At 45.0% G+C, this 72089-nt stretch overlaps 1 long non-coding RNA gene across 1 annotated transcript; it reads left to right on the top strand.

The window, feature by feature from the left end:
• The first annotated feature begins 24685 nt into the window (after positions 1 to 24685).
• LOC146863357 (uncharacterized) lies at positions 24686 to 61403 on the top strand. Its single transcript, XR_014978599.1, has 3 exons — positions 24686 to 24778; positions 59537 to 59646; positions 61250 to 61403. It is a non-coding gene; the product is annotated as an uncharacterized LOC146863357 (long non-coding RNA).
• Positions 61404 to 72089: the final 10686 nt, after the last annotated feature.

The following is a 72089-nucleotide window of genomic DNA, read 5'->3' as shown; positions in this document are numbered from 1 at the left end:
ACAGCTATAGGGGCATTCGATTCCCAAACTATCGCCTAATCGTATCAACGTATGCGGATGATACGCTAATCTATGTTAGGGAGCCCGAGACCCATCTGTCCCCGATATTGAGGGAGGTGGTCCTCTTCGGTTCTCTTTCGGGTATAGGGGTCAATTGGAGTAAGTCCATCATGTTTCCGCTCACCCCAGCCACGGCTCGCTTTGAGCCGGAATACCCCCTTTTATGGTCCACTGAGGCGGTACGATACCTGGGTATCCGCCTACATACTGACTCGGAAGTTGTTCTGCGAGAAAATTATGGTGTTGCCATCTCCAAACTGGAGGACGACGTGGACAGATGGATTGCTCTTCCGCTCTCTCTGAGTGGCGCTCATGAAAATGATAATCCTACCGCGGTTTCTCTTTCTATTTATGAACATACCCATGGTTTTGTCCAGGCCATTCTTCAGTCGCCTTCACTCTCTATTGGTGCACCTGGCATGGAGGGCCAAGCAGCCTCGCGTTGCCTGGAGGATATTGACACTACCATATGAGATGGGGGGCCTTGGTGCCCCTGACTTGGAGTTGTACTATAGAGCCGCCCAATCCTCACACACACATTACTGGATACATGGACCCTTGGATATACCCCACTTGTTGATTGAGACTATCGTCGACGATCCCAGGCCTCTGCCCGCTTTGTTGTTTTCGCCTTGTGACAGGCGTACGGGCATAATGGACTCTCTTAATTTGGTCGTACACGCTTGGCACCATATTCTGGCTGCTCACGCTGGTAATCTCCTGTATGCCCCTGTAGCCCATTTGGACTGGTGCAGCTGGCTGGCGCCATGTAGGGACAGACGTGTTATCCAGGCACTGCAGTCACTCAATCTACATACCCCGGGGGACCTTTTTGAGGGCGGTACCGCCCGTTCCCTGAGGGACGTCACTAAGGGGGATGCCGTCTGTACTCCCCTTGCACTGTTTCAATTTCATAGGGTTAGACACGCCCTTAGGGAAATATTGGGGGAGGACATGGCGGAACCTCCGGAGATCCCGATATTGACCGCCATTATTAAAGCTCAGTCATCGGCCATGTTGGTCTCTAGAATTTACCACTCCACGTTGACTGCTAGAGACGGTGCATACGCGAAGCCACGGCTAGCATGGCAACGAGATCTGCAGATAGATTGGACCGATGATAAGTGGCGATACTGTTGCCTTAGCACCAAACAAATCTCACTTAATGGGCGCCATAGATTGGTCCACTTTAAATTTCTCAACCGGGTTTATCATACCCCGGAGCGATTACACCGCTTTGGTCTACGCGACACCCCCCAGTGTGATCGATGCGAAGAGCCTTCAGCTGACTTCCTGCATGTGGCCTGGACCTGCCCAGGGATTGCCCACTTCTGGGGTGATATATTCTTAGAAAATAATCGCGTTACGGACATGTCGCTGACCCCGGATCCGTTCCTTGCTCTACTAGGCTACTCACTGCCACTCCCCAAGAACCACAGACGCCTGGTCGATATGGCACTGCTACTCGCGAAGAGATGTGTGGCTGTCTGTTGGCTTCGCGGTCCAACACCGACTTTGAAACAGACCAGTGGTCTAGAGATATGCTTTACTGTTGTACTCAAACTGAAAATTACAGCGAATTATTGCCACCCCGTAACAGACCTAAAAACTTTTGGGCCCTGCATTTGGAACGGAGACCGTCTCCAGCTGCTGCTGAGCAGGGAGAGGCTACATCCCCGTTGGGGGCTACTCCCACTTCTTAGGGTTCGATGGGACTGTACAACCTATGATATGGACTGCTTGCCCCAGCCCCCCCCCTTCTCTTTCCCCCCTTCACGGTGATGTACAGGATGGGCGCTACGGCTTGTTTAGATGGTGGGACCACTCTTTTGTTTCCATTCTAAATCCTCTGTATCTATTATTGCTTGATTCAATCTATGACATATGATTTGTCTGTATGTATAGGACATGCTACTGGAGGCTGTTTATATTTGGACTGTGTCTTTCCTTTGTTATTACTGGTTGTAATGTTTGCTTATCTTTTTATTTTCTTATTTGTTATTTTACCTTTTCAATCAAAAAGCTCAATAAACATATTAGAAAAAAAAATTCTGTTCTGTAGTTTTCAGAGATATTCAAGTTTTGAAAAATATAGATATCTGGGAGCCCAACAGCCTACTGAAACCATACTGAAATTTGATTGACTGCCAAGACTTCAACTAGGAAGTGCTGGCAGCCATCTTGGAACTCGGTTGAACCGAGACCCACAAAAAATGCTAAAAAAACCAAGACAAGAGTGCAGGGTAGAAACACTCTGACCCCTCTAGGTCCCTCCCCAGGACTAGAAAAATCATTGCGTTAAAAATTAATTTTGTCGGGATCCGCAGATCCAGCTGAATTTAGACAAAAAAAAAACCAAAGCCTGGACTCTGGCACTTTGTTATTAATTGGCCCCCCGAGTGTGCCAGGTCCTGGGGGCAGAGTACAAATAAAGAGGGGGCGCACAAGCCCGCCCTCCTGGGGCTTATTATATCCCAGGAACCACCACCTCCCTGGGGCATCATTTAAATAATAGTGCAGGGTTGCCCTCGCGGCCTCTGCGGGCAGCCACCTCACCAGGGCAAAATGTGAATTTTAATGCGGGGACCCATCTGGCCTCTCCTGCAGCCCCTTGCCCTGCCACCTCCCAGGGACAAAAGAAAACATTAATGCAGGGGGCTGCTACCTCCACAAGACTTTCAGTTTCAATAATGGGGGGACGCGGGCCCCCGCAGCCCTAAGAACCGCTACCTCCCTGGGGCAATTAACAGAAAAATGCGGGAGGCCTGTGCAGCTCCTCCTGCAAACCCAGGGACCGTCACCTCCCAAGTCTCCAATGATATAATGGAGGGGGTCCGTTGCGGACTCCTGACCCCAGGGACCACCACCTCCCTGGGGCTACATGATAGAAAGGAGAGGGGCCGTGCAGCCACAAAGCTAACCCATGGGGAATTCTTCTCCTCACCTGTGGACCCCATCTGTGCTGCACCTAACTTTAATCTGCTTACAGATATATCCCAATGGGCAGATAATACCACCATGGTGAACTAAGTGTTGTGACCTGTTCCTCCCCTGCGCTCTGACTTTTGTCCCTATTCCAGGGGAAATTCTGTTGACAAGGACAGCAACAACCAGTGACCACTGACCACTGTCAGGGTTAAGAGCCAAGCCACAGGCCATTTAGGGGTCTCTGTTCTCTGTGTTTCCTCAGAGTGGGGGTGGGCATTAGCCCTTCTCCACTCTCCCTCCCACCAGTTTGGGGGTGATAACCTGAGGTTGGTCTTTCAGCCCAGGGTCAGCACCTTGAGGCTGAACAGGAGTCAGGGATGACTCCTTCCTCCCCCTGTGGTTGCGTACCCTCCTTATGGGAGTGGGACCCCAGAGATCTGAACTGTCATAGCGGTTGTGGCAGCCTCCCTGGCCAGTTCTCCCACCAGTTCAGGGGTGATATCCTGCAACTGGTCCTCCAGCTCAGGGTCTGTACACTTAGGCTGGACAGGTGCCTGGCAAGCCAGGACTTCAAGGAGAATACAACATTCTGCATGTGTTATGCAAGAGTCTGCCTTGCGCAGGTCTCCTGACTGCTGTCCATGTGACAGAGCATGGAGCCCTCCCAAGCAAGAAGTGGTTTCACCGTGCCTAGTCCCTGGGTGCTCTGATCTCAGAGCTGGCAACGCCTGATCCACTGATCCTCTCACTGAGGACTGTCTCCCCTTCTTATTCCTCCATCTGGCCTTCTGCACCCACCCTCCTCTGCAGAGTGGTACTGCCAGAAACCGGAACTGGTTGGACACTTGTGGCAGTCTGAGCCCCCCCCCAAGTTCCCCTGACACTGTGGGACACCTATCAGTGGATGGTCTAATGGTATAGACCAGGCTCCCCTCCCTGTGCTCCTGTAATTGGGGCTGGGTATAGGGCACCCTGGACCTCTGCCCAGCCTCACCAATCCCTCTACTCTGAGACAGAACATGTGACCATTTACCCCCCTACTATCTTGGATCCTGTCTCGGTTACTGTGAGCCTCCCCTACCCTCGGTTGGGGGCCTGAGCCAATCCACTCTGGTACTCACTCAGGGGTCTGCCTCCTTTGCAAGTTCCCTGAGGTCAGAGAACTTACAATCAACCAAGTGTTGGTGTAGCCCTAGAAAACAATAACTGAACATGTCCTCTCTCGCAATCAAATTGTACAGCCCTTCAAAAGTGTTCACTATGCGACCCTTCACCCAACCACCAAGTGCTCTGCACAAGTACCCCACAAAATACTCCCAGGACTGGTGAGACTGTTTCTGACAGTCCCTGCCTCACTCTTTACAGGCAAATCCATACTTCCTTATGAGGGCTTCATTCAAGGGGGTGTACCTCTTCCTGTCACTTCCTTCTAGGGCCTGTAGAGTATCCCTCCCACCACCAGGAATTTGAATCCATATGCCAGCTCCCCAATCCTTCTCAGGGATCCTTTATACCTCTAGAGCTACCTCATATTCCTGAAATCACTGGTATATGCCACTCCCTCTCCTTGATGCGAGGCACCAAGCCTCTGGGTACGTAGACTGTACCTTTAACACCGTACACAATAATTTTGCTTCCACTACTGGATTCTACTTGCTGTGCTTCTAAGTCCAGTTCCTTCAAGATACGCTCATGGGCCAATTTTCGCTCAAGAGCAGGTTTTTCTCTGACTAAGGGCCCTTTCAGTCTCAGCCATCCTCTCCTCAGCTAGGGCTTTGGGGCTTGGTGAGCCTCAGCTCTTATCTCCTCTCATGCCAGCTGGGCCAGCTGCAGCCTCAGGTCCCTCAAAGCCTGTCTATCCTTGAGCTCATCAGGGGAAAGGGCTTGGTAGGAAAAAACTGCTGCTAGCAATAGATCTAGCAAGGGGCTCAATGGGATCCCCTCTCTCCAATGGAGCCCCTACCCAGTCATTTTTCCTGTCCTCTTCCACCTCAGGGCCACTGTCGTCTTGAGGTTCTGGTTGGGAATCCTCCATGAGGTTCCAAGGACTTGGCTCCTTTAGAATTCCAAAGGGGTCCTCATCCTCTGCCTTAAAGTCTGTTGGTGCTGCTAGCCAGAGTGCTTCCTTATAAGAATGCAGGCCTGTCTGAAGATCCCATTTTGTGTATCTCTTCCCCACAACAAGCCCCCCTAACCTTGCAGAAATCCTTCAGCTCCTTCAGAGTGTTGGATGATAGGCTCATAAAATCCAGGGCCACCCCTATTCTGTCAAGGTACCACAGGTGCAACAACCAGAGTCTCAAGTTGATGAAGATAAGCAGGAGCTAGATTTAGGAAAATGACCAATGCAGAGAACAGGAGAATTTAAAAACACGTAATGGTCTTTGTATAGAGTAGTAGTCAACAATGACTTACTATGGCATTAGACAAACACAAGTCCTATGCTCACCGCTCATCACCAATATTAGGAATAGAATTCTTGGTTGGCTGGTGTAGGAAAGTAGGATCTGCTTTCATGGTTACCCCCACATTTTGCAGGGTGCTTGGTTACAAGTGTGAGGGTGCCCCTGCATGAGCAGAGCCCCTCTAGAAACCCTGGAGTCGAGTCTTCAGGTTTTGTAAGTGCAGTCAGCCATTTAATACATATAGTGGACATCAAGTCAAATATGAGATGTCTAACTATATATTGGCTGCACCGAAACCAGTCATTTTTGGTATCAAACATGCTGGAATCCTACCCCAACACAGATTCCAGTGTTGGATGTAGGATCCCATGTACTGGGTGACTCCCCTATTGTACCCCCCCTGTATTCCTGGTACCAGCCTTTCAGGATCTAACAGCAAGCTAGTGCTGCTGCCGACCACAGACACGATTCTGCCCTCCTCCTGTTGAGCTGAGCTTGGCAGGGGAAGGTGGAACAATAGGTTTCGTGTCACAGGGAGTTGTGACCACTTCCATACAGTACTTAGTGTATTGGGCTGGGGTCAGCCAAGTTACGCAATTACTAAAAAAAATGGCCATGAACCCAAATAACCTCAATAACTTCAGGCCTGTTTCCAATCTCCCCTTCTTAGCCAAAAGACTTGAAAGATGTGTTCTCCTCCAACTCAACCAATACATTGACAGCAACAACCTACTGGACACTCACCAATCGGGCTTCAGAAAAGGGTGGAGCACTGAGACAGCAACCCTGAATGTTATAGATGATGTATACAAATCACTCGATGTAGACCAATGCTGCCTACTCATACTCCTTGACCTATCGGCAGTCTTCGACATGGTTGACCCAGACATCTCTTAAACTCCCTCCGAGAAAGAATCAGAGCAGACGGGGTGGTTTTACAAGGGTTCACATCTTTCCTACAAAACCGCACCTAAAAAATAAAAAGAAACAATTCTACCTCTGACATATTTCCTATTACCCAGGGTGTCCCACAAGGGTCAGTTCTCTCCCCCTTACTGTTCAACATCTACATGGAGCTGCTCACTGTCATACTTAAAAAAAGCCAACATCCCCTTCCACCTCTATGCAGACAACACCCAGATCTACCTGGAAACATCCACAGAAGGTGACATACAAAGACTAAATGACACTCTAAGAGAAGTCCAGAACTGGCTATCACACAACAACCTAAAACTCAACCAAGATAAGACGGAAATCCTCCTCATATCCAATAATGAACATACCCCCCAAATTAAAGAATGGCTAAAATCCATTCATGCTCTTAACTGCAAACCCTTCATCCCTCCCAATGATCTTAAACATGCCAGGCAATCTCTAGTTGTGTCCAGATTGGACTACGGTAATGCAACCCTCACAGGCATGGAGAAATCTCACATAGCCCCCCCTTGAACAACTTTAAATGCAGCTGCTAGGATGGTCACTGGAGTCAAGAAATACAACCACATCCCACCCTCTCTGAGAGAACTAAAGTGACTCCTGATTGAAGCGCGTTCCAACTTCAGAACTGCATGTCTCATCCACAAAGCCCTTCACACCGGCAAACCAGCTTACCATTCATCCAAACTCAAAAAGGCAGGCCAGACGAGAAATATTAGGAGCACAAACACACTACTTCTCATTCCTCCGAAAACTTGCAAACAAAAGACCTTGGCACGCTCCTTCACTGGAAATGCTCCTAAAGTATGGAACTCCATCCCAGTCCATATCAGGACCAACCCTTCCTTCATAAACTTCAAAAGACAGCTCAAAGACCTCTTCCTCAAATGAATTCGAACCAACTGGTTGGCAACCACCCAGCCTCTGCTACACAAATCTCATCCAGCTGATAAACAATCTACCTTAGCAAGAAGGTTTCTACACCACCTGTCTTTTGCTCCGCTTATATGCTCACCTCCAGGCCATAACCTGATTTGAACCAAGACAATGCTGTTTACTGAAATAATGTGTGTCCGTTATCATCATAATAAATGCTGTAAAGCACTTTGATACCTTAGGGTCAGGCCAGCACTACATAAGACTCTTAGGGACACATGCATCAAAGTAAGGAATTGCGATTCCTAAATAGCGATTTTTAAGGAATCGCTATTAAGGACTCACAATTTCTTATGCATGTAGGAATCGCAAACAAAATTGCGATTCCTACACATTTCCTACTAGCGAATCACAAATTGCGATTTACTATTAGGAAATGCTTTCCCATTCATTCCTATGGCCTAGAGGCCCATAGGAATGAATGGGAAAGCATTCGCAATTTGCGAATACCAAAATGGTAATCACAAATTGCGAATGCTATTTCAAGGGGCTAGGGGGCCAAAAGGCCACTCTGATACACCCCCAAAAATGGCATGAGTGCACATGTGGTGCACACATATGCCCTAAGGGCATTTGTGAGCGCCACATGTCACTTAGAAAAATGCTAATTTGTGCATTTTTCCAAGGAATTGCAAATTACCATCAACTTGATGGTAATTTGCGATTCCTTAATGCAAAGTCGCATTCTCAGAATTCTTCTTGCATTGCATTTAGGGAATCACAAATTGCGATTCGCTAACTGCATTCGCAAAATAGGTAATTGCAAAAATTGCGATTACCTATTTTGTTAATGGCTTTGGGGTTGATGCATCCCAAAAGGCTAAATACCGATCCCAAACGGGCCGATTCTGTGCATCGGCCGTTTGCGACCTATGATGCATGTGCCCCTTAAATAATAAAAAATAAAAAAATAATGACAGGAAACATAATGTAATGAGAGCAGGACCCCGCAAAGTACCATGACTCTGGAGCGCCCAGGGTCTGGGCTCAGAAGGGGATAAATAATTTCCCTTCCCAGCTTAGAAAGGATTTATGCCAGCCCTTGGCTGCAGTAAAAAACAAATACTACTTTTCTCGGGGTGGAAAAGGTAATGAGAAGACTTTGTGAATGCCCACTAATGTATGGGTGCAGGCATTCACAAATTGTCAAGGCTAATCATGCCTTCAAACACCACTTTCCCCACCTGTCGAGTGAGTCCAATACACACAGGACACACGCTCTACCATGTCTACTCCGCCAACGAAAACATTACCTACAGCCACATCACCGAACTCCTCTGGACCGACTACCACTGCATGAATGTTTTAGCATATGAGTATACCCCTGCACTCTAAAGTTTTTATGACAGTAGAAGAAATGTGTTACAGATTTGTCAAAAACCGTTCAACAATTGTTGGGGTGGGAACACTATGATGATGTTTGGTACTGTTATGTCATCAAAAAAAAATGGAACTACAGTATATTATATCCTTATCTCAAGAAAGAACATCATACAGAGATTCTTTTTAGCAAGATTTAATCTCATATGTGACATGAGAATTTCATGTGGTGTAGATTAAAAATACAAGGTATGAATATACAAATCAAGTCCATATAAAGCATTTCAAAATCTAATGAACATTCTATATTCTCTATTCCTGTTTCGGAAAGATCATAGTCAGATGTGGAAATCCAAATGATGAGGTTGTTTTTTTTCTCCCAAAAACAGCCAACACGTGTTTCGTTACTGTGAGTAACTTTATCAAGGCTGTGAACAAAGTTTGGAAAGACAAAGGGACAAGAAAACAAAGAATTTGTTTAGCATTGCAATTTGCCTTCATATCTAAGAGAAAATCCTCAACCATTACAGAATCAGTTCATTAGTGTCTTTCTAGAAGGAAAGGAAGTGAGTGCATGATGTTCTTTTTTTCAAGACACAAACACAATGTGAGTTTCGTAGGTTGGTTTTTTAAGACTAAACCATGAACAGAAAAGAAAGAACAGAAACCTAGAGAAATCTGTGAAGTCTATTAAAAAGTGAGATACTAACTGAGAAGTGCAGATACACCAAGATCAACGACCCGAAGAAAGAGAGTGGTTAGGCAAAGAAAAGAAGAAACACTATATTACTCAGAATCCATTTGAGAAGCCAAAAATGTGTGTTCCAAGTGCACAAATCAAGTAATAAGAAGAAGAGCTACCTTAGATATCGTGTACGCTGGTGTTGAAATACACCGTGGGCACAGAGTTGCCCGAGCAGTCTGTATATGATCCGTTAATACTGGACCAATCCTGAGAGTAAAGTAAAAAGTAAGTATTTAGAACATGTAAAAGTTCATGTTCACTATGATGACTCGCTATTGGTTTGTTCGCACATTATGCTCCTAATAGGTGACCAATTCTGACCTTGGTTTGGTTCCCTCCTATCGTGTGCGCTGGTATTGACGAACAACGTGAGCGCAAATTGGCCTGAAATAACCTGAATATGATCCGTTAGTGCTGGAGCAGTCCTGAAAGTATGGTAAAGTATATGCATTTAGAACGTATAGCAGTAATATTCACTATGATAAAACACTGTAGGTTTTTTTTTGCGCATGATTATCCTAATGTTTGATAAATACTGACCTTGGTTTAGTTCACTCCTATAAGTGTGCGTGAGATGTGTTCAAATTAAAGTTACTTCGTAAAAACATCTATAAAAGATAAAAAGTTATTATAATCTAATGCTATTATTATTTAAAAGAAAACTGTTGACATAGACGAAAGAATTGAGACACATTCCGTTAAGCTATTGTTATTGCATAGTCTGTCCTCTTAATGAGAAATTAATCCCACTGTTACGTAGTCTATCCTTTTTATGGTAAATAAATCCAAATTTTGTCCAAAAAAGTATAAGTATAGGCGCACTACCGCGTCTAGGTATAAGGCCCAATATGTCCAGTTTTTTTTTTCCCTTTAGAAGTGTTGAAAGTTTTTCAGAAGTTATTATTTTTGTTGACACCCTGAATTTCTTAAAGTGTTAGAAAGAGTCAGACAAAGCTCTAGTTTCTAACACTATCATTATGGCACGATGTCCAATATTTCTTCACTTTTTCTTTTTTACACTCGGGGATTCTTTTCAAGTAATTTCATTACTGAAACGGAAACTAACAATCTAATATCTGACTGGTTCTCCTTACGTCCGGTATGTTTCACAAGTACAGAACATAGTTCGTAGGGATTGTATTAGTTTACGGTCCTTCTTGAGGCGAGTATATCTCTCTATATGGGCCACAACATATTCAAAACCTTAAAAGTTCTGAAATTCCCAAAGACGAATATAATCAGCGATGGCAAAGTGCCCAAAGAATATGCAAAGTACTTACTATCCACACGAGTACTATTTTTTTCTACTTTTTTCTCTCTAAAGAACCACAACTATGATAGGTCCCTGTAAAGAAAAGGAACAGTAGTTTTGCTTATCTTGTTATTACTGAAGATTGCTGTCTCTAAACACTACTATAGTGAGATATCTAAGAGGAGCCTAAAGTAGCAGTACTTACTTGTTTTCGGCGTGCAAAGAGCCGTGAGTCCGGCTTCGATTCGTAAAAGCGGCCATGATCTGTGCGCACCGCTATTTGAACACAGAGGTCGAGAACACAGTAGAAGGACTATGTCAGTTTCTCCATAGTCCCAACTAAAGAGTAAAGGCGGACTGGTGGATTCCAAAGGAAACACCTCAGCCATTTTGGAACGGTAACGCAGACGTCAAGACGAATATTGTGTGAACACTGAATCTTAAATACTATTCCTATTTCTAAGGTATATATTTGAAAAGGCCATAGTATGTATAGCCATAATATCCTGGCCCCGTAATTTCTCACAAGTCGGTGAGATGCGAGGACTCTGCCAGTTTCTCCATAGTCCCAACTAAAAAGTAAAGGCGGACTGATGGGTTCCAAAGGAAACTTCTCCGCCATTTTGGAACGGTAAAGCAGACGTCAAGACAAATCTTGTATGAACACTGAAACTTAAATACTATTCCTATTTCTAAACTATGTATTTGAAGAGGCCATAATATGTGTAACCATAATGTCCTGACCCCGTGATTTCTCACAGGTCGATGAGATGCGAGGTCACAGGCCAACGATAATTTATATCTCATGTTATTAGAACATTGAGCATATGTGAGGAGCTGTTGTTTGAAGTATCCTCGTTCTGGGTACTTGTTGTGAGTAAACAAGATCGTGATGGAGAGAAAATGTTGTAATTGTACTGGGTTGTCATATATTGGTCCCTGAATTAGCAATGTCGTTTTAAATAGAAATGTCCCATGCACCAAAGAGTAGCACCCCACAGAAAGATGTCTGCCCCAGACAAACGAGAAAGTGGTTAGTATGTCTCAAATTTTGTGTACATATCCCATAAAAAATGAACCAAACAGTTACTAAATAAAACAAATCTAAGTCAGGAAAGGTATTACATTTTTATAGGTACAATTACAAAGATTACTTGCATTATAATTTAACATATCCAATAGTATAGAATCTAATGATACACATAGATTGACACAATCACATATCATCAATGCATTCTACTTTTTTGTTAGGTAGTCATTGCTAGGTGTTAAATGTAAAGACCTCCACTGAGAATGGTCTCAATCCCCAAGAAAAACATGTAATTCCCTGTCGTAATTTATCCCCTGTTCTACCGCCCGAAGGCGTAGTATCCATTTGGCTTCCATTCCTCTAAGAGTGGAGGTACGATCTCCACCTCTAGGGTCATCATGTGCTTGGGCAATTCCATGGAATTTGATGTTCATGAGAGACGTATTTGGGTGAGCTGTATTAAAGTGGATAGCCATGGGATAATTGGAGTTGTTATTTCGTATGGCCCTTATATGTTCTTGTATTCTTTCTTTAAGGGCTCGTATAGTGCTACCAATATAAGTCAACCCCCATGGGCATTTGATACAATAAACTATGTATTTGGACTCACAGTTCATAAAGTCCCTAATCACATGGGTGGTCGAAGTATTGTAGCAGAACTCCTTGGTACCATTGCTGGCCAGGGGGCACATGTTGCAATGGGCACATTTAAAGAAACCTTTCGGTTTCGTCGGTAACCATGATACAGTTTTGTGTCTGACAGGTAGATAGCTGGTACATAGGATATCTCCTAAAGTTCTGTTTCTCCTATGTATGACACTTGTTTTTTTTGTTAGATATTTGTCTAAGGATTTGTCTAGTAAGAGAAGATACCAATGTCTAGAAAGAATTTTGAAGATGTTATTGCTTTCCACATGATGATCTGTGATTAAACTCAATCTATTGCTTTTTGTTTTGGGAGTTCCCTTACATTTTTTCTTTTTGAGCAAAGTCTATCTAGGTGTGAGCAGTATTCGTTTTTTTGCCGGTTCCGTTAGGTTGGGGCCATAGCCTCTGTCGAGGAAGCGTCGCTCTAGTTTATTTAGCTCCTGTATAAAAACCTCTTCTTCACTGCAGTTTCTACGTAGGCGAATCATTTCGCCAAATGGAATGGCTTTGATCTGGGCTTTAGGGTGAGCACTTGTAGCATGCAAAACTGCATTGCATGCTGTGGTTTTCCTAAAGAGTTTTGACATAATTTTAGGGCCCTTAGTATAGATTTTAATATCTAAGAACTCAATCTCTGAAGTGTTGAAATTAGAAGTGAAATTCAGATTAAAATTATTGTCATTTAGGTAGTCCGTGAATGTTGTAAACTCTGATTTATCACACGCCCAAATGACGAAGATATCGTCAGTATATCGTCCCCAATATACTATGTTTGCTGTCATGTTCGGGGGGCCATCAGTCCAAACATGTTTACTCTCAAATTTGCCGATGTATAAATTTGCTATTGAGGGGGAGAATTTAGAACCCATAGCCACTCCCATGGCTTGTTGGTACCAATCGCCTTGGTGTAGAAAAACGTTGTTTTCCAACACTACTCGTGTCATGTCCAGAATCATCTCTGTGTGGCCATATAAGGTGGCCTCTCTTTTGTAGAGAGTATCTTTCAGGGCTTGTAGGCCCTGCTCCCAGGGAATACTGGTGTATAGTGCCGATACATCTAATGTAGCAAAAGACATGTCTGGCAACCATTCTATGTCCTCTAATTTATTTAAAAGATCCTTGGTATCTTTTAAGTATGATGGAAGGTTTGCCACAAAAGGTTGGAGAAAGGTGTCTATGTATTCCGATAAGTGTTCTGTTGGTGATCCTAGGCCTGACACTATTGGTCTGCCTGGCGGAAATATGGCTGGTTTATGTATTTTCGGAAGGATATAAAAGCAAGGTGCTTTAGGTGTGGTGACAAATAGATATCTAACCTCTCCGTCTGTGAGTAGTCCTTGTTTATGCCAGATTTCAAGTTTGGATTCTATGAGGGTAGTGATCCTTTTTAGAGGATTAGTACGCAATTTGACATATGCCTGTTTGTCCTGTAGTTGTCTATCTATTTCACCTATATAGCCTTCCTCCTGCATAAGTACAATATTCCCACCCTTGTCAGCTTCCTTCACTATCACCTCTGTGTTGGCGGAGAGTGTTTTGAGTGACAAGTGTTCTTGTTTAGTGAGATTGAATTGATATTGTTTATGTGTATCTCTCAAATTGTCCTCTAGAATGTGTAGATCTTTGGTTACTGCTCTATAAAAAGCATCAATCATGTTATCTGATGGTAAATTGGGAACAAATTTTGATTTCATTTTCAAACCACTGTCCATGTTCACGTTGGATTCTATACCTAGATCCTCTAAGATATCCAACATTGACATAGAACTATCATCTAAGGAAGAGAGAGTAAAGACATTTTCAATCTCACTAATCGTTTGATTACATGGTAGTGTCTGGGAAACAGTGGGAACAGCACAAATCGGATTTTCTTCAAAATGTTTTTTTAATTTCACTTTTCTGGTGAACTTATATAGGTCCACATGAATATTCACAAAATCAGGTCTAGCAGTAGGACAAAAGCTAAGTCCTTTGGTTAATACTTTTTCATCACATGGTGTTAATTGATATTGAGACAAATTAACAATACTAACACCTTTTGAAGATTCTAGTCCAACACCCTCATTACTCAGTTCAATGGAACTGGTCGGAATCAATTCTTTGCATTGCGGGCTGAGGATCGTGTTTGTGGGTCCTTCCCTCCCGCCTATTCCGCCTCCTACCCCTTCTTGTTTTTTTGGGGCGTCTCGGTTGTAAGTGTTTCGTGACCCTTTGCGGAACCGATTCATCTCCTCTAAAAAAGATGAGGTGGTGAGATCCGCATTGACACCAGAAACAGTAAGTTCTGGTTCTATTGTTACACTGTTTTCACTTTGTATGCTGGAAAGATCCGAGTCACTTGTGGAAGTTATAGTTGCTGGTCGACTTGTAGTAACATTCTTATCTACATTACGTAGGTGGAACAAGGTCACCGAAGAACGTCTCCCCGCCTCCCTCAGCGCTACCACACTGCTGACATCCGGTGATGCTAGTACCTCAGCATGCAACCTTCACCGATGGATCTCTAACTGCTCTGGGACTCTGGCACCCCTCAAGAAGGCACCCAGCAAGCAACACGCCATAAAGTCATCTGGTTCACTCCTGCCCTCCACAAGTTCAGACGCACCTGTAGACAACTCGAGAAGAGATGGAGGAATACGAAAACCAGGAAATGCACACAACCTTCAAAGCCGCCATCACTGCACACCACCTCTTCCTCAAAATCACAAAGAAAACGGCCCTCCAAGACAGAATCAATGCCAACGCACACAACAGCAAAGAACTCTTCACCATCGTCAAGGAGTTTGCTAGGCCAAACAGCGAGACCACAGACGTCCCACCCTCCGAAGACCTCTGCAACAAACTCAGCACATTCTTCCACCACAAGATCAGGCAGATCTATGACAGCTTCAACACCCAAGACACTCCCACCATACCCAACACCACCGCACCCAACCATGCCACACATCAACAGAGCCTGCTCAACTGGACCCTGCTCACCACAGACAACACACTCAAGACCATGAAGACCAGCCACTCCAGAGGCCCTCAAACCCATTCCCGCAACACATCTTTCATCGAACAGTCACCTCCATAGCCACCAAGTTTCACTGCACCATCAACTGCTTCATCGAGACCACCACCTTCCCCGATGACTGGAAATACGCCAATATCAACCCAGTGCTGAAGAAGCCATCCACCGACCCGACAGACCTCAAGAACTTCAGACCCATCTCCCTGCTCCCCTTCTCAGCCAAGGTCATCGAGAAAGACATCAATGTCCAACTCTCCGGGTGTCCCGATCCGGCTTCCAAAGAAACCACATCACCAAGACCGCACTCCTCGCCACCACTGATGACATCCACTCCCTCCTCCACCAGGGCGAAGCCGCAGCCGTCATCTTTCTGGACCTCTCAACCCCCTTCAACATCGTCTCCCACCGCACCTTAATCATAAGACTCCACGACTACCTCTGTTCCACTCAGAACTCACATAGATCAGCTGCGGAGTGCCCCAGGGCTCCTTCCTGAGCCCCACCCTCTTCAATGTCTACATGGCCCCACTGGCAGCCATCGTCAGGAACCACAGACTCAACATAGTCTCCTACACCGATGACACCCAGCTGATCCTCTCCCTCACCAAAGAACCCACAACTGCCAGAATAAACTTTCACAGCAGGATGAAGGCTGTTGCCATCTGGATGAAAGACAGCTGCCTCAAACTCAACTCGGACAAGACTGAAGTACTCATACTGGGAACCACCCCTTGGGATGACTCCTGGTGGCCTGCCGCTCTGGGATCTCCTCCCACCCCGACAGACCATGCACGCAACCTCAACATCATACTGGACTCATCGCTCACTATGAATCGCCAAATCAATGCAGTTTCCTCAGCCTGCTTCCACATGCTCCGCCTGCTTCATAAGATTTTTAGATGGATCCCCACAGAATCCAGAAAGACGGTCACCCACACACTCATGACCAGTAGACTCGACTACAGCAACGCACTCTACACCGGCGTCACCCAGAAACAGCTCAAGAAACTTCAGTGCACCCGAAACATCACAGCCAGACTGGCACTCGACATCCCCTGCTGCAGCCACATCATGCAACACCTCCAACAACTCTACTGGCTCCCAGTCAACAAGAGAATCACTTTCAAGCTCCTCACTCATGCCTACAAAGCTCTACATGACGCATGGCCAGCATAGCCAAACCATGGCCTCTCATTCCACGTACCCACCAGACACCTCTGCTCATCTGGCCCTGCCCACCGTCCCAAGGATCCACAAGACTAGAACCAGAGGAAGATCCTTCTCCTACCTCGTCAGTAGGACCTGGAACACCCTACCTCTCCACCTCAGGCAATCCCGTTGCTGACCTAATTCAAGGAGGATCTCAAGATCTGGCTCTACGACTGAACCACAGTGCCCAGACGGATCAGAAGCCCTGCATCCCCCCAAGCACCATGAGACCCTCACAGGTGAGAATGCAAGAACATCTGTATTTGTCATCAATTAGAAATCTCATTAATATTTAATAAGAAGTATCATGAGTTAGAATGTTTATGATCATCTCTTTGCAGAGTCTCATTTGCAGGCACATTTCCAGACTGGAGTGCAGGAAAGAAAATAAAACAGGTCTTCTCCATTATGCAGCCAGGATCTGGAACAACTTTCCCAACAACAAAACTACTGTGACCTCCTTACAATTTGGAAAGGAACTGAAGACACATCTTTTTAAGGATCATTACTCCCTACTCTATAGAAACTTGACACCTGTTATGTCTCAAGGGAAACAGCCATTACACGCAGTCATAACTACGCATGACTATGACCACAAAGTCATTACCATGATTGCCTTTACACCTAATTTTGTTCAAAAGGCATGCATGGTAAAGGCATATGCATAGTTAAGCTTTTAAAAGTAAATATTATTTAATTTTGTAAAGGCAAGAATGATAGTTAGGAAATAAAATTAACAAAGTTAGAAATTCACAGAAAAAACAAAGGTTACAGGGACGTTATAGTTTGGAAACAGAATTTTAAAAAACGTAGATATTCATAAAAAAGAAACAAAGGTTACAGAGACGTTATAGTTAGGCTCAGATTTCACTCATACAAAACCATAGAAATTCAGCAGTTATACTTACCTGTGCTAACTATAACTTACACCTCCGCAATGTACTGCTTATGACTGCATATATTACATCACTCATGATATGGTCAGTGACATCACTGATGACTTCACTGATGACATCTCAAATGACATCACTGATGACATCTAACTGAACTGAAAGTTTTAACCTTCGAGAGTGTGTGTGTGAGGGAGTGCACGAGTGTATCAGCGAGTGTGTGAGAGCTTGAGTGTCTCAATGTATGTGTGACTGGGTGTGTGAAGGTCTGAGTGGTCTGGATGTACCTGCATACTGGGTGTGTGAGTGGGCGCGTGATTGTCTGACCGAGTCTGTGAGTAAGTGCATGAGTGTCTGAGTGAGTGTCTTGTTGGGTCTATGAGTGGGTGCATGCTTGTCTGAGTGGGTATGTTAGTGGGTGTGGCAGTCTCTCAGTGGGTCTGTGAGTGGGTGTATGAGTCTCTCAGTGGGTCTGTGAGTGGGTGCATGAGTGTCTGAGTGAGTCTGTGAGTAGGAGGGGCCATCTCTGGGCCAATTTTGGCCCCAGGGACCCAATCTTTCAGGGCCCAGCCATAATTCATTAGGGTAGTGTGCCCCCCTCCCTAGGTCGTTTATGGCACCAGAGACCCAATCCTCGAGGCCTGGACATAAACAAATGGGCTAGAGGGTGTTTGACCCCTATTCCCGGGCCGATTTTGGTCCCTGGGACCACATTCACCGGCCTTTTAATTTTCTTAATGTTAACTAGGGGAGGGGTCACACAGCCACCCCTTCCCGGTCCAATTTTGACCCCGGGTACCCCATCCACTGGGTTTTCGGCCCCAAGACCAGCCTTTTATTTTTGATAGGGGAGGGGCCACCTGCTCCGGCCAATTTCAGCCCAGGGGACTCCATCCCCTAGGGCCTGGTCTTTTTGTTCTGGCAGCCCCCAGGGCACCCAGTCACCTCTGCTGGGGACTGCAGGTCCCTGTCAGCTCCTGCAGGAGTGGGCATTGCTCTGACAGACAGAATGCTGTTAAACATGCATCTTCCTTTCAGACAGATCAATCAGGGACGTTATAGTTAGTGAGCTAACTATAACTTGTGTGCCCGCAATGCACAACTTATTACCTTTCATGTTACATCACTCATGCTATGGTCAGTGACATCACTTATGACATCATCCTGAGACTGTGAGTCTTTTAAAAAAATGTTTAGGAGTGTTAAATATATATACCAAAGTGTATTGGTGAATTAGTGGATGTATGAGTGCCTGTATGGGTGATTCAGTGGGTACATTACTGACTATATAAGTGAGTGATTAGGTCTCAGTGAATGTATGGGTGAGTGTCCAGTTCTGTGAATGTCTCTATCAGTCTGTCAGTTGGTGTCTAAGTGGCTGTATGGGTGTGTGAATGGGCACATGACTGGCTGTACCGGTGAGTGATTGGTTGTCGGAATACCTTTATGGGTTTCTGAATAGTTGGGTGAGGGGGTGTGTGACTATGTGTATGGATGAGTGAGTGGCTGTATGGGCGAGTGCATGCGTGAGGAGCTGTATAGGTGAGTGTGTGTGTGTATGGGTGTGTAGGTGAATGAGTGGATATGTCAATGGTATATGGAAGAGTAACTGGGTAAGTGAAAGGTAGTATAGATGAGTGATGGGGTATAGAAGTAACTGTATGTTTAAGTGTGTGCTTCTGTCAGTGACTGAGTAGGTGAGTGAGTACGTGTTAGTATATGTTTGAGTTAGTGAGTAGTGTGTAAAAGTATGGGTGAGTAGGTGGATGTGTGATTGTATGTGTGAGTGAATAGGTGTGTGAGTAGCTCTATCAGTGACTGCCTCAGTGTGTGAGTAGCTGTATGGGTGTATGCTGGATTTGTCTGTGGCTGTATTAGTGAGTGAGTGGGTGTATGAGTGGCTGTATGGCTGGGTGAGTAGATGTATGTGTTGATCAATGAATCAGTGAGTGGCTGTGTAAACACCGGTAAGGGTGTGTGAATGGGTTTGAGAATGATAGTGGGGAAGTTTGAGTGGGTACATGAAAGGTTATATGGGGTGTGAGTGGGTGCAACAGAGATTCTGTGGATGAAGTCATCAGTAATGTAATTTGAGATGTCACCAGTGATGTCATCAGTGATGTCACTGACCATGTCATAAGTGATGTAATATGTGAGCTCAGTAGCAGTGCATTGCCGGAGCGTGAGATATAGTTAGTTCACTAACTATAATGGCTGAATTTCACTGGTTTTGTAAGAGTGAAACCTGAGACTAACTATAAAGCCCCTGTAACCTTTGATTTTTTCAGTGTATTTCAATGTTTTTTTTAAGTAGTAGTTGGGTTTGCAGAGTGGTGGAGAAAGGGGGCAGGCCTCCGACCAACTTCTAGGAATCTCAATGTGTAAGACTTACAGGAGGTACCAGGAGAACTTCTTGGCCCCCGAAGTCCCTTAGGAGTAAAGTGGACTTCATCTCCCAACCAGTAGTGCGCCAGAAGCTGTGTTTGCAGAGTGGTGGAGGAATGGGGCATGGCCTCCCAAGACCTCTTCGCAGTCCCACTGTGTGGGACTTACTGAAGGTAACAGGAGGTGTAGTTGGCCCAAAAGGCACTTCCTTCAAACAACATCTACCTTCCTGCCAAATTTGGTGTAATTCCATTCAGTTCAGGGCTGTAGCCTTGTCGTAAGGTCCTATGGGAATTAACATGGGGAAAATGTGCTTTGGTTCTCGGCCCTCACTTGACGGATCACTCTGAAACTTTCACGATAGCAGCTGAAGTGAGCGTCGTATTGGTTCTGATAGTTCCCTCAAGATTCATCAAACGGCACTAAAGTTATTGGCAAATCAAAAGACGCTCCTCGTAGGGAAACTAGGTATTACCTACTGGTGACCTCCAGTAGGATATATATATATATATTATCTACTGGCGGTCGCCAGTAGATAGTTATAGTTAGGACCGTGTTTCCATAGGAAATCTCTAAATTCTATTTTGAATAACTTTGGCGCCGGTTGACGAATCTTCGCGAAATTTTCAAAACTAATGGGGCGCTCCACTCAGCTCCTACCCTGAAAGTCTAGGGGGGATTCGTCATGTGGGGGCCGAGAAAAAAGGGGGTCCCAAAACGCGTTTCCCCATGCATTTTCCCATAGGACCTTTAGTCGAAGGTACAGCCCGAACGGCTGAACAGAATTACTTGAAATTTGGCAGAGAGGTAGTCCTCAGGTCAGGGATGTGCCTTTTGCATATATGGAGTCAATCTGTTCAGTAATTCCAGAGAAAATTGCAATAAAAAGCACATACATATCTATAGCCGCGCACCGTGCGCGCACCCTAACGTGCGCGAGCGTAATTCTGATTGGTTGTTACATGTCAGTCAACGTTCGAATCGGTCGAAATCAGGAAGTGTCGGCCGCCATTTTGTTTGTTTTCAGTGCGAAAGTGGAAAAAGAAGGTTTGAACGTGAAAAGGGGGCAGGGTAGAGAGTTCCTGACCCCCTAGCCTTGGTCAGGGGGTCCCTGAAGGACCCCGAAGGCAGAAAAAAACATTTAAATATTTTTTTTTTTAAATCGCGGGGGTTTGCGCACCGTGAAGAACCATACAAAAAAAAAAAATGTTTATACGTAGTTTATTGAAAAATAAATATATAAAAAAAATAATTATGCATACATAACTTACCATTTAAAAAACCATACAAATTCACTGAAAAAACCATAGGTTTCACACACGTTATAGTTAGGAATTAGCATTTAAAAAACCTTGCAAATTCACTTTTTTCAGTGAATATATATATATATATATATATATATATATTCACTGAAAAAACCATAGGTTTCACACATGTTATAGTTAGCTGGACATTTTACTGATAAAAAACCAATGAAATTCCCCCGTTATAGTTACTGTAGGCAACTATAACTCACGCGACCGCAATCCTCTGCTGATGCTAATACTGTATTTAGACACTTATTTGCCCATATCTTCTTCCATTAAATTTTAGCTATACATATATTACAAATATTTTTTTTTCATAAAGACACATATGTCATCAGCAGAGGATTACGGTCGCGTGAGTTATAGTTGCCTACAGTAACTATAACGGGGGAATTTCATTGGTTTTTTATCAGTAAAATGTCCAGCTAACTATAACATGTGTGAAACCTATGGTTTTTTCAGTGAATTAGCAAGGTTTTTTAAATGCTATTTCCTAACTATAACGTGTGTGAAACCTATGGTTTTTTCAGTGAATTTGTACGGTTTTTTAAATGCTAAGTTACTTTACGCCATTTGTGGCGTGCGCGCCCACTTAACGCAGTTCGTTCCGTGCACGGTTTTTATCAACTTTAATAAGCCCTGTACATTTGGTGGCCTTCGGCCACCAAAAGCACAGGGGGTGAGGTCAATGTGGATAGTGTTTTTTTTATTTCGATTTTATAATTTCATGTTGCCAAAATTACGTTTTTTTTCTCTATTAATAAGCCCTGCACATTTGGTGGCCTGCGGCCACCAAAAGCACAGGGGGTGGGGTAAGTGTGGATAGTGTTTTTTTTATTTTTATTTTTTTACCGTAAGCGTACGGTAAGCTTACGGTAAGCGTACGGTAAGCGTACGGTAAGCGTACCCCGCGAAATTGCCGAAAAAAAAATAAAACCGTTTTTGCTCTTGGGGGATGTTTGGGGACTCCCTCAACATGACTATGTGGGAGGGAGTTGTCAAAACAGCCCCGTAACATGTTTTTGGCCATCATGTTTGATAAACAACACTCAGTGCGAGAGACAAAATGGCGGACGCCGCTTCCTGGTTTCGGCCGATTCGAATGTTTACTAAGATCTAAGAGCCAATCAGAATCGCGCTCGCGCACGCCACCGTAAGCTTACGGTAAGCGTACGGTAAGCGTACGGTAAGCGTACCGTAAGCGGGCTCAGATATATATATTGATTTAAAGGCTATTTTCTCAGAATCTACTGAACAGATTTACACCAAACCTACAAAAGGCACTTCCTTGACCTAGGGACTACCTCTCTGCCAAATTTCTAGTAATTCTGTTCAGCCGTTCGGGCTGTAGCTCGTTCTAAAGGTCCTATGGAAAAATGCATGGGAAAAACGCGTTTTGGGACCCCCCTTTTATCTCAGCCCCCGCTTGACGAATCCCCCCGAGACTTTCAGGGTAGGAGCGGAGCGTAGCGCCCCACCTATTTTGAGAAATTCGCGAGGATTCGTCGACCGGCGCCAAAGTTATTCAAAATAGAATGTTGAGGTTTTCCTATGGAAACGTGGTCCTAACTATAACTACCTACTGGCGACCGCCAGTAGGTAATATATATATATATATATATATATATATATATATATATATATATATAGAGTTATAGTTATAGTTATAGTTATCTCAACTAACTATAACGGGGGAATTTCATTGGTTTTTTCCGAGTGAAATATCCACCTAACTATAACGTGTGTGAAACCTATGGTTTTTTCAGTGAATATATATATATATATACATTTTATACCTTTTACCAAAATTGCACAAGAGTAACATCAAACCCCCAGGACGCCCCATTGTATCCTCCATCGGGTGTATAACTGAAAACATCTCGAAATATGTTGATTTCTTTCTTAGGGAATATGTGGTATCCTTGCCCAGTTACTTAAGAGACACGAAAGATTTCCTGGGCAAAATTGAGGATTTGATATGGCAACCTGGCTATCTCTTTATTGTGCTAGATGTACAATCACTCTACACAATAATTGACCACAGTCAAGGTCTGCAAGCTTGTGAATTTTTCCTGAAACAGAGACCACTCAAATATCGTGAGCACAGCCTCATGATTTTGGAGATGATAACATACTGTCTCCAAAATAACATTTTTTCTTTCAATGGCGCACTCTACAGGCAAGTGAACGGTACTGCAATGGGTTCTTGCTTTGCTCCCAGCTTTGCCAATCTCTTCATGGGATACTGGGTGCATACCATCTTAAGCAAGACCCCATTGCAGGAACACCTTTCCAAAGTCATCATGTGGCGGCGCTACATAGATGACTTGTTCATTGTCTGGAATGGCAATAAACAAGAAGCTGAGATCTTTGTTGAAACTCTCAATGAGAATGAACACAACATTGTACTATCCGGGAACATCGATGCCCATAAGGCAGAGTTCTTAGATGTTAGCCTCAAAATAGAACAGGGGAAGGTAGTCACCGCCCTGTTCCGCAAAGCCACTGCGGGCAACAGTGTGCTCCATGCCCTCAGTAGCCATCCTGAGGCTCTCAAGTGGAGTATCCCCTATGGGGAGCTACTGAGGGCCAAACGTAACTGTAACAACATTACTTCTTATTTTGAGGAAAGAGACAACATCACTGCCAGGTTTCTAAATCGAGGTTACCCACGTTGGGTCCTCAACAAAGCCAGAGACAGGGCAGACAAAGTAGAACGCAAGGAGACTTTACAAGATACCAGTGCAGTGGAGGAAGAACAAGGTGAAGCGGGGACCCGCCTCATCCTGACTTACAACACAGACTCTCACAAAATTAAGCACATAGTTTCCAAACACTGGGATATTCTCAAGGCAGACAACACACTAGGAGATCTCATTACTGACAGACCCGTTATCACGTATAGAAGAGATAAGAACATTCGTGATTGGGTGGTCAGAAATGATATCACGAATTTCCCCACCTCTACAGATCATGGATTGATAGGCTTCTACCCATGTGGCCACTGCAAAGCCTGTAAATGCAGCAAATACAAAGCATCATTAGAATACCGAGGGGTGACTAAAAAGATCTTTCAATTTCTAACATGCAGCACCAATTTCGTGATTTATGCCATTATGTGTACATGCAATCTTTGGTACATTGGCAGTACTACTTGTGCAGCCAAAAAGAGGATATTGGAACATCAAAGGGCGATCACTAATAATGATCCTAAATATCCCGTAGCGCGCCATTTCTATGATCGTCATTACTCTAATGTAGGAGAAATGAGTTACCTAATTCTGGAACACATACCTAAGAACCCTCGTGGGGGGGATAGGGTATTGGCCCTAAGACAAAAAGAATCCAGGTACATTATAGAGTTCCAAACAAAGACCCCTGGAGGTCTTAACATGGATGAGGAAATGTCAATACATCTCAAAACTGACTGCTAATGTTTGAAATGTTATTGTATCTGATGTATGAATTGTATGCTGTATGTGATTTAACTACTTCTTAATTTTGTGTATATACATTTTTTGCTGCTATCTCTTCTTCTGTCAGCCTCCTCGTTAGAATGAAGTTTTCATTCCACTGTTCATGTTTTTAATCCAGATTTTATCTGTATCTCTTACAGGAGAGAAGGAAGGGGCCCCATCACTTGACAGCACCTGCACGGGCATCCTACCCTTTTCCCTTTGATTTCACCTGCACTATCCATGAGTCTCACAACTTGTATCCTTAACCTACAGCTTTCTTATTTGTTACTCTCAGTGATTTTTTTGATATTTTTATAATGTGAATCCAACATTACCATAGTTAAGTTCGTTGCCCACTTGGGCAAGATTATCTCACGGACTGCTCCATAGATCCTGCCTCCTTCACTTCTATTTTAGTGAAATTTAATGCAGAACATATACGGTAATACGTTTTCTGCATTCACATCCCATTCCCACTTGGTCTTGTGTTAATCATTAGTAGGCGGACAGGCTTACATTTATTTTGGATTCATGCACTTGCTATAACATCGTGTCACCATTTAATCACTACTTTGCACCTTCTGATATGGACAGTAGCATATTTTTGCAACGCAATTTGCATTTTACAATTGCATACAAATGTACCTTGGGATTTACTTAGTAGGAATTATTCTACTTCTCTTCTCTGCCCAGTTCCATGACATTATACTTACTGTGGTTACTTATTTACCCATTTAGGTTCATGTACAGCTTAAGATGGCCGCCGATTACGGCTGTGTCTAGGTCTGTTTGGCGGAGTTAGTCCTATTTTGCTGTCCATTTTCATTTGACCATTATGAGATGTAAGACTGTTGGTTTCATTTGTTTTCACACGTGAACAAGGCTGCGTGCCGAAACGCGTTGTGTGAATTAAACCTGACCTGCACATTTCATTGAGGGTTTCGTCTTCCTTTACTGAGAGCATACTTCATTGTGGTTTGGAAATGGATATATATATATATCCTGGTTACCGCATTCGCCAGCCTCGGTAATCCTCCGGACTCACAAAGTAGGTACACGAACCAAGTTATAGTGCAAAATCAATTTTATTTGCCCAGAGCGACGGCCATAACGTTTCGGCTCCTCAGAGCCGTGCTCACATGACAGCGTCTTAAACCAAGTGCCGGATTTTTAAAGTGCCAGTGCAGATTACCAATAACATCACGTGGGGGGAAGATTTCATTGCCACTGAAGAAATACTGTCACAACAAACGAAGTTAGACCACATAGATACAAAGATGGTCCCACATAGTACATTTCACAGTGTTGTGGCATGTTCAATGCTGAAATGTAATAATGGCGTAAATGCCCATTTGTTCAACATAGAGTAATTATAGAAATAACAATATGTATAACCACCAATTGATGCTGATTAATAATGCTACCATCAATATGGCCATATACACAGCATGATCTCAATGACTAGTGGAAAAAAGTACTACTCCCCTTATTTGATGAGACAAAGAATTACCGTGCAGTTTTAAAGTGTACTAGTGCTTCCATTGATGATTTAAAAAACAAGAAATATCAGAAATATGCATAACCTAAAGAATCTTATATTCTAGTGCATCACTTAGAATCTAAATGACTTAAAGACAATATTATTTCACTCATATTCATGAATTCAATAAAGTCACAGGAGTCAGAGCTGGGCAGGGGGTCACTAATTCTCATAATGGTGTAAAATATGGTATATTGCTAGGCTGCTGAAAGCGGAGTCATCATAATATACCCCAAGATCTAATCAAGAGTGTAAGGGTGGATACAGATGTGCAAATGTGCAAACTTCTAACATACAGTACAATTTATCTGTAATAAATAGTATAATAAATAACAAATAAACAACCATAAAAGAGAAGATTAAATAGATTAAGACCAATGTCTAAAAGATTATAAATTGCTATATATACATCTGATCCTATTCCCTATTAACACAACTTTGGATAAAATCTTGTAAGGAGTGCAATCATGGTCCTCATATTGCTATTCTTCACATAATGTAACTTATACAGTATTATGGACATATAATTAGCCCAGACATCTGTGTAGGTCCGCTGTTATATTGAGACCAGATGGGGACTTAGTATTCAGTTGTAAAATATAGCGTGTCTCCAGTCTACGCAGGCTAGACTCTCTGTCCCCTCCCCTCCTGCTGGGCGCAATGGTGTCAATGACATAATAACTGAGTCCCCTGATGTCACTTTTGTGGGCTTCTCTGAAGTGTCTGGCAACAGGGTAGGTGTTATCCTGATTCGAGATTGCGTGTAAATGTTGCAGTATACGCTTATGTACAGCTAATTTCGTGCTGCCTACATAACTGAGATTGCATGGACAGGTGAGGACGTAGACCGCATATTCGGTTTTGCATGTCAACAATTTACTGATTTTGTGTTGTCTGTTGCTAAAGGGGTCCATAAATGTTTTAGTGTTAGTACCATGGGCACAAGCTTTACAGGTCTTGCATTTATAAAAACCACTATTGAGTTGCAACCAAGAAGTTTTTTCTATCATCTCTGGGTTTGTATTAACCAAGGCATCTCTCATAGTGGGGGCCCTGCTGTAAGTTATCAAAGCTCGCTGAGGAAGCAAAGGGCCGATGATAGGATCACTCCCCCCTTTCACGTTCGCCACCTTCCTTTTTCACTCTCGCACTGAAAACAAACAAAATGGCGGCCGACACTTCCTGATTTCGACCGATTCGAACGTTGACTAACATGTAACCACCAATCAGAATTACGCTTGCGCACGTTAGGGTGCTCGCACGGTGCGCGCACGGTACGCGCTTATAGATATTTATATGCTTTTAAATGCTATTTTCTCAGGAACTACTGAACAGATTGACAACCAGACCTGCAAAAGGCACTTCCCTGACCTGAGGACTACCTCTCTGCCAAATTTCAAGTAATTCTGTTCAGCCGTTCGGGCTGTACCTTCGACTAAAGGTCCTATGGAAAAATGCATGGGGAAAACACGTTTTGGGACCCCCCATTTTTCTCGGCCCCCACTTGACGAATCACCCCGAGACTTTCAGGGTAGGAGCTGAGCGGAGCGCCCCAATAGTTTTGAAAATTTCGCGAGGATTCGTCAACCGGCGCCAAAGTTATTCAAAATAGAATTTTCAGATTTCCTACGGAAACACTGTCCTAACTATAACTATCTACTGGCGACCGCCAGTAGATAATATATATATATATATATTTATTGAAATAAAAGTGCCCTTCAGCATTGGGAGGTCACTCGACAGAGCCTTGCCATACGGCTCCCTAATGCAGCCTGCTTTCCTGCTCCTTTGCAATTATCTTCGCCAACGCGTTTCAAGGAAAAACCCCTTCTTCATAGGCTGCCACCAAATGAAACACCTGAGCCTCGCATCCATTTACTTTTGCAACTTTATTGGTTTTCGTCACTGCCCCCCAGTGGGGGTATGCTCAGTGCAAATCCTGATGTGTGCTGGGACATAGAGTCCTAAGTGCGAGCATCATTAACCACTTGAAGTAAGTTCAAATGTTCCTTTGTATATTTTCGGCAATTTCATCTCCTTTAGTAGGACAGAGCATTTTAGCAGGCTTAAATTGGCATATAAGGCACTGTGCTGATAATGTCTTGATTTAGTGCAAAACAACAGCCTCGCCCAGCAGGTGTCTGTATTTCTCCTCCAGCCGGCGATGCTGCTCCTCCCCACAAGCTTAATTAATTAAATGCGCATCAACCTATTAAAGAACATGGAACTATATGTCCCATCATGCATTTCAGATGTCTGCACTTGGCAACGCCCACTGAGGGTTTGAATTTGAAATAAATAACACCGGAAATGATGTGAGCCTGTGATGCGTTTTTTATCAGCAGCCCATGAAGAAGAGGCCTTGAGCCTTGAAACGCGTTGGCATTGTATGTTTTATTTGGAGTTTGAAAGGCGAGCTCCATTCTCAAGCTGAAAGGCGAGAACTCTGGGAGTGCTCTCCCAATGCTTTTGGGCACCTTGGTGGATGATTAATCAACACGGCAGTCTAGCCGTGGGGAAGAGCACCATCACTGCAAGTGAGGCTGAGGCTTTGAAATGTTCAGAACCGTGACAGCGCAGCGTTCCACATGCATAATTAGCCCGTTTTTCTACACTGCAAAATCCTACTAAGGACTTGAAAAAGCTTAATTAATTAAATGCTCATCAACCTACTAAAGGACATGGAACTATATGTCCCATCATGCATTTCAGATGTCTGCACTTGGCAACGCCCACTGAGGGTTTGAATTTGAAATAAATAACACCGGAAATGATAAGAGCCTGTGATGCGTTTTTTATCAGCAGCCCATGAAGAAGAGGCCCTGAGCCTTGAAACGCGTTGGCATTGTATGTTTTATTTGGAGTTTGAAAGGCGAGCTGCATTCTAAAGCTGAAAGGCGAGAACGCTGGGAGTGCTCTCCCAATGCTTTTGGGCACCTTGGTGGATGATATATATATATATATATATATATATTTGTTCAAATGCCCTTGCGCTTGAGAGTGCACTCAATGCTGTTCCGCCCATCAGGGATTGTATAACCTCGCTGCAGCTCACCACCCTGTCATCCATGGGTGGAGGATTTAGTAGCTGTCTGACTGTCTTTTTAAGTGAGTAATTAAAAGTGTCTCACTTAATACATGGATTAGTAACTAAACTATGTGAATGTGTGCAGCACTGTCTCGGTTGATGTATAACATGCTGCATCAGTTGGTCACTAACTACATGAGTGTGTATATTAGTTATTGATTAGTTGGGTGAGTATTTGTATGGGACACTGAGTTTGTGTGTGGTTGGATGGGGTGTGTGTAACTCTATGCATAGATGTGTGAATGGTTGATTGACTAGGTGTATGGGTTTAAGAGTGCTTGTGGAAACAGTTGTTTGGGTGACTGAGTGTATTTATTTGTGTGTTGGTGAGCGAATATATGTTATAGTTGTACATCTTCAACAAAGTAAAAAAATAAAAGGCATTGTATGTGAGAGTTGGTGTATATAAATAAGTATGTGTAAGAGTCAGTGATTGTGAGAGTAACTATATGAATGAGTGTATAATTGTAATGGTGCTTTTTTAACATATTAACGATGAGTTACTATGTGTTTGAATAAATGAGGTGTTGTTGGATAATTGTGTAAGTGAGTAAATTTAAGTGCGATACATTATTTTCATGAGTGAGTAGGATGACTGCATAGCCAACTAAGATGACTGCTGATGTGTCAATGTCGTGAGTTATATTTAGCAGAACTAACTATAACGGAGGAATTTCTATGGTTTTGTATGAGTGAAATGGGCAGCTAACTATAACACCCCTGAAACCAATGTTTTTTTTCTGTGAATATATATATATATATATATATATATATATATATATATATATATATATATATATATATATCAAACAAATGGGACACCCTCGTGGCCGGCACTCACGGGCAGATAGGTTCAAGGTCCTCGTCGGGCTGGCGGCTCTCATACAAACTGCCCCTCAAAAGCATAGGTCGACGCGTTTCGGGAGTCAATCCCTTCATCATGAACCATTAAAACAGCAAGCGGCAGGCAAGACGGGCTACAACAAGTCCTCCTTTTATTTCAAATAATACAGGAAGTCTGTCTCAGGTGAGTCTCATTGCATGCTGGGGCATGTAGTCCATCAATACATTTTATAAACCCAAGTGGGGTGTCTGCCGTTTGGTTTTTGCACAAAAGTTCTTAAAAGAGGGGGCCAGTGAGTTCCGTTTTAGCCGTAACACAAGGCAACCTCCAGGCCACCCATACCGCACTCCTGCCAAGTGTTACAGGGGCGGTTCCGCAAGGGTCTCGCAGCGGTGCCATGCCGTGGCCGGGTTGAGGCCACATATTAATCAAACAAATGGGACACCCTCGTGGCCGGCACTCACGGGCAGATAGGTTCAAGGTCCTCGTCGGGCTGGCGGCTCTCATACAAACTGCCCCTCAAAAGCATAGGTCGACGCGTTTCGGGAGTCAATCCCTTCATCATGAACCATTAAAACAGCAAGCGGCAGGCAAGACGGGCTACAACAAGTCCTCCTTTTATTTCAAATAATACAGGAAGTCTGTCTCAGGTGAGTCTCATTGCATGCTGGGGCATGTAGTCCATCAATACATTTTATAAACCCAAGTGGGGTGTCTGCCGTTTGGTTTTTGCACAAAAGTTCTTAAAAGAGGGGGCCAGTGAGTTCCGTTTTAGCCGTAACACAAGGCAACCTCCAGGCCACCCATACCGCACTCCTGCCAAGTGTTACAGGGGCGGTTCCGCAAGGGTCTCGCAGCGGTGCCATGCCGTGGCCGGGTTGAGGCCACATATTAATCAAACAAATGGGACACCCTCGTGGCCGGCACTCACGGGCAGATAGGTTCAAGGTCCTCGTCGGGCTGGCGGCTCTCATACAAACTGCCCCTCAAAAGCATAGGTCGACGCGTTTCGGGAGTCAATCCCTTCATCATGAACCATTAAAACAGCAAGCGGCAGGCAAGACGGGCTACAACAAGTCCTCCTTTTATTTCAAATAATACAGGAAGTCTGTCTCAGGTGAGTCTCATTGCATGCTGGGGCATGTAGTCCATCAATACATTTTATAAACCCAAGTGGGGTGTCTGCCGTTTGGTTTTTGCACAAAAGTTCTTAAAAGAGGGGGCCAGTGAGTTCCGTTTTAGCCGTAACACAAGGCAACCTCCAGGCCACCCATACCGCACTCCTGCCAAGTGTTACAGGGGCGGTTCCGCAAGGGTCTCGCAGCGGTGCCATGCCGTGGCCGGGTTGAGGCCACATATTAATCAAACAAATGGGACACCCTCGTGGCCGGCACTCACGGGCAGATAGGTTCAAGGTCCTCGTCGGGCTGGCGGCTCTCATACAAACTGCCCCTCAAAAGCATAGGTCGACGCGTTTCGGGAGTCAATCCCTTCATCATGAACCATTAAAACAGCAAGCGGCAGGCAAGACGGGCTACAACAAGTCCTCCTTTTATTTCAAATAATACAGGAAGTCTGTCTCAGGTGAGTCTCGTCGACCTATGCTTTTGAGGGGCAGTTTGTATGAGAGCCGCCAGCCCGACGAGGACCTTGAACCTATCTGCCCGTGAGTGCCGGCCACGAGGGTGTCCCATTTGTTTGATATATATATATATATATATATATATATATATTACCTACTGGCGGTCGCCAGTAGGTAGTTATAGTTAGGACCACGTTTCCATAGGAAATCCGCAACATTCTATTTTGAATAACTTTGGCGCCGGTCGACGAATCCTCGCGAATGTTTCAAAATAGGTGGGGCGCTACGCTCCGCTCCTACCCTGAAAGTCTCGGGGGGATTCGTCAAGCGGGGGCTGAGATAAAAGGGGGTCCCAAAACACGTTTTTCCCATGCATTTTTCCATAGGACCTTTAGACAGGGCTACAGCCCGAACGGCTGAACAGAATTTAATGAAATTTGGCAGAGAGGTAGTCCCCAGGTCAAGGAAGTGCCTTTTGTAGGTTTGGTGTAAATCTGTTCAGTAGAATCTGAGAAAATAGCCTTTAAATCAATATATATATCTGTGGCAGCTTACCGTGCGCTTACGGTGCGCTTACCGTACGCGTACGGTGGCGTGCGCGAGCGCGATTCTGATTGGCTGTTAGATCTTAGTAAACATTCGAATCGGTCGAAACCAGGAAGCGGCGGCCGCCATTTTGTGTGTTTCACTCTGAAAAAAAAGAGTGATATCTTGAAAAGGGGGCAAGGAGGAGAGTTACAGACCCCCTAACATTTGTAAGGGGGTCAAAGAAGGACAGAAAAGTTCAAAGAAAACATTTATTGATTTTAAAACAAAATCGCGGGGTACGCGTACGGTAAGCTTACGGTAAGCTTACCGTACGCGTACGGTAAAAAAAAAAAAAAAAAAAGAAATAAAATTCAGATTTAAGAGTTTAGATATTAGGGGGCTCTAAAAAGAGGCGTTGTGTTTATGAAGTGATTTTTTAGTGGTACCTACAAGTAAGTACCGATGCAGAGTCTAAGGTTCAAGAGGAAGACTCTGTTCCCTTCATCATTGAAGTGCACACCATCTCCTCTATAAATGTCTTGCATGTCGTAACGCAAGTTGTTGTGGTAAATGGAACCCATACCATAGTCACGGAGGAAAGCAGAAACAGATTTGTTGACGTGCTTTCTTGCTTTGTCAATCTGCGGACAGAAATGATTGGACCAGTTCCATTTTTGCCTTTGGCATATGTTAGAAAACACAAAGGCAGTTTTAGGGAAAAGTGAAAACAGTTGTGCAAAGGTGTCCTTCATAAGCATTTCCAGACCTACCCCAGTCAAAGTGCCTAGGTCATTGCCACCACAGTGCACTATTATGAGGTCAGGGTGTTGGATTTGCATGAAGGATTTCACCAATGGCATCAATTGGTGCCACTTTAACCCTCTCTGACCAATCCATTTAATGTCTACATTTGGCAAAGCAAGGTCTCTCACCATACCTGTTTTCTCTGCAAACTTTTCACTCCAGAAAACATAGCTGTGCCCTACAATCCACACTGTGAACATCTTCCAAGGAGAACTGGATGCACTCAGGAGGTGTAATTCAGTAGAATGGTAAAAAGAAATGAAAGACAGTTTGGAAATGGAGGCATACATATTTTTTTCATTAAAAAAAAGAACTGATTGGCTGTTTCATACCATTCTAGAATAAAAACTAGGCTGCATGTGTAAATTAATAGAAGCATGTTTTGTATTGGTACAGAAAAATGTGTTACTAAAGAACAGTACTATGGATTTGCTGTTAGGTTTGAAAAGTCAAGCACTCTTGCTCTGTGGAATTGAAACATTGTTTGGTGAACTTCTGACCTAACTCCACACAGCAGTGTTCCATGAGCTGTTGCTATGGTAGCAGGCAGAAGTCAAGTTGGGGGAAGGGTACTAGGCAGAAGTCAAGTTGGGGGAAGGGTACTTTTGGAAAAGGGTTGGTTTTCAACCAATAGAAATGTGTGATTACATTTGAAAAAAAGGGGGAAGCACTGAGATTTGAAATTAACATGTATATGTGTGGACATTGACATTGGGATACAATGGCAGAACAGCAGACCTCTTCTGAGAGTCAGGCCAGCAGCACCACCATGATCCAGAGAAGGAGGAAACAAAAGACTTCTTTTGTATGGGAGTATTTTTCTTTTCCAGAGGGGGAGAAAAAGGTGAATGCTCAATTGGTCACTTGCATACTTTGTGGTCTGGTCCACTTTATCTCAAAAAGATTTTTAAAAATTAGTTATTAATTTCTCAAGGATCTTGAGATGTGGTAATTGATTTTTAGTGTTTTAAAAAAAAAAAAAAAATACGCTTACCGTGCGCGTACGGTAAAAATAAAATAAAAAAAAGTTTAAAAGAAAAAATAAAAAAAAGTTGAGAGGTAAGGTTGGCTCTTACAAGAGCCGTTGGGTTCATACAGGGATAGAGGAAAGAAAGAATGGGAGTATTATGAGCGTCTACAAACAAGCTGGTCTATCTTATTGTTAATAAGGGGAAGACTGACCTCCCCAAAAACAATAAGACCACCACATTTTGTACACCTCATTTCAACACTCCCAAATCGAGGGTTGATGTCCAAAGGAAAAGAAGAAGGTGATGCTCCAACAACAGAGGAAGGGCTCAGCTGAGCTGCCGATGATGTACTCGGCTGAGAATCTGAGGCTGGGCTCTGGTGACTTACTGAAGAGTTTTCTCCAGTATGTCGAGCAAAGGTCCTTGGGTGTCTGTCCTGGAGGTGTCTCTTCATAGAGTGATTTCCAAAGGAATATTTCCTCCTTGGATTTCCTCTTGATAAAACACGACCACAAAGTGTGCAAGTGACCAATTGAGCATTCACCTTTTTCTCCCCCTCTGGAAAAGTGAAATACTCCCATACAAAAGAAGTCTTTTGTTTCCTCCTTCTCTGGATCATGGTGGTGCTGCTGGCCTCACTCTCAGAAGAGGTCTGCTGTTCTGCCATTGTATCCCAATGTCAATCCAGCTCCTGCTCCTAGAGAATCACAAGCAGAAATGAGGGGAATGGGTGTGGTGTGGGAAGAAACTGGAACTGAAAGTAGTTTCAACCAATGAAAAGTGTTCTTTCAAGCAGTAATGAGGGGAATGGGTGTGGTGTGGGAAGTTTCTGGAACTGAAAGTAATTTCAACCAATAAAAAGTGTTCTTTGTAAGTCACATGACCTGCCGTGCGCGCACGTGACGCTTACGGTGCGCTTACGCAGCGCTTATGTCACTTTCACGCATGCGCATTACACGCCCCTGCGTAACCGCGACGTTGCTTCCGGGTATACGCGTACGGCACGCACGTATCACGTATCGCGCATGCGCATTACACGCCCCTGCGTAACCGCGATGTTGCTTCCGGGTATACGCGTACGGCACGCACGTATCACGTATCGCGCATGCGCATTACACGCCCATGCGTAACCGCGACGTTGCTTGCGGGTGTACGCGTACATCACGCACGTATCACGTAGGCGCGCTGTACTAATGACGTCCAGAGCGCGTAGCGTCAGCTTACCGTACGCGTATCCTACGAAGCGCGTAGCGTCAGCTTACCGTACGCGCACGGAAAAAAATGCATAAAAAAAAAAAAACCTTTCCATAATGCAGGATATAGTACATATATTATTATATAAAAAGGCTTACAAAAAATGACATAAAAAAAATTTGCATTTAAAAAACCATACAAATTCACTGAAAAAACCATGGGAATCACACACATTATAGTTAGAAATTTGCATTTTAAAAATCTTGCAAAGACACTGGAAAAACCATAGGTTTCAAACATATTATAGTTAGGAATTAGCATTTAAAAAACCTTGCAAATTCACTGAAAAAACCATAGGTTTCACACACGTTATAGTTAGGAATTAGCATTTAAAAAACCTTAGAAATTCAATGAAAAAAACAAAGGTTTCACACACGTTATAGTTAGCGGGACATTTCACTCGTAAAAAACCAATGAAATTTCCCCGTTATAGTTAGTTCAGCTAACTATAACTCGCGCGCCCGCAATGCACTACTGATGACGTCACATATTACATCACTCATGACATGGTCACTGACATCACTCATGACATCACTGATGACATCTCAAATGACATCACTGATGACATCACTGATGACATCATCCTTGTGATAGAGTGGCAGACCTCCTCTTACCCTAATATAACCTTTGATACACACATCCAAAAATGGAGACTGAAATTTACAAAAAAATGGACATACCAATACCAATTACAACAACCTCTTCAGTAATTCTAAGATCCACATACACATCCACTCATTCACCAACAGTCCTCTACAGTCACTCATATATGTACTCACTCATCATATGTATTCATACACCTATACATCTTGTTACACAACGCCACTCATCCATAGAGTTACTCACACACATAGTCACTCATGCTAATAAAGAATCAAACATACATTTACTTGCATATACAGTTATACACACACCACCACACTTACTTCTACGGAAACTTACACATACTTAGTCTTTTAAACAATCACTTATAGAAACACGTACTTATTCATACAGGAACTCTTTCAATCTCTCACTCTTACATATACTTACTTATATACACCAATAGTCACATTTACTAGTTAAATAGATATGTAGTTACTCATAAAGACACTATTGAGACAGTCATTCACTCACTAATACACCCATACACACACTCATCCACCCATACAGTCCTGCACACATGCTGTCTTCAATACATACAAAGAGTGAATCACTCATTCATGCACCTATGCACTACATAATACCCCCCACCGAACCATACAGACACTCAGACTGATACTTAAAAAAACAACTAATAACCTATATAGACACCCATGAAGCTACTCACCAACCCATGCAGCCACTTATACACAAAGTGAGAGACTAATACAGATATTTTCTTATTTAAACATTACTCAGTAAGCCATGTATTCACTATGATACACTTAATCAGTCAGTTACACAAAAAAAATTTCAAAAAAAAAGCATCCATTTAGACACTTATATACCCATTTATTCTTCCATTGACCTTGAGATATACATATATAAAACATATTTAATTTTCAGAAAAACAGACATTCACTGGATGATGTCATCAGTGATGTCATCAGTGATGTCATTTGAGATGTCATCAGTGATGTCATGAGTGATGTCAGTGACCATGTCATGAGTGATGTAATATGTGACGTCATCAGTAGTGCATTGCGGGCGCGCGAGTTATAGTTAGCTGAACTAACTATAACGGGGAAATTTCATTGTTTTTTTACGAGTGAAATGTCCAGCTAACTATAACGTGTGTGAAACCTTTGGTTTTTTCATTGAATTTCTAAGGTTTTTTAAATGCTAATTCCTAACTATAACGTGTGTGAAACCTATGGTTTTTTCAGTGAATACATATATATATATATTTTTTTTTTTTTGCTCCTCCTCACTCGAGTAACTGCCGCCGCACGCCAGAACAGAGGGTGCGTCGTCTACCGCGAACTACCCCAGCAAAGTCCGCTTTACATCACCCAGTCCTCCGCAAACATCCAAAGGATGACGACGCCGTGTCCAGGCTCGAAAAGTTTATTATTTAATCAGCCGATTTGTACGCGTTTCGCCTGCCCAGCAGGCTTGATCACCAACAATTCATTTAAACTCAAACGCTTTATTTACATAATTTCTTGTACTCGTGACAAGTCACATGACATGACTACAACACTAGTGCATTGGAAGACAGACTCGTAGTCCAACGGGAAAGAAAACTCTTGGTTCGTTAATACACAATTGATCATACAAATCGTAATGTTTATAAATGCAAACAACGTAAAGGCACATCTCATGTCGTACCTCCTCAAAGAAATAACTGCGGGCAAGTGCCCTGATCATTCCTGATTGATGCAACTAATAATGGCAGGTGTAATCATAACGTTGACAACACGTGTATTACGCAGTTCCGTATGGTTGTCATTCGAATCAACAGACTATCATTTTTTCAATAGCACGTTCATTACACTTGGCATGCTTAACAATTAAGCCCAAGTGGGCAGTCATTCCCCAAACCTCCAACAAAATACCTATTGGACATGTCTTACCAAAAACTAAAAAAAGAATTGTAAATAAAAAAAAAAAAAATGTGTGTGCAATACAAAAAAACCCAAAAAGCAACTCATAAGTTTAAAACACTGTCTAGGAGGATTATTGCAAGTATTTATACAGGTCCTTTACAAATGTGTGATTAAATCTTCTTCAATATTAAGACCCGTGGGGGTTCGTGTATTGTTTGCAAGGATGTAGGTTGACTCAAGTCTCCTCAGTCTTTTTTCTCGATTGCCCCCTCTTACACTAGGCGGTACACAATCAATGACAAAATAAGAAAGGCCTTTCTCATTCTTCTCATGGTGAGATTCAACGTGGCGTGCCACAGGATATGACCTGTCCCCATTTAATGGCCCTCAGATGTTGTAAGATCCTCTTATGGGCAGGGTGGATTGTGCTGCCCACGTACCGCAAGCCACAAGGGCATTGCAGGACGTAGACAGCATAATCCGTCTTACAGGAAAGGCATCCCTTGATTTTTTTAATTCTTTTCGAGAGGCCTAATGTGTAAGAAGTAGTGTTTTTACCATGGCTGCAGGCTTTGCATTTGTTGCATTTCATAAAGCCTGCTCTTCTCGTCAGCCAGGCACTGCCTGTAGGCACTTGCTTTTTAGATGTAACCATGTTTGTCACTAGCATCTGTTTGAAAGAGCGAGCTTTTCAGAAGGTCAACGATGGTCTTTTCTGCACAAGTCTCCCCAGTAAGGGATCATTGCGAATTAAATGCCAATGTTTGGAGAGAATACCCCTGACCTGTCTATGGCTTTTATTGTAAGTTGTGATCATCCGTATTTCATTATTTTTGCCACTATTACGGTTGATTTGACTCCGGCTCTCATTAAACAGTATATCCTCTCTAGTTCTCTTTTTGGCTCTTGTAATCACTTGCTCAATAACCTCGTCTGTATAGCCTCTGGCCTTAAAACGGTTGTGCAAACAGGAGAGCTCTTGTTCAATGACTACCCCCTCGCTACAGTTACGGATAGTTCTTATACTCTCACCATACGGGATGCTTCTGATCAGGCTGTAAGGATGAAAACTCTTAGCGTGTAGCAATGTATTAGTCGAGGTAGGTTTTCTGAACAATTTGGTTTGAACTTTTCCCTCTCTGATGTAGACCGTGCGGTCTAAGAAATTCACTTCGGTTTTGCTGATAGAACTAGTGAAGCTAAGGTTCAAGTTGTTGATTTGCAACCTCTTGATGAAATCTTGAGCTGCTATCTCCGACCCCTTCCATATAATAAAAAGGTCGTCGATATACGGACTCCAAAGTAGCACATTTTCCTCCCATTCTCTCTGATGGCTGACCTTGACCACCTGCTCCTCCCACCAGCCCATATGCAAATTAGCATAGCTGGGGGCGAAGCAGGTGCCCATCGCTGTACCGCAGATCTGATGGTACAGTTGGTCATTATATATATATATATATTTTACCAATCCTGGCAACAGCAAATGACAGGCGCTGACTCCGTGAGAATATGGCAGAGAAAATGTATTCCAACAACGACCTAGACGCGTTTCGAAGGCGAATCGCCTTGATCACTACATCAGGTACACTTGAATTATCACAATTTATAGTGAACACTCACATTTGATTGTCACAGCAACCTGTTTTCGGCAATGGACATAGAAGTTTCTATTTACCACCCCATACATGACTGTGCAAAAACTTTTTTGGCAAATGAATAATAAAGTATAAATTATCATTGTTGATAGGCCACTACTATATCGACACAACAATAAGTAAATTAAAATGATTTCAACCATACAATTTATACCAATTAGAAAAATAATAATATCACTGTGAAACAGTAAACACAGATGTTGGTGTTGCGTGTACGGGCTCAGTACGGCCTATTTCATGAGACAGTAGACGCGCTTGGTTTCCCTCTTTGTGTGTGTTTGGTCCCAATAGGAACATTGTTACCCAACTACACTTACGCACAAATATAATTCAAAACATGGGAATCCCTGGCTTGAGTAGCATGTAGGCACACCTGTTTATTCGTGTGAATACTCAAAAAATAGAAGGTCTATTTTATTGGTCAAAGAATACCTGTTGCCATCCAATGAACCTGATAGATCACAATAAAATATGTCTTAGATTCTGGTTCTGTTTGGCATGGACTTTAGTGGATAAAAAGAGAAAAACAAAGGAAAATAGAGCCCAAGTGGGCAAGCGGGTCTGTCTATCTCATTGAAGAGACTATTACTCAAATATTATACATTGAGCCCTTTAAACACAACTGAGCACAAAAACTCGTTACTAGTGAGTGCAAAAATTTATAAAAGAGAAAATTAAGTGAGGTGAATAAATGGACTTAACGCTACGGAACATTGTCAGGGGCGGGACAGGCGGTAAGCATATTACAGATGTACATTAAGTGCCTCATCGGCATTCACCCCATTGGAGATTTTAGAATTGAGTAGGATGATGTACCTAGATTGTAATCTTCTAAGTGTCAACTGTCTATTTCCTCCCCTTGGATTTTTTGGGACTGTGTCGATCACAAAGAAGGAAATATCCTGGGCCCTACCTCCGTGGCATGAGTTTATATGTCTGGCAACTGGATAAGCCTGGTCATTGTTGGAGATGGCCCTGAGGTGCTGTAATATACAAACATGAACTGGGTGAATGGTGCTGCCCACGTACTTTTTAACACAAGTGCATTGCAGAACGTAGACAGCAAAGTCTGATTTACAATTGTAGCTGCCACGAATATCGTAAGGGGACTGTCTGAACGGCATTTGTACTGTTTTAGTGTTGACATCATGCTTACAGGCTTTGCATTTAAAGCATTTGTGAAACCCTCTTTGTGTTAGGAGCCAGTTGGATCCCTTCGCAACTGCTGGTGCATTGCATACTAGCTCTTGGCGCATGGATTTCGCTCTTCTGAAAGTTATTGAGGGAGCTCTTGTGCATGTAGGGCCAATAACGGGATCGCTATGCACTGAACCCAAGTGTCTATGTAATATCTTACGAAGGTTGATATGATATGCATTAAAGCCTGTGATCAGTCTGGGTGTATCGATTTTGCTGCTTATACACTTGTTCTTACTTTTAGCAGCAAAAAGCAGCTCTTCCCTTTTATGTTAGTACTTTTAGCTCTTGCTGTGGCTAGAGTTTTTGCACTGTACCCTCTCCGTTCTAGTCTTAGGAAAAGGTCGTCAGTGTATTGTTTTAACCCTACTGTGGTGCTGCAATTGCGCTTCATGCGCCGGCATTCTGCATATGGGATGCACTCTTTCAGACTAGTGGGGTGAAAGCTACTAGCGTGGAGGATGGCATTTCCAGTGGTAAAATATATTTTATTTTTTTAATAGGGTTTTTATAGGGTTTAGGGTGGGCATGAGTTTTTAGATGGTGAGGGAATTTATAGGGTTTAGGGTGGGCATATATATATATATATATATATATATATATATATATATATATATATATATATATACTTACACACACGCATATATATATGTACATATTTATAGGGATTATACTTACCTATTACATTTTTACTACTCATATGCCGTTACTAATCATGCCTTTACAACAACATTTTCATGGTAAGGGCATGCATGGTGAAGGCATATTCACTGTAAAAGAAATTTGTTGTAAATGCATGCGTGGTAATGATGCATGCTTTGTACTGACGGCGTAGTAAAGGCATACATAGTAATTGCATGAGTGGATCCGTCATACAACCACGTTTCAAACAATCTAGCATTTGATTTCCTGGGGTATCATCTAGAGGGATGCTGGAAGTTTCCTTTCATAAGGAAGATGCTGCCTTGGAAAGGAGGACTGCTTGAAGCGAAGGCAGGTGGAGCAGAATATAATCCACTTGAAATCTGGGTGAGGAGATGTGCTGCCAGAAGATAAACCACCTATGACAGCTTGGCACTCACGTAGTTCATATCCGGTGGTTTCCTCCCCACAGCATTATAACAATGTGCTGCTTGAAAAAACAGCTACAGGAGCTGGAAGAAACATGACTGTATTTCAGCATTCACAATCACAGAAGCCCAAAGCACCTGGAGAGGTGGGTGCTACAATAGTTACATTCCACATTCCACAATGATGGCCCCAGTCCCAGCTCTCCTGTGCTGCTGCATTGCTCTGTCCTCTTTCTGCCTTGTTTTACTGCTTTCTCCTTTCCCCCGTTTTTCTGAGTGCTTTCTGCTGCTTTTTGCTGCTTTCTCCATCATTACCCCCGTTTTTCAGTGCTTTAGTCAGCATTTTTGCCTCCTCGTTTTTACTGCTTTCTCCTTCTTTCCCCCATTTATCTGAGTGCTTTATTCAGCTTTTTGCCTCGTTGTCCACCGTTTTCCCTTGTTTTCCCCATTGCTGCTTCTGCCTGCCGCCCAGTTTCCCTTCAGTGTGCTCCCCATTGAGCGTGCCCCAGGCGCAGATTTTCCTTGCTGCTACATTGCTCTCACCTGCTTCTGCCTCATTTTGCTGCTTTCTCCTTTCTTCCCCCTATTTTTCTGAGTGATTCTCCTGCTTTTGCCTCGTTTTCACAGTTTCCCTTGTCTTTCCCATTGTCGCTCCTGCCTGCCGCCTGTTTTCCCGCCTCCCGCCTTGCCCCTGCCCCTGCCTCGAAGCAAGGTTGCCAGATTGGGCTATTTCCCGCACAATTGGGCGACTTTTTCCCCAGTTGTGCAGGAAAAACCCATGCCTGGCGGGGGCTACTTTTTGGGCTGGATTTATGTAATTGTGCGGGAAATACTGGCCTGGGGCGGGCGCCCCCGCCCACCATCGCCACAACATGCATGAGATCGCTCCTGCGCCTGCCTCTGCCTAATCAAAGTTGTTTAATCCTCCCAGGCCCCGCCCAGCGGCCCAGCCCCAGGCCAGCTACAGTCAGCATTAGCATTTAGCAATCATCATTCCCGAATCCCGCGGCCGCCCAGCCCCCCACCACCCACTCCCCTACCCAGAGAGGCAGCACGTGACGTCTTCTTCAGGTCAGCCAGCAGCCAGCCACAGCAGGTAGCAACTCAAGTCAAGCTGCACAACGAACCAAGCCAGGCAACGTTCGGCAACGCAACAAGTCATTGGTCAATGTTGCAGTTGCCATTGCCATTGGCTAAGTTGACTTGACTAGTTGTTACATTGTTGCACTTGCTGCCTGCCAGTCCCGGGGCCGGGCGCGGCACCTGCTGCCTGCCAAGTCTGCACAGCAGCACAGTGCACACACACTACGTGACGTCACACGAGAAGAGCCCCTGGCCTCAGCCAGACCACGCAGGCTGCAGGCACCACCTAACTTTACCGTACCCCTCGTGGGCCGTGGCAAATAATTAGCCAATGTGGGGGGTCTTCAGGGCCGTCATGTTGTAGCGCGCGAAAACGCTACCAATGGCGGCCCTGGGAATTAATTTTAGGTCAGCCCCCGCGGTTCCCATATAATGCGGGGGCTGACCGGAGGCGGAGGAGCACGGTCTTTTCGGCGGCGATCTATGAGAGTGACAGACGTCTGCTTGCTGCTTCATGCTTGCTGATGCTGCTGATGACGATGACGAGTGCGGAGTGCAGCGTGCAGCACAGGCAGCAGTCACACAGCACAGCGCGCAGGCAGTGAAGACGTGACGTCACGTCTACTGTGTGACTGAGGAGGAGTAGGACTGGAGAGACAACGACGAGTCCGAGAGACCGAGACTCCTCCGGCTCCGACTAGTGCACTCATCAGCAGGCCCAGGCCCAGCCGCCCGGGCCCAGGCCCAGGCCCACCTCGCTCCAGCTCCAGCCCCAGTCACTCCAGCCCAGCCCCCAGTCACTCCAGCCCCAGTCACTCTAGCCCCAGCAGTCACTCCAGCCCCCAGGCCCGCCAGTGCCCAGGCCCAGCCACGGGCCCAGGCCCAGCCACTGCCACCGTGCCTGCTGCCAGCCTGCCAGGCATGGCCTTATTTTGGGCTTGTATTTGAGCTGCATTGGGCTTGGGATGGGTCTAAAAATCTGGCAACACTGCCTCGAAGCCTCCCAGGACCTACCAAATGGAAGCCGCGGTGCAGCCGTGCAGCAGCCAGCTGCCGACGACACCCAGCGCCAGGACCCCTGGCTCTTCAACCCACTAAGGTACACCGCCTCTGACCTCCGAACCCCAGACGCACCAACAACCCTGACGAACCTCCATGCAGCAGCAAACAGCTACAGTGCCTCAAGACCCTCATGGGTGATGTCACACACTTTACAAATGTTTGATTGATTCATTGATGGCTTTCCCTGACCTCCGTTAACTCTCCACTGTGGTCTTGAGTAGGGTCATTGTTTGTTTGGGTTTTGCAAAGCACCATCCAACATTCAGCGACCCTGACCAGGCATGGACTGTACTTGCATCACCCCACCTCTTTAACTTTGTCATGGTGGTGGTCCCTGCGAATGACTAGAGATGTCTGTAGGGCAAGTGAACATCTCTAGGTGCGGAGGACAGGTACTCTGTCCTGCCAGCATACTCTTCAATGTAAACTAAGACCTACGGTTTCTCATAATCAAGTGAGTACCCCACAATGACAGAAAGGCACATTGATCTTTGTGTTCCACAGAGCCCAGCACGAGGAACAATTGGCCAGAGAGAGCCTTAGTTAATACTTCGGTATCCACGTTAAACATGGACAAGGGCCTATATGATCCTGGGTTAATGGGGTCCTATCCAATTTTAATACCATAATTAGCATAGCAGCCGTGATAGATAGTGGTAATTCACTATCTTCTCTGGCTTCAATCATACAGCTAACAATCTGTTAGGAAGATGTTCTATAAATGCCTGATAGAACTCTGGTGGGAGTCTGTCGACCCCAGATGCCTTGCTTCTAAGCTTTGCTTTTATGGTTTCTAGTAACTCATCCCTCTGGAGAGCTACCTCCAGGGCTCTACAGAGAGGTTGGTACCAGGATCTAGCACAGAAAATCGTTTGTCCAAGTGCTAACCTGTGCAGCAGGTTTTGTATAGTGGTTCATGGCCTCACAGTACTTAATTCGAATGCCACCCTTGACGCGCAGTGGTTTCCCTGTGTGAGTCCATACGGGGCAGCTTTTAAAAGGCGCAAAGCACTTTTATGGAATGTTAACTGATTTACTTTGTGGTGCAATCTTTTTTTAATACCCGGGGCACTGTTGGGAATTGCCATTATTACTTAAGGGTTCACCTCCGTAGCACTGACATCTCTTCCTCTCGCTCTCTGGTCCACCACAGGTTGTCCCGATTGTTGTGGCAAGAGCGGGGGAGAGGAAGTGAGGGAAGCTGAGGCCTAACCACTACCAGTCACACCTCAGGGTGACAGTCTAGTGGTTCACGGCCTCGTACTTAATTTGAATGCCACCGCTGATGTGCAGCGGATGCGCTGCTGAGGCACAAAAGGCAAGCCAGTCTGCGCTCGTACGCGCTCGGACCGCGCACAGCGACAGCCACTCTGCCAATTTTACTTTGGATCCTCACTATTATTCGCTTGATAAGCTGCTTCAGATACGAGGTACAAATTTATATTGTACTGGGCCATTATTAAATCCTCTGCATTTTCGGTCCCTGAGGTGCTGTCCTCTCTGTCATCTCACCTTGACGAATCACAAAATCAAGGCTACACCACTCTGTGCGACCCCTGGTGCCAAGTCCGATCTATACCCCACTACCCCGGACTCAATACAATCAAAGACAGCTGTTAGATATTTTAAAGCAGCACTCATCAATGTAAGGTCACTTGTAAAAAATGCAGTAGCATTGCCAAATTTAGAGACGCCCAGAAACTGGACCTAACTACAGAAACCTGGGCAGATGCTGGGTCAGACCCAGATCTTATTATGGCCACCCCCGGGCTTTACTATCTCTAGACTGGACCGCCTCCTAAAAAAGGGTGGTGGCTTCACTGTTATCTCACAGGAACACCTAAAAATGTCCTTTGAGCCCCTTCAATCCGTCTCTAACTGTGAAGCATTGGTCTTTAAAATCACTCTGAACAGCCAGTACCCATTTAATGGAGTACTGCTTTACAGACCCCCTGGTCCCAGTGCCATCTTCCTTCACAACAGTAGTCACCTACGGACATTAAGGTCCTCTTTTCAGATTTCACCATCTTAGGGGACTTTAACCTTCATCTCGAAAACACTGCATCCAAAGACGCAGCAGCCCTCACCGACCTTATGGGCAGTGTGGGCTTGGTCCTGCTAGTGGACAGCCCGACCAATAAAGCAGGCCATGCATTAGATGGTATCTTCTCGGACAATCCTTTTCTCAAACCCTCCTCTATTGTCCCTCTAACCTGGTCTGATCACTTTGCTGTGTTGTTTAGAATTAGTCCAGAAGTAGGAGCAGAGGCGGGATCTCCCTCTCCAATCAAAGTTGTCAAACGTCATTGGCATATAATTACTCCGGAAAGCCTTATGCAAGATTTGAACCTCTCTAGACCAGGTCTGCCTGCAGACCTGGATGAGGCCACAAAAACGTACCATGACTGGATTACCAGAAATCTTGACTCTATAGCGCCCTTTAAATCTACAACCATTAAAAGGACGTCTCCCTTCGAACCATGGTTTGACGAAAGCCTTAGACAACAGAAGCAAGTATGTCGAAGACTGGAAAGTAAGTGGCGCTCACATTACAAAATAGAAAATAAGCTCATATATAAAACAGCTCAGGGAGCAGGACGAGTGTTATCCTACAGTCCCCCTACTCTCAAGACTGAGATCTCTTGTGAGGAAGGCCCCTCAGTTGGCACAATCCCTTGTCTTTATAACTTTAGTAACATCTCGGTAACGCAGATGATGGCTATGCTTAGTCAGATGAGATCAGGATAACCCTGGGGCCCCTGCCCCCCTAAAAGTCTCCATCTGGATCCAGAGCCTACGCCCCTTTTCCTCACTGGGATCTTCAATCAAATGTTTTCTGCTGGATACTTCCCAACTGCTTGGAAGAAGGCATCCATTCTCCCGCTGCTGAAAAAACCTAACTTGGATTGTCAAGATGCGAACAGCTATAGGCCTATTTCTTGTCTTCCCCTGCCCACTAAGATCGTTGAGAAGGCCATGAATACAGAACTCATCAAGTTCTTGGAGGACAACAAGCTATTAGATTGTGCACAATATGGCTTTAGAAGTCAACATTGCACCGAGTTGGCCCAAATAAACGTGTCTGAAGAAATCAGAGAGGTTTTGGATAAAGGCGGGAAGTCAGCGCTGATCTTATTGGACCTCTCGGTGACCTTCTCCATGGGAGTCAGGGTCAATGCTCTAGCCCTTCTAAAACCTTTCTCACTGACAGAGCACAACAGGTGGAGCTTGACGGGCACAGTTTATTCTGGTTCACTCTGCCCTGTGGGGTGCCACAGGGCTCCTCATTGAGCCCAACACTTTTCAACGTATATATGTTACCCCCCTCTGTTTGCTCATAAAATCCTTTGGCCTCAAAACAGTGCCATATGCCAATGACACACACATCGTGGCGTTCTTTTCTGGAGACCACGCGTACACCGCTTTAAGATTTCAAGAGTGCCTGCGCAAGGTAGGACAGTGGATGGCCCAAAACTGCCTCAAATTGAATGCAGGGAAAACCAAGCTGCTTCTTTTTGGAAGCAATACCTCTTTCTGGTGATCAAACTGGTGGCCACAGGAAATGGACAAAACTCCCACTCCTGTTAATAAGGTGAAACACCTCGGAGTACTTTTTAAGTCTAAACTATCCTTTGAGGGGCAAATTAATGCAATCACCTCCTCCTGTTTCTTTATGACCAAAACCACCAGAAAGGTCCTTCCTTTTATTCCACTAGAGGTCTAGAAAGCGCTCATACTGTCCATACTGAACTACTGCAACGGGCTGTTCCTCAACATACGTACATGCTTCCTCAATAAAATGCAGGTCCTACAAAATGCAGCAGCCCGTCTGCTGCTCAATATCCCGAAACAGCATTCGGTAGCACATGCCTTACCCTCCTTGCACTGGCTACCGGTAATACGAAGGATCGAAATCCCTAAATACCCTGCTGTTTAACAAGTAGTTGTCCTTCTTCTCTTCTCCTCCGTGCAGGCTCACTTTTCAGGCTGAGCCGCCGCGTCTAGACACCTGCAGGTATTAGCGTGTGTTACAAATCCTAATTTAATTTCATTTCATTATAAAGTTTAACAAAATAATCATAGAGGCTCTTGTTAATACCTATTTGTGGTGCTACCAATGTGCCATCCAACTTAGATAAAGCTAATATCATAGGAGTGGGTTGTTCATACCTTAAGGGACAGGCCACTAATCCTCTGCAGCTATCATCCTCCTAATGAAACCTTTATTTCTACTTTTTGCTGCTACATGAATTAATCTCATCTCAAAAGTCCTGAAATTTGCACCTGACTTCCGTCATTACTTAAAATCACCTGAGTCCATCCATTGTAGGCAGGCCAAATTGTTCCTCACTCTCTATCAGGTCATGCTGCAACTGTCATCGGGTGCTGTATAACTTATTATTCTTACCTACCGTTGTAAAGTGCTCTGCTACCGTCAAAGGTGTCCTGGCTCTCTTATTTAAGCACTCAGCTCTAAGCACCACCTTCAACACTACCCCACCACTCTTTCATTCTGGTTATCTGTTGAGCCCCAATTGTAGTCTAGATATGGTGATATACCTCTTTTCAATTGTTTAAAGACTCAGGGGGGGCGTGGCCAAGATGGTGACGCGGTAGGACACAGGATTTCATCCCTCCAGCTTCGTCTTTCTCCAGCATTTTATCGAGCCCCATCCCCAGCCCAGATTCACTCAGTCCGGGTCCGGAGTCGAAGAGGGACTGCACTGGTACTGAAGCAGTGTCCTTTTGCTGCCTCTGGTGCCTTCTTGAACGGCCCCGTCCAGCAAACAATCGCCATCAGCACTCACCTTCCCGGTGGGACCCTGGAGGAAGGCGCCTGAAAGTGAGTGCGCCGCGCCGCCATTAGCCTGCCTGCAGCCTGCAGAGATCGGGTTCCCCGTGGTGGGGGTGCGGCCTCCAGCTGTGACTGGTGTGGGGCTTCCCTGGAGCGCCGTGCAAGAAGGCGGCCCCGCTCAGCACAAGACTTTTGCCGGCACTCGCACTCTGCCCGGGGGTCCCTGCCAAGAAACGCCCAACGGAGCACGAACAGCGTGGCCGGCAGCTTGGAGCCCTTCTCAACCACGCAGCGGTGGGGTGGCTGGACCGTTAGAGGCACCGGTGATTGCGGCCTTGGCCCCCGGGGTCTACAGCTCTCCACCCCCTCGAGCCATAATAAGCTAGGCCCTGGGATGGGCCTCGGTAGTGCAGCTGTGGCGGCCTGGACCCACGGTGAGTGACGACAGCAATGTGGGCGGGCTCCAGCCCAGCGCTGGCTGGGGGGGTGGTGGTGGTGCAGCCTTCGGCCCCGGGACCCCGACCTCTTCATACCTCATGTGATGCTGTCAGCGCAGCTGGGAGGCTGCATTGTACCAGAGGCACGTGGGCCTGCGCTCAGCATAGACTCCACACCCTGCGCCTCAAGTGGACTGGCTGGAGTCTGCCCCTGGGCCAGTGGGGCGCCTTCGGAAGACTGCACACAGCGCTCACTGTTCCTAGCTTGGGTTGGGCCCCCATACCTTACATTAGCAATGGGCAGTTCTGGGCCTGTCTCAATGGCAGTCACAAGGGGCTGAGGGGGTGAACGCGCTCATGGACACACGGGCCCTCCCCAGGAGATTAGCTGGAGCCTCCACAGGACTCTGCTCTGCAATCAGTATCCAGGCCCTTCGGGTGGCGCGGAGAGACCAGCGACCCCTGGCCCACTCGGGCGCCCAGGGCTTTCACTGCGGTGGGCGGAGACTTCCACCACATTCCACGCGCCCACAGCGAAGGCCCACCGGCCCTGGGATTGCTTTCCCCATTACCCGGCCTGCATTACAGAACTGTTGTGCCCTCAGGCCTGGGGGTGCCACTGGGCGATATCATAGTGGACTCCCTATCGTACTCTCTCCGAGGACAATACAACACCTTGGCATCGGTCCGCGTGAAAAGAGAGAAGACCCTCAAGGACTTGCTGACGAAACAGGCATCTGGCTCGGACGCAACTAACATGGCACGGCGCCAGTGTCCCAGGGAACACGGAACAGTTGGACGGGGCAGGAGGACCTTCTATGAAAGTTTTCATGATGGAGCTATTGTCCACCATCAAGGAGGATATATTGGATCTGAAGGGCCAACTCTATGCTGATCTAAAAGAGGTGCGGCGAGACACAGATGAAGTTGGAGAACGGGTGGCCGTCCTGGAAGAGCACGAGTTGAGCCATGAAGATGACCTGCACCAGGTACAAGAGGAGGTACTTCGGCTGCGAGATCAGAATCTGGACCTCCAGGCCCACGCGGAGGATCTAGAAAACTGCTCATGAAGGAACAAAATCTGTATCCGAGCAGGCCCATGGTGAGCAGAGGGAGAAGACCTACGGGCCTACATCCTCTCTCTCTTTCGGCAGGTGTTGGGAGATGACGGCCCGCAAGAGATTCAGTTAGACCGGGTACATCGCGTGGGTCTGCCCAGAGGGGGTAAGGCCCCCCCACCAGATGTACTCGTCTGCGTGCATGATTTCCAGCTCAATGAACGGATCCTGCACAAGGCTCGAGCGGCCCTGCCGACCCAATTCCAAGGACACTCACCGGTCCTCTTTCAGGACCTTGCAGCGACCACGTTAACCAAACGGAGAGAGTTCCGAGTGGTCACCTCCTACCTTCGTGACTATGGAATTCCCTATTCGTGGGGCCATCACTTTCGCATCATCTTCAAGCACCAAGGAAAATTGTGACAGATTCGCTCACTCGCCGAGGCTCTTGCCCTGTTGGGTCTGGACAACACAGCAGACACAGAGCGGAGGGGGAGCCCCAAGGGACAGGCTGCACGACGACTTTCACAATGGCACACTGTTGGTAAATCGACGGCTTCTGCGAGAACTGACCCAGAGGAGATGGCGAAGGAACGGGAGGCAGTGATCTCCTCTCTCTCACAACCCCACGACCGTCCGTGCTCCCCTTGAGCACTCTAGTTAATCACACAGGGATGGACGTTAAATAGTGATGCCGGAGGGGCACCTGGGACGATTACCTCTCCTGGTCCAGCAGAATGCCCTTCTACAGTTCTTGGTGCTCCAGGTACTCTGATCTGTGGTATGCTGTCAAGGCCCCGATCCACTATGGTTTTTTCCTGCAGACTGACTCATGTCTATTGTTCTCTTATGGAACAGTGTTATTTTGGGATGTTTTTTTTTGCATACTTGTTGGGGTTTCTTTTGGGGGTTTCCCGTACCAGGCCCTGAGATTACAGCTCCTCCTCGCTGGTGTACGCGCTCTCCAGCCCGCCACTGGCGCTGCGTCCATTTGCCCTGTGAGCGCACCTTGCATACTAACCTCCACTTGCTATTTCTAGGGACCTGAAAATTGTGAGCCTCAATGTTTGGGGCCTGCACCACCCTACGAAACGCGCTGCGATCCTCTCCCTACTCCCTAACAGTCCAAAGGAGATATCTATCTGCTTCAAGAGACCCATCTGCTTGCTAAAGATAACCCCCACATGAGCTTGCGGTGCTTCCCGCATCAATATTGGGCCTCTGGGGTGGCGAAAAAGGATGGAGTGGCCAACCTACCGGGGGCTAAATTTGATGGCAAGGTATTGTCTACCTTCTATGAGTCCAAGGGTAGGGTCCTGGCTCTTAGAATTCAGTGGGGGTCTACTGTCCTCTCTTTACTTAATATCTATGCACCCAATGCGCATCAAGAGTCCTTTTAAGCCGGCATGTGGCGGAAGGTCCGGCTTCCCTGGACTCTGCACTAGTGGTGGGTGGAGACCCAAACTTAGTCATGGACAACGACTGGGACCTTTATGGGCAGCGCTACACTCAGGTGGGAGCACTTTCTCTGTGAGGGATAGCAATGGCTGGTAGAGAGCACCCTCCATGATATTTGGCACCTTAAACACGCGGGCATGCGAGATTATACCCACTACTCCACGGCGCACAAATCATATGCATGCCACGGCGTGTTCCTGGTCTCTAGTGTGCTTCTCCCTAGAGTTAATGACGCCTCGATAGCTACACGCTCCCTCTCTGACCAAGCCCATATCTATCTTTCCCTGCGCCCTGACGTGGTCGGGCACGTTCCGGCTAGGTGGCGACTGCACGTAGGCCTGTTACACTCTCCTGACATTGTAGAGGGAGTGCGTACCAAGATATTAGACTACCTCCAACATAATGACACGGGTGCAACATCCATGGCTACTGTTTGAAAAACCCTCATGGCGGTGATATGAGGGGAATTTATGGCCATTTCCTCTGCTGATGTCCGGAGACGTAGAGAAGCCCACTCAGGTCTTGAAAACGAAGTAGCAGAACTAGAAGTGATACATAAACAATCAGAGGCCCCACGGGTGTGTCGGTAACTTGAGAAAAAGCGGATGCTTCTAAAATACCTAGGCCTTGATAGGGCGGAATATGCCTTACTCCGACTTTGACACAAGTTCTACTTGGGTAGTGACAGGTGTGGGAAGATGTTAGCACAGAAATTGCGTGCCAGGGCAGTGGCAGGGAATATCCCCTCTCTTAAGTGGCCTGCAGGCGAGGAGATCCACCAGGACTCCCAGATTGTGGAGGAATTTTGGTGCTTCTACCGCTCCCTATATAATGTAGATGCTCATGGCGCCCTCGATGCTCGAGACTACCTGGAATCCAGCAACTTCACTCGTCTCCCAAAAGAAGAGGCAGACCCCCTGGAGAACCCCATTCGATTAAACAAGGTTATCTCAGCCATCTCCCGGTCGAAGCTGGATAAGTCACCAGGCCCTGACAGCTACCCTGCCCTGTTTTACAAAACTTTCTGTCATGAATTGGCCCCCCTCCTAACCCGCCTGTTCAACTCCTTCCAAGATAGTGGGGTGCTTACGGAATCTATGTCCGACACGGTGATTTCTGTCCTCCTTAAGCCTACTTAGGACCCATGACTCTGTAATTCTTAGCGCCTGATCTCACTGCTTAACAGTGATGTGAAACTCTTCACGGGCATTCTGGCATCTTGACTGAATTCTTTAATGGCAGGCCTCATCGATCCAGATCAGGCGGGATTCATTCCCACATGTCAGGGAGGCGACAATACCAAACACCTTCTCCACCTCATAGACAGTGTTCACCGCTCTCAGGTGGGGGCTGTGCTATTCTCTGTTGACACCGAGAAGGCGTTTGATAGAGTTTGCTGGGACTACCTCTTCGACGTCCTTCGGAGCTTCGGTTTTGGCCCCCGCTTCATCAAATGGGTACAGTGCATCTATCATGCCCCTCGGGCATTTGTTAGAGTTAATGGGGTATCTTCACCCCCCTGTGAAATCGCCGTAGGCACAATACAAGGGTGCCCCCTCTCGCCCCTCTTATTTACATTTTATGTGGAACCCCTTGCTCAGAAAATCTGTGATCATCCAGGGCCTCAAGTTCGGAGGCGACATCCACAAGATAAGCCTCTATGCAGACAATGTCATCCTGTCCCTTGCACAGCCTCTAACCTCCCTTCCCACACTGGTCGGAGAACTCGAGTCCTTTGGTTGGCACTCTGGATTCAAGATCAACCTTGGCAAGTCCCAGGTCCTCAACTTGTCCCTACCACAAACACAGGCGGAGGCCCTCAAACAGTCTCTTCCCCTACACTGGTCTAGCGACCCTGTGCCCCATTTGGGCATCCTCCTGACCCCCTTGCTCCCACGTAAGCAGGAGCTGAACTACACAACCCTGGTCGCACTGACACACAAGGCACTGAATGGGTGGACCAAACACACTTTGTCATGGTTCGGGCGTGTCGCCACGGTAAAGATGCCGATTCTGCCGCGCATACTATACCTCTTCCAGACCCTCCCTTTAACTCCGTTCCTAAAGCTTTGCGAGCGTTACAGCTTGCTATGAATACATTAATTTGGGGTAAGAAGAAGGCATGCCTTTCGGTGGCACAACTGCCGCATCCCAAAGGCGATGGAGGGGTGAATCTGCCACTAGTTCACAGATATCTATAGGCAGCGCACCTTCTTTATGTGCTGGAATGGAACCGCCCACTTTTAGAGAAGCACTGGACCTTATTGGACGAGGCAGTAGCTGGTGCGAATGTATGGCGTGAAATCTGGCTCCCCCGCCGATCTCGATCTTGGGGCCTTTACTCATCCCCGGTCACGGCAGCTACAATGAGAGTGAGGGACAGAGTGGCACTCTCAAAGTGCCTCCCTACCTTCCCCTACCCGATGACTCCAATGGTGGACAACCCGGATTTTCCCCGGGAGATAAAACTGCGGTTGCTCAGAGATGGAGAGAAGCTGGTTGCAAGCGCTTGGGCCATTTATTTGATCTCAAAGGAATTATCCCATTTGATCGGGTTCGCCACAACCTTGACCTTCCTCGCACTGATGAGTTCTAATATTTGCAACGCCGACACTGGGCTACCTCCAAGGCCTACCTACCACATGTCTCTCATAAGCTTACCTCTTTCGAGAAATGGATAGCGAATAAGAAAGACGACAAACATCTCATTGCAGAACTGTATGTTCTCCTTACTCAGCGCCCGATAGGAAATCGCTCTAACGGCCAACTCCGGTGGGAGGTGGAACTCGGATGGGCCATCACAGATAAGGAATGGGACAACATTCACTAGAGAACGCATCACACAGCGTACAATACTGCAGGGACTGATTCAGCATACAAGGTCACATCCTATTGGTATCTTACTCCGGCTAGGATACATCAATGGGACAAGAACCACTATGAAGAATGTTGGCGAGGCTGCGGCCTGACAAGCTCCCTTGCACATCTTTTATGGCATTGCCCGAGGCTAGAGCGATTTTGGGAGTGGGTACTTAATGACACTGACGAGGCATTTGACACCGAAATCCCTCGCTTTCCAGCTTACACCCTGATGGGGCTATCGAACCTCCTCACCTTCCCATTGAGGTCACTACGAGGCAGGCAGATGGCGTTAGCTCTACTTGCAGCGCGGAAGGCGATACTAGTGCATTGGGGTACTGCCACGGATCCGGATCACTCGGCTTGGCTCCACAGGCTCTGGATGACCCTGGCCAAGGAGCGACTCTCGCTGATCCAAAACCAGAAGAGCGAGAAATACGCAGAACTTTGGGCTCCTTTCATAACATTGCTATCCAAGGATTTTCACGAGGTCACTTGCCCCAAACTTCTACAAGTGCTAAGTTTAATACCTCCAACTAAGGAATAAGTAGAGCTCCAGCTGGCCGAGCGAAAGGGGATGGTGGCAGGCACGATGGGTATTATGGGTCACTGTGCAGCCTTTGACATCATGGTATGGGTCCCCCTCTGTTTTCCCTTCTCTTTTGGGGGTGGGTGGGATGATGGGGTTTGTTTTTCTATTTGTTGTTCCCCTTCTAGGTGGGTTCTCGTATCTGGACAGGCATTGTCCTTTGAAAATGTATGCTGTTCCTATTTGCTAGCTTTGACTCTGAGCGCTGCCAGCCTCCGGGATGTCGGCATTAATGCGGTAGAGCTCTATACACACTCAATGCGTTGTCTTTAGCCGCCGGCCCCTGTGGTTGTAGGCGATTGGCTGTGTGCAAATGTCGAGTCACCTACCAAATAACTCAATAAACAGATTTGTTCCATAAAGACTCAGGGGCTTATTTATAAGCCCTGTGTGACACCGGAACGTCACTTTTGTGTGCCGTTCTGGTGGTGCACAGGACTTAGCCATATCTACAAGGCCATTTAAAGCACCCGTGCATGGCTTTTCATGCCCTTGTAGATCTGGAGTAAGGCAATGCAGTGCAATTTGCTGCCTTGCCTTACTCTGTGTCAAAGAAGCGTTCCATGGGTGTTGCTGTGGGTGTTCCCACGCAGCACCCATGGACTTTGACACTGCCCCAGATTTTCAAAATCTCTTAAACATGGAGTACTTGTAAAACCTTGTGCCTCCCAAGAGCAGGTATAACGAGGAGAAATGTTTGCATTTCTCCTTGGTTTTTCCTCTTTTCACATGTGATATTAGGAAAACACCTCTTGTGATTGTTTTGGTGCAGGATGGTGTGCCTTCCTGCACACAACCAATCCTGCCAACAACACAGACATCCTTGCACCATGGTGCAAGGGTACTTGCGTTGGCACTCGGATGCAAATTGTGTGCCGACACAGGCAGAAGGACAGGAATTCACCATATCTTGTAAATACGGTGCATTCCTGCCCTTTTGAATTGGCGTAGGGCAGCACAGCAAAATTACTTGTGGCGTTCCCCTACGCCTATTCTTTCTATATATGCCCCTCAGGATGTAGTCTCCTGAGGAGAGTGTGAGGTCTAGCTCTTTCATTATTACATTCCAGCATTAACAGCTTGTGATCTAAGAGGAACCTATTCCAGTACTATGTGGTCCATACCTTTGGATTTAAATTCCTAGCGATAAGGAAACTATTCAGTTGACTATATGTGTTATGCATAGGGGAGTGACACAAAAATACTTTCCGTCCTGGATGTAACTCCAATTTAAATTGTCCATTACGTCTGCCAGTACACTCGTCATTACAGGCTCTGTCAGCATTCTGAGTGATAGCCTCTCCAATGGTCAGTCTAACACACAATTAAAATCTCCAGCCCAACTTAATGGATGATAGGAATGATCATCTTTGCTCCCTCTTTCAACATGGTGAAATTGGCACCCTCCTGATTGGCATTTTTATCTTGCCCCCTAAGCTCCTAATATATGGTACCATGGTGCACCCAGTGCCTTTAATTTAAATTTCACAGTGGACTGAAGCACTCATTGTGCCATCAGTATAGTAGCAATGTAAACATGGCTACAGGCCTGCCACCAGTAGGGTGGTTGTAGAGGGTTAAATTCCAAATTTAACCTCTCAAACAAACCCCTCCCATGAGGCCTAAACCCTTCTTTTAAATATTAATAATTAATAACTCATCCCTAATCTCGCTGTAAATGCCAATTAGGTAGAATTCCTGGCATTTAAAAGTAGGACATGTAAAGATTTAAACATGTCCCTAGAATAAAGAATAATTATGAGCTATTTTCACGGTGTCAGTAGTAGTTGTTCTGTCAGAAAGCAATGGGATACAAGATTAAACTTAATACTTGCTATCCCCACTTAGAAAAAAGCTATAAAGTTCATATTTGGACTTTCAAAATATTTATTACAAAATCAATAAATTGGATAAGTCGGATTTGTTAATAAATATTTTAGTACAGGTACTTTCAGAAATGTTACCTGTAGCCTGCCTAATGCCTCTGCAGGCCAATTTACATGTGCTACCAATTGTCACCCAGGAGCTGAATACTTCCCCCTCATCATGTGTGAACTTGCTCTCAGAGCTGAGACAAACGTCTTGGGTGTGGTAAGGTATTCTGTTTCTCTAGCAGGCTGACCATTTGGGCTTTACCCAGGAAATTAATTAACTTCAAAGAGGCCTACTCTGTTACAGGCAGATGTAGTTCACACCTGGACCTGCCACCTCCTTTGTCCATCCAGCTAATCTGGAACCAGACCTAATGGGAAAGAACTGCAAGTAGAACTGGTTTTGAGTGAACTTAGTGGGGTTACACATTTCCGTGGCCACACATCTGGGTGGGCAGAGGAGCTCTTCACAAAGGAGGGAGGGTAGGGTCACACCTGGTAAGTTTTTTCCCATTGTCTAGGGAGTGGCCAGGAGTTTTCCCCACCGACATGCTGGCACTGGGTTTAAACCTGATACCCAAGGTACCTTCCTCGGATCACTTCTGGACCTGTGGAAGAACAGAAGAGGACTAGACCTGCTGTTTGTTATCTAAGAAGAGGCTTAACATCTGGACCTACTCTTCCTCTTGTACCTAGGACGAAGAACTGGAATCCAAGGGTCCCAAGGCTGACCTCCTGTTTGGGCTGCAGCACACAACAAGCTTAGGGAGGCCCTTGTACTGTATTTTCAGCTACCCTGGGCCAAATGGACCTGCCCTGGACCCTGCTCCTGGCCTCTGAGTCTTACACAAGTTAGTTAATCTGTTGTCTGGAAAGTTTTGTCATGATTTGTCAAGCGGGGGCCAAGAAAAAGGAGGGTCCCAAAACGCTTTTTCCCCATGCAATATATATGAGGATTTTGCAGTTTTTAGACACGGCTAGAGCCCGAGCTACTGAAGGGAATTGCTCTAAATTGAGCAGAAAGCTAGATCTTGGTCCAGAAAGAGTGTTTTTTATTATTGGTGTAAATCTGTTCAGTAGTTTTGGAGTTATTAAAGGAAAAATATTTTTTCATATTTACGGGAGCAAATCCCTCACAGATCCACTCGCTGATCTGGGCGAAAAGCAAGGCCCTGATTGGCTGGCCGTTACCTGACAGGAAAGTTGTGGCTGGCATTTTTTTGTCGCTTGGTCCATGGGGGAGGGAATAAAGTGTGAAAACACATAAGGGGGGAGGATGCAGGTATCCTGACCATCGGACATTTAAAGGGGTCCCTGAGTGACCCCTCATGACCAAGAAATGTCCCCAAATGTTTTGGGGCCTGATTCACAGGTCCGCGGATCCACTGCACTGCTCAGCGGGGCCCCCAGTGTAACTTTGAGATGGATCCGTGGATCTGAATCACAATGAAAAAAAACCCTCACACAACAAACCCCTGCTGTGTGGGGACAAAGGCTGTGCGCAGTGTGGGGTTGGATACAGGGAGGGGTTGGCCGCAGGGTGTATTGCCAACCCCCTCTGCACATGGTCAAAAGCTACATTACCTATAAATAATGCCTTTTCCGTTCACTATTTATACCCTTGCATATTCCATCACTTATAGCATGTGAAATCATAGCATTCATACCAACACTAATAACTTCTCAAATTAAATTATTTGTCGCAGCACAGTGCATTGTATAGTGGCGACTTAAAGTTAGCTATGCCTGGTCAACAAGCTGAAAAGAGAGTGCAATGAGGTTCGCTAGTTATAATAATTTGAAGATGGTGGATACATTGTAAATGAAAGTTATAAATATTGTGTAGCTTAAACTTGGTTTGTATTGTGAAAATACGTTTTCCTAACTATAACTAAGCTTTAGTCTGTTTTTTCATTGAATACATATATATATATATATATATATATATATATATATATATATATATATATATACAGGAATAGATATATACATGTATATATATATATATTATAAATATATATATACATGTGTATATATATATATATATATATATAGAGAGAGAGAGAGAGAGAGAGAGTGATAATATGAATACGTGCTGTTTTTATATATTATTTGTTATGCATGGCTTCCATAGGAGGTCTCTATCGTTTGCACCAGAGTCTGATACCTCACTGCTATGACTTAGCAACATTTGATAACAAAACTTGTTCTTTAAGTCATAAAGACCTTCTAGGCCAGCCTGACAGGACTCTCTGAGAACCTTTCAGTGCAGCACTGCTACTCTGATTTGAATGAAAGCAGAATGTACAGCTGCAGAAGGGGGTAAGAAGGTCTGAAATGTGAGAGGAGTTGCTTAGGGTTAGGTATATTTTTCAAACTTTGGAGAAGGAGGAGCAGCTATGTTATGGATGGCTCCCCTGCTAATCCTTTGGCTTAGCCCAGCAGTTATAAGCAGCAGTAGGTGATTTTGTAGGCCACCTTCAACATAAAATTAACTGTGAGTTTGAGTTTGTTTTTCACCTCTTGAGTTCTAAGGTGTCTATTTTATATCACTCAGAAAAAGGTTAAAAGAATACCTGTAACTCCCAATTATCCATATATAATTCCATATGTTCAGCATAGTTAATTCTTTCTTTGCTAAGCATGTAAACATGTGTTTCACACATTCTGTATTACTTTCAGAGCTGGGTTATAGTGGTAGCTGGAGGTCCCTCCACCAGGTATACATTCTGGTCATCTTTCCTCATCTTCTTCACCAGGTTGCAGCTTGTGGGACAACAAGGCCTGTCTGGTCCCCCGCAAGGCCAGCTCATGAAAGGGTTAAAACATTCAAACATTTATGGAAATACACCTACATAAGTTGTTTGAGGTACTATCATTGTGGGTGAAATAAAGCATCTTAAGATTCACTAATATGCAACGCACTGATGGTAAACAAATAAAATAGAAATGCTTTAGGCATTGTTATAATTGTACACTTTATATAAACATCATAAAATGCATCAACCAGCTTTGCATAGTAATGGAGCAAACCTGGTGTCTTTATTGCTTTTGAACACAGATGCCGTTATGAGGTGAAAAAACAACTTTTATAATATATATGATTAACTCCAATAATAATCATCATTTATCAATAACATATCACACACATTTTCATCTATGTTAATAGTAATGTATGTGCAGTGGAAACCAGCAATTTAGTTCCCAGCTTGGATGACGATCCTTGTCTGAATGTTCATCTTGGCACCCTGGTTCTTATCCACTCAAAATACTTATTTTTTTTTTTTGCCCCTTTGTGCCATTGGCCACTTTGTAAAAAGTGGGTCTAGTTAGTGACTCCTGGCCTCTCCCTTACCAATGGGGTAAGGGTTCCCTGGGGTAACTCTACCTTTTGCTGCAGTGCTCCTTCTGCACACAATCCTGCAATGACCCTCACCCACAATATCCAAGATGGTGAAAACGTCTCCACTTGTGCAGAGCCTGTGTCCCCACACAGATGTGTTTTCAGGGTAATAAGCAGTCCACTCCTCGATGGTCACTTCAAGCCAGTTCGGGGAAGAGTACACCCCTGGAATTGGTACCTGCTTGACTGGGATGTCTTTCACATTTTTAATTCGCTAGTCAGTATCCATACACTTCCAGGAAACATCCTGTAACTCCCTTTGCAGTCCTCTAGTGACCCATTCAGCATCATGTACCAATCCATTCACTGTGCCAAAACCCAAACACTTATAAATTCACCAAGATACTATCTTTGGAGTACTCTAATCATTCAGTCATTGCCTAAGTATTCATGCACTGAGCCAGGCCTTAGCACATGGACTGCTTCAAACCCCTATCCACTATGTATGCAGTCTTCTAACCACCTAGACACTTGTCTTTCACACTTTCAAATCCCTAGTCAGTATCCATACAGTCCAGCAAACATCCTGTCACTCCCTTTGCACTCCACTAGTGACCCATTCAGTACCAAGTACTAATCCATTCCCTGTGCGAAAAGCCTACCACTTATAAATTCACTTAGGCACTCTCCTTGCTGTACTCTAATCATTCAGTCAGTACCCAAGTAGTCATGCAGTGAGCCAGGCCTTAGCACATGGACTGCTTTAAATGCCTATGCAGTATGGATGCAGTCCTCTAATCACCTACATAGTTGTCTTTCACACCTTCAATTCCCTAGTTAGTATTCATACACTTCTAGCAAACACCTTGTCACTCACCCAGTGTGTCTCCTTATAGTACTGTAATCATTTAGTCAGTTAGCATGTAGTCTTTTAGTGAGGTAGGCTTTAGGGCATGAACTGCTTCAAAGTAGTATGCACTATGCATGTAGTGTTTTAACCATCGTTACACTTGTGGTTCAGGGCTATAGTTTCTTAGTCAGTTTTTATATAAAATGTTTTTGAACAGTAATGGAGTAGTATAAATTTGAAAGTTATTAATATACATTTATTTGTGATTCTTTTTTACAGATACAGAACAGGAGTGTTTGTCATCCGTTTGCACTCTTCTCGTGCAAGATTGTTTGGATGAAGGGTCCTTAGGTGTTTCATCATACTAAAAATGGAAATATGTCACTTTTTGTAACATAGTTATTGTATAAGATACTCTTTCATATTTACAAAGAGAGGAAAAGGCACTCTGTGCACTTTTTATACTCCATGTAAATACAACCTCATCATGCAGACCACTTTGTGTTGAAAGGGTGCTCTGTAAGTGTTGTTGTGCATGATTGCACTTAATGCTCATAGAACAGAAATCATAAATCTCGATATGTGTGTGAATGGTGCACCATTCTAAAATTGGTGTAGGAAAGCACAACAAGGAGATTTGTTTTATTTCTCCACATTTTTATATCTTCAATGCATGCTGAAATGTTCAGCATACATTGAAGGAGAAAAATGCATTTTCTCATTGTTTTTGTGCAGGAGGGTGTGTCTTCCTGTAGAAAAACAAACAGCACATGACACAGATATCCTTGCACTATGGTGCAAGGGTGCCTGTGTCACCACATGGCTGCAGTTTAAGCAGCCGTGCAGACAGAAGCATGGATCTGCAACATATTTATGTACATATGTTGCATCCCTGTGCTTCGGAAGTACTACAGCACACTGCAGTTAAAGAGGTTACTGTGTGATGCTGCAGCACTTCCTCATAGTTCTGCACTTATACATTCACCATACGCTACTAATGCATTCAAAGAAATTTAGCTCTTTTTTTAAACTAGGAAAGTTAGTTCTTACAAGAACTTGTTTTTTTCTTCTTTCTTCTTTTATAATTTTTTGGGGGTTTTCTGAAGAATTTTTTATTTTTTTTGGTTTTTCTGCAAAAAAAAAAAACAAAAAACAAAACAGGAGAAACCAAACAATGAACTTCAGGGAACAATAAAAAAGAACCAAAAAAAAACCTAGCAAATGTGACTTTCTTGCCGGCGGCAGATCAGATCGATCGACTGCTCACCATAGCACAAAGTCTTATTGCACTTAGTTTGGGAATGATGGATGCATTCTTGATGTGCTCGGCTGCGATGAGGTGGAAGGCGCAGGATCAGGAGTGTTTCTCATCCGTTTGCACTCTTGTCGTGCAAGATTGTTTGGATGAAGGCTCCTCAGGTGCTTCATCATACTTGCCGTGCCGCACGAGTATTTCTTGTTAGGATCCCCTCGTGACAGCACTCTTTTGAAAATCTTGCACGTGACCAAGGTGGCATTGGTCTTATTCTGCCCCTCGGGAAAAGTAAAAAAAATTCACACTACTGAAGAAAAACGTTCTTTGGGTGGAGCCTCCTCCAAAAATTCATCCTCAGAAGTATGAGGAGATGCAGGTGATGCCTGCTGCCCTGAAGCCATTTTTGGTTGAAAAAAGTTAGAGCTAAGCGTAAACTTAGTCTAAAAAATCTTCTTCTCTCCAAAGAGATGGTGCTCTAAAGAAGGTCAAAGAAGAATGATTGAAATGGGTGGGGTCTTTCAATAGTTAGAAGAGGAAGTGTAATGAACCAATCAAATCTCTTTTTTTGCAGGTCACATGGGATCCGCGCACCCTGCGCTTACGCAGCACGCACCCAGCGCGCATCCGCGAAATTGAATTAAAAAAAATTATCGGATTAGATGTAAAAATATATTAGTTTTAAGACTAGTTTAGAGTTTGTCTTCAATTAATATTCACATGAAATACATATATATATGTTTTTTAAAATGTTAAATATTTCGCGAGATACGCTCACCTACCGCGCCATAGACGCAGATGACGCATCGCGGAAGCGCGTAAACGTCGCGTTACATACATCGAATGTGTCGCGTATAGGCTGGGAGTCGCGTACCGGTCGCATTGCGATCGTGCACTAATCACGTACCCGACGCATACCATGCGCGGATGCTACCGCGTAGGAATCGAGAACGGTGCGGATAGGTTGCGCAGATCCAAAAACAATGAGAAATATATATAAAATAAAGTTTTGCACATATAGTTAAAAAAATATTTTGAAAAATATAAAAAAATATGTTTGAAAAACCCATTAAGTTCAAATAATATTTTTTAATTTTTAAAAGAATTAATTGAAAAAATAATTTTAAAAAATGTTGATAAAGTATTTTAAAAAAATGTAATTAATGAAATTGACACACTGAATTTGAAAAATATACAAATCCAATCAAAACATGATATCTTCAGAGATAAGTTATAGATAGGAATTAGCATTTAAAAAACCTTTGAAATTCAATGAAAAAAACATAGGTTTCATGCACGTTATAGTTAGGAATTGGCATTTAAAAAACCTTTGAAATTCACTGAAAAAACCAAAGGTTTCAGGGGCGTTAAAGTTAGGAATTGGCATTTAAAAAACCTTAGAAATTCACTGAAAAAACCATAGGTTTCAGGGGTGTTATAGTTATCTGGACATTTCCCTCGTACAAAACCCTAGAAACTCCCCTGTTATAGTTAGTTCAGCTAACTATAACTCGCGCCCCCACAATGCACTGCTGATGACGTCACATATTACATCACTCATGACATGGTCAGTGACATCACTGATGACATCACTGATGACATCTCAAATGACATCCCTGATGACGTCATCCATGTGATAAATTACTGCATCTTCTCACACCCTAATTTAACCGTTGATACACCAACTCAAAATTTCAGCCGTCCATTCTGAAAACCATAGATACTCCAATACCAATAACTACATACCCACTCATTAACTCTTAGGTCTACATACACCTCCACTCACTCACCTGTACAGTCACTCATACTTACAGCCACTCCGTACAAGACTATCATATGCATTTATACACCTACATAGACACTCACACACCACCAATCATCCATAGAGGTACTCTCACACCTAGTCAGTCATGCAAATAATTAATCACACTCCCATTTACTCACCTATGCAGTTATACACACTCAAGTTCACTTACTCATAAAAATAGTACCACATTCTTACGCTCTTATACAATCATTGATACAAGCACACACTCATCCATACAGCCACTCTCACAATCACACACTCTCACATATACCCACTTATATACTCTTACACGCATATATACTGCTTTTCACATATGTAGCTAGTCACAAATGTACCACTGAGATATACATTCAATCCCTAACACACCCATACATACACTCACTCAACCATACAGTTCATCACAGATGCACTCTTAAAACCATGCACCCATAGAATCACCCAGTCACACATCTATGCACAGAGTCACACACACCCTACCCACACAAACACTCAGGCACCCATACAGATACTCAGACAACCACTCAATAACCCATATAGACACTCATATAGCTATTCACAAAACCATGCAGCCACTTATACACCAACAGACAGACACATACAGACATTCACACAGTTTAGTCACTAGTCTGCAGTAAGATACATTTAATGACTTACTTATAGAGTCAGTTACGTACCTAGAAAATCATCCATTCACACACTTGTACAGCCACTCATTCTTCCACAGGCCTTTCACTATAAATATATAAAACATATTTAAACTTTACAGAAACACACAGTCACTGGATGACGTCCTCAGTGATGTCATTTGAGATGTCATTTGAGATGTCACTGACCATGTCATGAGTGATGTGATATGTGACGTCATCAGCAGTGCATTGCGGGTGAGCGAGTTATAGTTAGCTGAACTAACTATAACAGGGGAATTTCTAGGGTTTTGTACGAGGGAATTGTCCAGATAGCTATAACACCCCTGAAACCTATGGTTTTTTCAGTGAATTTCTAAGGTTTTTTAAATGCCAATTCCTAACTATAACGCCCCAGAAACCTTTGGTTTTTTCAGTGAATATATATATATATTCAGAAACACAAAGGATGCTGCACTCCAGAGATTGGTTTCAGAGTTGCTTTATTTTCACCACCACTGGTGGTAGTGGTGGTGAAAAGAAAGCAACTCTGAAACCGGTCTCTGGAGTATGGCATCCTTTGTGTTTCTGAATTTAAATATCGGGTAAGGATTCTACCTGTTGCTGCCTGCACCAGGTATTGAGCACGCTGACATTGGGAATTAATTGTTACATATATATATATAAATATTAATTTACAGAGATATTTATCAGTGCTGAAATTATGAGACTGTGAAAGAACTATAATGAGTCTCTTTGGAGTTACCTGAAAGACAGTAAAGTGTGGTACTGCTGCAGAGTGCTAGATAAAGGTATCTGACTTTTGTGTAGTGGCAGTTTTGACGCCATAAAGGGTATGCTGAAACGAACAGATCTGTATTATGTAGACAGCTAAGTGGATTAGCAAAGCCATGCAGTAGAAACACAGATTAAATGTATGTGAGAGAGGGGCTATGGAGAGATGAGGGGCACGTTTGCAAGGATCATCAAAGGAGGTCATAGTGTGCAATTGTAAAGCACACGTTCACCCGTAGGCATCTTGACGGCCAAAATGATGGTTGCACTGGCTTCCACCAGCGAAAAAAAGGCTGCGATGATGAGTATGTGGTAAAGTAAAGTAATACTGTGTCTTTTTTCTCTCTTTCTTAGTCTTTTTGGAGAGCGTACGGATTTCGCACAGGTAAGGTCACTTCATCATTGTTGACTGTTAAACACTTCATTCATGCACACACCCACCTACACTTTAAAACCAACAACCTCTCTGCCTTCTACGTAGGATAGTGTTTTAAAAGCATAGTTTGAGGCACTAGCAGAGATGGCCTATCATTGGATGAATGCTGCCCAGGCCCTTAATCTGGTTCTGGAGTCCAGCTCTGAGGTAGGATCAGAGACTGAGACAGCAGATACTGAGACAGCATCTGAGGGAGAGGACAATGTAGCCGAATCTGGGAGTGATTTTTCAGTCGGCGCAGTTCCATCCGATGACTCATCGTCCAGCGATTCTGAAGGAGACGATGTCAGTCATGCTGTTCCTTTGCCAGCACAGTCTGTGCAGCAGGACACCAGTAACAGGTTAGAGCAACCCAGAGTGCAGGCACATGCAGCTGCAAGCACAGACAGAGTGCTGTCTTGGCAGCCTCCCAATTTAGTTCAGCCCCAAATTCCACCTTTCACTGGACGCTGGATGTAAAGTCGATACGGCAAATTTTTTGCCAATTGACTACTTCCATCTCTTTTTGAATGTTGACTTCCTTTACGAAATTGTGCAGCAAACAAATTTGCGTGCCGAACAATTTCTGAGGGAGCAAGGAGGCACTCTTGGGCCTCATTCTAGGGCGTGCAAGTGGACTCACCCTTCTTTATGAAGTGTGGCTCACTGGTTAGAGGAGGCAGACCTGGAAGCAGAGGTCAGCCCGGGACCAGGGTTCAATTCCCGGCTCGGCTGGGTCTTGAGTCCATAAATGTCCATGGACTCGATAATTCTCGCTCCAGTGCATTCTCGATTCATGGGTTCACACTCTGCGACTCTGGGCAATAGCTTGCTTAATCTCCACATGGGCCCCTCGCGGCGGGATGCCTGGCTTTCACCTTGCGGATGCCCTGCCGGGTTATCTCACAGGGGAATACCAGGACGGGTTCCCTAAGCAAGCGCTTAGAGACCGCTTGGTGATTTGCGCTATATAAATTCCCTTACATTTACATTTATAGGAGTTGAAGATAATTTTTAGGCCTCACGCTTAAAATGGGGTAGTGCATAAACCAACCTTACTATTCTACTGGTCTACTCGCACGGTTTGGTTAACCCCCATCTTTGCATCATACATGAGCAGAGATCGTTTTTTGCTATTGCAGCGCATGCTGCATTTCAATGACAATTCTGCTGCATTGCCCCGGAACCATCCAGACCATGATAGGTTGTTCAAAATTCGGCCTATTGTGGAACATTTGTTTGCCAGATTTCCAGAGGTTTATACTCCAGGAAAGAATATAGCCATTGATGAGTCCTTGATCTTGTATAAAGGGCGGCTGCTGTTTAGGCAGTACATTCCGAGCAAACGCGCTCGCTATGGCATCAAGCTGTACATGCTGTGTGAGAGCTCTACTGGCTATGTGTACAGCTTGAGAGTGTATACAGGGAAGGAAACAACTCTTAACCCTGTAGGTTGCCCTCCCACACTAGGGGTCACAGGAAAGATTGTATGGGAGCTTGTCCAGCCACTTCTTCACAAAGGTGATAACCTTTATGTGGACAATTTCTTTTCTTTTTTTCCAAGACCTTTATTGACAGTTTACAAGTGGACACAGCAAAGGTGCCTACATCCCCGCGGGCTGGCACTGCATCTTACAAAAATTCAGAACAGAGGGAGCAAGGGGGAGTTCACAGCAAGCCGCCTACAACTCATCGGGCCGGCCGCATAAGGGGGGAGCATACAAGTTATTCAGCAAACTGGTCAGGTCTGTAATAAACATTACTATCTCGAAGAAATAACTCAATTAAAAACCAAACTTGAAAAAAGGCCATAGTGTCCTTACTACCGTTCCTCATCTACAACAAGGATTATTACCCCGGTACCTCGCCATATTCTCGCCTCACTCACCGCCTCCTTCCCCGACATCACAGAGGGCATATCCTCCTGCCAATCCTCTTTGCCATCTGTTCACTAATTTGCCTTCCCCCCGGCTTCCCCAGTCTCCCCCTCCCTGGTCAGGTAATCTGAGTTAGGAGCTCCACTGCCAGCACTGTGTAGGAGATATAGTTGCAAAGGGGCCAAAATGTCCCGTGGACGAGTTGCGGGTGGGAGCAGTTCGGCATAAGTGCGGTGCTGATCTTGAAAAAGTATAAGGTCATTAATCCACTCCTTAAATTTGGGGGCTCGGCCTCGCCCCCCTCGGCATGCAATCCGTCTTTTTGCCACCAAGAGGGCCAAGGAAGTATATTTTCGGATCTTAACAGGCATTTTCTCAGTGTAGCCCAGGAGAGCTACAAGGGGAGTGTCAGGAATGTGCAACCCAGTCATTTCATCTAATGCATGAAACACCGCCCCCCAGTAAGTCCGGATCTGCGGTCAGCCCCAGGCCAGGTGTCCAAATCCTGCCCCCCCTTCTCCACAGCGGTCGCAGCGGTCATGGTCTCGCATCTGGAGACGATGCAGTCTGGCGGGGTTGTAGTACATTTGGCGTAAATACCTATAATGTATGAGTCGTAATCTGCTATTAGCCGAGATGTCCCCAGTCTGCCGACAGCAGAAACCCCACTGTTCCTCCGTGATGGGGTGTCCCATGTCATTCTCCCACCGGACTTTAGCCGGCGCAGTGCTCCATTCCCTCTCTGACTGTGTACTATTGTAGATGTGTGAGACCACGTGTTCGGGGGGGGTCCTGTTGCAATAGATCGTGCAAGGGGGCCATAATGGACGGCTCCAGGGGGAAGCAGGGCGCAAGGGTCCGCACATCTTGTCGTAAGCGCACATAATAGAACCGCTCTAGTGGGGTAGGGGAAGAATCACCAAAACATTCTGCACTAGTGCAAAAAATCCAGCGTGTGTACAATTGCCTCCAAGTGAGCCGAGAATATTTCCGCAGCATCCGACCACATCCACCCTCCTGTGTCACCGGTATGTCGTGCCGTCCCTGCAGAGGCGCCAAAGGTGCCTGCCGTAAGGCAAAAACTGATCTTCTTAGATCAATCAAAGAAGGAAAGGGTAGTGAGGACATCAGGGCGAGGCGATTGGCATACAAGTATTTGACCTCTAATGCCAAAAGTGAGTGGGAACACGATAAATGGATTAAACTTACCAACTCCCTGGCCTGTGCGGACTCGCGCAAATTTTGGCGCTGCGTCAACACAGGCTCAGAGGAATTGACATCTGCCATAGAACCTAATATCTCAGCTAAGATATGGCAGAACCACTTTCAATCCCTCTACAAATTACCCGAGGACGCCAGGGCAGAGCCTAGCCAATCCCAGTGCCCCGTTGAGACTGGCGAGCCGTTTACACTCAAGGAGGTACGTGTTGCCGTCCTTGGACTCGCATCAGGAAAGGCCCCAGGGCTGGATGGGCTGCCGGGTGATTTGTTTAAGCAGGAACCAGATGTATGGTCCCCCTACCTTATAACTCTCTTCAATGCTATTCTTGGAGGCATGGCCGTGCCAGGTACTTGGCTGGGCGCAGAGATCGTGCCAATTTTCAAAAAGGGCTCACCTCTGCTCCCAGCCAACTACAGACCTATTAGTCTTATAGATGTTCCACAGAAGATCTTTGGCAGACTCATTCTAAATCGACTCCAGGAATGGATTGAAGATTCGGTGATCATGAGCCATTATCAAGCAGGTTTCAGAAGAGGTATTTCTACCACTGACCAAATCTTCCGTCTAAATCTTTTATACTGGAAGACGGTGCTGATCGAGGGCGGCAGCCTGTACACAGTTTTTGTGGATCTTCGCGCCGCCTTTGACCTGGTGCCCAGGGACAAATTATGGGCGGTGCTAATGGACCTGGGGGTTCCTACTGACATTCTCTCAATTTTGAGAAGATTGCACCAGGGTAATTTTGCCAAGGTCAGATGTGGAAGAGGAGGCACTCTATCGGACGCTTTCCCAGTTGACAGGGGGGTTAGACAAGGATGTGTCCTTGCTCCGACCCTCTTCTGTCTTTTTGTCAACGGGGTTATAAATCATCTTAGCGCCCTGAGTAACATCGATGCCCCAAAGTTGGATGGCAGCAGGGTTCCTGCAATTATGTTTGCAGATGATACCCTGCTGCTTTCCAAATCCCCTATGGGTCTGCAACGGGTCCTGGATGGGTTCGCGAGCTTTTGTGTGGAACGCGGTTTGGAGATCAACGCTGCCAAAACGAAATACATGATCTTCAACCCGCCCCCTACCACACGTGCGAGCCCTACCATAGGGGCCTCTAGACTAGAGAGGGTCTATACCTTTGAATACTTGGGGATAGTCATTAATCAGGCTATGACCTGGGACGCACACAAAACAAGGGCAAATATCAAATTGACTCAGTTGGTGGGCGGCATTGCCAGGATGACCAAAGGACTGACCTATAGGCCCCTAGGCCCTCGTATACAAATCTTCAAAGTACAGGCTAGAGGGACAGTCACCTATGGAGCCGAAATCTGGGGGCACACGCTAATGCAGAAGCTTCAGGTAACGGAGAATACTTTTCTCAGGCAGTTGGCAGCCCTGCCTGTAAGTACACCTCTCCTGCCACTTAGACTAGATTTGGGTCTAAGACCGATTTCAGAAGAGTTGGGCCTTAAACCCCTAACCTTCTGGTGCAAAATCTGGTCTTCACCGAAACTCTCTAAATATAGAGCCGAGTTGGCAGAGATTTTGCGTCTTTGCAAGAATATACAAATTCCATGGTTAAGTTACATAAAGCACACTTGTGAGTTATTAGACAGATCAGATCTGTGGCACAACCCTGGAACAGCATGCCCCAGGGTCTCTCGCAAATTAATCTCGAAGGCTTATTACGAGCACTGCCTACGAGATGCTATATCAAACGTGCAGGAGGGGTCCCACACTGCCCATTTCTTGGCCTTCAAAGACTCATACTATCTAGAGCCGACTTTTAATGACATGGGCCCGCCACTCACAAGGAAGCTTTTTATGCAATGGCGCTATAATACTCTCCCTCTTAGGGCGTACACGGCACATTGGGCACACTCAGATCACACAGTCCTATGCCCATTTTGTAAGCACCAACAAGAGACAGATTTACATGTTATATTTTTCTGCCCAGCGTACCTAAGACCAAGGATGTACTGGATTTGCCCTTTGCTTAGAAATCTGGGCTTTAGACAGTATCTCCCTGCCTTTAGAATATTGAAGACAGATCTTTCGGTTTCAATAGCCTTTGCTGTTGCTAAATTTTTAACGTCTATGTGGTTCATCCGTTTGCGTCATCTTAAATTACTTCAGCAGATGAACTAACTTGATGATTTATTTTAAACTGAGTAATTTCCTATTTTTTTTAATGAAATATGAATACATTTATATTGTCATGATTATATTGTATTTTTCTGTATTCTTTTATGGTCCGAGAGACCGAAATAAAGATAAATAAATGAAATGAAATGAATACAAAAGGGGGGCCTGGAGTTTCTGCGCCAAGTCCCACCAAGCCCTGGTGGTACATTGGACAGTCGTGGAAGCCAGGTGCCTAGGCACAGTCGGGGCGCTCAGGTATGCAGAGTAAGGGGTGGGAGCCATATACCCATCCTCCACTGCCAAATAAGGCATGTATGGGGGGGTAGATACAGTATGCCGCAAAATGAGCCTGAGCACAGGTAAAATATAAGTCAGCGTCAGCAACCTCCAAGACTCCAATCCCAAAGGGGCGCGTAAGGATCTCCCAAGCCAGTCTGGGAGTCTTCCCTCCCCATGTCAATCTAATCATCTGGGATTTGAGACTGTTAAAAAAACAGCGGCTCGGAGCGTATGGGATGTTAGTGAACAGATAGAGAAGCTTAGGTAAAATCACCATCTTAAGCAAAGAGACTCTGGCGGCCATGGATAGGGGCATTGCAATCCACCGGGTTATTCTATCAGTTAAGAGATCTAATACGCGGCCGTAGTTATCCCTCATTAACTCTTCCCGACAGCGGGATATATGAATACCCAAGTACGAGACAGATTCCGCGCACCAAACCAGAGGATAGCCCGGCTCAAACCGCGGGGTGGCTACAGTCAAGGGGAATATCTGGGATTTACCCCAGTTCACCGTCACTCCCGACAGTCTACCGAACAGGATCATAATGCGAAGAATTGAATTGAGGCTTATGTCCGGGTTGCGCAGATAAAGTGTCAGGTCGTCCACGTATAATGATATTACAATTTGCCTCTACGGGTATACCAGGGCATATTCCCTGTGATGCTGTCGGATCTTTGCTGCTAGCGGCTCAATAGCTATAGCGAAT

Source organism: Triturus cristatus, chromosome 2_2, assembly GCF_964204655.1.
Source record: "Triturus cristatus chromosome 2_2, aTriCri1.1, whole genome shotgun sequence".
In the NCBI taxonomy this organism is placed as follows: Eukaryota; Metazoa; Chordata; class Amphibia; order Caudata; family Salamandridae; genus Triturus; species Triturus cristatus.
This window is presented reverse-complemented; position numbering and strand designations above follow the sequence as displayed.